At 36.8% G+C, this 72,089-nt stretch overlaps 2 protein-coding genes across 3 annotated transcripts; both read left to right on the forward strand.

The window, feature by feature from the left end:
• Nucleotides 1-19,447: 19,447 nt before the first annotated feature.
• Nucleotides 19,448-37,879, forward strand: LOC131553847 (synaptopodin 2-like protein). Of its 2 annotated transcripts, XM_058798777.1 has the most exons (4): nt 19,448-19,558; nt 23,079-24,281; nt 30,379-32,315; nt 34,971-37,879. In XM_058798777.1, the coding sequence occupies exons 2-4, from the start codon at nt 24,086-24,088 to the stop codon at nt 35,712-35,714; spliced, it is 2,877 nt and encodes a 958-aa protein (XP_058654760.1). In that variant the 5' UTR covers nt 19,448-19,558; nt 23,079-24,085; the 3' UTR covers nt 35,715-37,879. The 2 variants fall into 2 exon arrangements, 1 of the variants encoding a protein (XP_058654760.1); XR_009274281.1 differs by lacking the exons at nt 19,448-19,558; nt 23,079-24,281; nt 34,971-37,879 and adding an exon at nt 27,799-28,069 and having other exon boundaries at nt 30,379-30,516.
• Nucleotides 37,880-39,942: 2,063 nt separating this feature from the next.
• tspan17 (tetraspanin 17) lies at nt 39,943-58,574 on the forward strand. Its single transcript, XM_058798547.1, has 8 exons — nt 39,943-40,421; nt 47,202-47,252; nt 49,380-49,526; nt 49,780-49,950; nt 50,164-50,289; nt 52,508-52,555; nt 53,696-53,812; nt 54,908-58,574. Exons 1-8 carry the CDS (start codon nt 40,335-40,337, stop codon nt 54,971-54,973), a joined length of 813 nt encoding a protein of 270 aa, XP_058654530.1. The 5' UTR covers nt 39,943-40,334; the 3' UTR covers nt 54,974-58,574.
• Nucleotides 58,575-72,089: the final 13,515 nt, after the last annotated feature.

A 72,089-nucleotide genomic window follows, 5' to 3' on the forward strand; every position in this document is an offset into this window, starting at 1 on the left:
AACTTTATTCCTTCCTTTGGTCTTAGACGTGAAACAGACACTTCTTTGTCTAAAAAGAGATAAAATATGACAGTTGGCCAATGGAAAAAATAAAGTTTTCCATGCCTAATAGGATTCAGCTGTGGTTCTAATCAAAGGAAGATGACAGGAAATGTAACAAAGCCGAAGCAAGATAGTTCAAACAATAGCTACAGAAGACTGTTTTTAAGCAGATCTTCAATCAGGCTGTTTTTATTCGGTCTGTGATCTCATTCTGTGCTTAGACATGATAGAAAAGGAAAGAAAAAACTTACAAGGAGACCTGGAAATGATACAGACTTCTGCTGAACATCATATAAGACCCACATAGCTTGGCTATGACCGGGACTTCCCATGCTGCTTTGACTACCAATAGTCTCATTTATTTATCCTGTTGTTATTTTAGGCATGCTGGGAAAAAGTCTGTCAGTGGGTTGTACCGTGTGTTGGACTTTCATGGTGGGCATCACATTGGCTGCAGCATGGAATTGTTCATTACAGGGGAGGCATAATGGTAGGCAGGAGTGTTCACACACCCCTCAGACAGATACCAACTTGACCAGTCACAAGATGAATATCACTGCATGACATAGACTCAATGTGCATCAAAAACAGTGATTCATTTTATTCTGGCAGTTGGTAAATGAATCACAAACATACTAGCTAGTGAATCTTTTGGACAATACTATAGCTGAAGCTTGCAAAGCTGAGGTCTGTGGGTTAATATACTTAATGCAAAAATAAATGTTCTTTGTATACTGATAGCAAGACATTGAATAAGGTTGAGTTGAAAAAGGTTCCAGTGAATCAAAAATCATGGTCAAATGTAAAGAAAGGAAGATTGCGCCTTGATTCACTGAAACAATTTTGTTCTGTTATGACACAAACATAATCATGAGCAAATAAAATGCTCTAAAAATAGCCAACAAATAGAAAAAAGTAAAGTAATATTGCACAACCTCTTCAGTGTTACTTTGCCCTTCAGAAAATATTCTGATTTACTGATTTTCTGCTCAAGAAACATTTATATAAATGTTATATAATATATATATAATAGGCCTATATATTAAGAAACAGTCTGTAAAAAGTTAGAACCTTATTTTTAAGAACATATGACAGTGAATGTTATTAGGTTATTATTAATAATCTGCAAATACCATGTGCTAAACATAACAAAGACAAGACAGAGAATGTTTTTTTCGATCTGATTATATTATAGCAGAAGACATGCAACTCTTTGTCAGGTATAATGGAACAGATTATGTTGTGTTGAAGATAAATAGTAAGGAATGTTCCTCCAATGATTGTGGTCTGTTTTTATCTCTTTTAAATCTCAAGACTTCCCTGTTACTGCCAGTCAAAACACTAAGATATAGCCTACCACAACAACCAGCTCTGACTCAAACCACAAAAAGAAACAGTAATAATAATAAATAAAAACCTGTTAGGGAGTGGGAATAATTTGTCTACCATTTACAGGGTTCTTGGACATTCTGTTGTTCACAAATCTAGACCTCTTGTTTGCTGAACGTTTTTCAGTCTTCTTGAAAGCACAGTAACAATATTACAGTGACGAAGGGAAGGAAAGTATTTGGCTTTATTCAGTTGTGAATGCAAATAGCAGGTACTTTAAGATTTGGTTTCACTGAATGACATTCTCTCTGGAATACTTTTTCCATCAGTGCCAGAAAACATTCCAGTCAGTTGGAAATGTCTTTTTTTTTTTTTAATATGATACATTCTCTTGAATGGTAAAACGATATTCAAGTATTTTTTAAATCTAATGCATAGTGAAATGTAAGTTTTTTTTGTTACTTTTGTATTTTTTTGAAGTTAGAGACTTAAGAGTTTTGTTCCAGAATAGCTTTGGATTGATATGGTTATTGGTAATTTAGTCATTCCACATTCCTCACAGAGATGGAACTGCCCCTGAAGCCAAATCCCTTTCAGAGCCTGCTGATAACAAACCACCATCACTCAAGCCACTCCAGGATTATTGTGTGATTAATGTAGTGCAATATTCTATTCTATTGAAATGTTGCAGATATTTTAGATGTAATTATAGACTGTAAATACTAAAAACATTTTTCAAATACTGATAGCAAGACATTTCTGAGTTAAATAAGGTTCCAGTGAATCATAAATCATGGGCAAATCAAAAGAAAACAAGACGGCCCCATTGACTCACTGAGACTATTTGGTTTTGTTATGCCAGTTATGGCACAGACATAACAATGGAGAAACAAAATGCTTGTGAGTGCTCTAAAATAGCTAACAAATAGGAAAAAAATGATGAAAACACTTATGCTGCTTAATTATTATTTGTGTGTGTGTGTGTGTAAACTGTGATGCATTATCTTCAGGATTCTTTGATGAATAGAAAGTTAAAAATAAGAATTTATTTATGTATTCATTGTTCTTTTAAATTGGACCGTCATCTTGGAAATTACATCAAATGATGCCAGATGTCTGACCTTGAGCACCATTCCAGTGGTTGCTTTAAAGTAAGAGGTGGGAGAATTCCAAGTTGTCTGGAATGCAGCATTAAAGAAATGATGGGGGTGGGGTGATGTTTTTGCACAGCCTTATGGGAAGTGATGACATATCAAAACCTCAAAGGGCAAGTCTGGTCCAGCCATCCTGGTTGAGGGCATGTCTGCGGTCTTCCTTTTGTGTTCACAAATGCTGGCTTGAAGAAGGCCAAGTTAAAACACACCTAACTCACACAAAACACACCTGAATGCAAGGCCTGTGTCATGTGAGAAAGAGAAGGAAATATTTTTATAGTGGGATATTCCCAGAAGAGGATTTTCTTCCTGCGTAGCTGGACTTTAATAAGAAAATGGAGGCCAAAGTCTCTCCAAAGACATGTTGACAGTTTTGTGTCCCTTCTTGATTGAATTATTCATCTAGAATAATAAAACTTGACCTTGAAGTTTTGCTTTACCAAGCTGAGCAAAAAAGGTTTTGGGTTTTATGTACTGTAGAACAGTAAAAGCAACTGGAAATCATGTCCTCTGCAAAAAACATTACTGTCTTCTTATAATATGCTAAATTATTTTCTGCTTTCGGATGCTAGGCTGTTTAAGTCGTTTTTTGGTTTTTATGTGAACAAATTTAACATGTCTGCTGTGGTTTGTTATTTTATAGTTTGTCTTTTAGTGATTCTGGGTGTATGTACTGTAGAAAAATACTGAGAAACTTGGTGCTTTGGCAGAGGAAAAAGTTGTGTCAGTTATATAACATTTTTCAATAAAAGAAGAAATAGTTTGTGCACCACAATGCAAGGCTGGACTATGGGAATTGCACTGTAAAACAAAGAATAACAAGGCTTTGAAATCAATCTCTATGACTTCATACGATCACACAACAATAACCCAACGCAGAACTGACACATATAAAAGAAATGTAGTTTCAGTGAGGTCACACACCACAATGAATCACGTCGATTTTACAAAAGGCTGTCTAACTAAAACGGTAACGTCAAATTGGCCAGACCTGCCTCTCTATCGCCTCCCGTTTCCTTTGAAACAAAGGAAATTCCAATTGGTCCATACATCATATCTCAAAAACACAGTTATGTTCTGATAGTGCACTATCAACCTCCGCCCCATTAAACACCTGAATGAATGTACGTGAGGCTGTTAACAACACACAACAGGCCTTCCATTAAAACGATAAGCCTCTTTTTAGAGCTGAACGAACAGGACACACACCGATAGTTGACTTTTAACCCTGTCAAGTAGCCGAGAGGGCCAATAAAACCACAGGAAGTTCTGCATGGAATATGCATCAAAATCCAGCTTACCAAAGAGGATTTTAAAAAATAGAAAAATGCAGAGGATAAACGCAAGAGCGTGAGACATAAACCCTCCTTAAAAACCCTGTTTAGTCTGTTTCTACTTATCTATATTTGTTTTTGGAAGTCTGTTTACTTGGAAAGGGAGGTCATTGTTAAGTTGCGAGCATGTTAGTGAACATTACAGCATTAAAGCCCTAGAGACCTTTCTGGATGTCGTTAAAGCAGTGCAAGGCCAGAAATTTTCAAGTGAGCGGACCTTGTTGAAACAGGGTGGACCTCAGTGCCTTTGAAAGTGCCAAAACCACCAGCGCCAAACATATGAGCTGAAAATATTGGAAATGACAATATGACTTTACTGTAACTTTAATAAAATGAAAATGTGATGTTAAGCATACATAACAGATAGTCTTGTCATATATCCTTGAAAAGGTCTCAACTAGCAGAATACAAGCATAATTGTTTCAGGAGACCAAACAATACCAAATAGGCTACGTGTGAACAGTATATACAAGCGGCTGTGTTTTGGTTTGTAGCTTCACCAAACATTAGCAAACCATTGTAGATTGACAGCTCTTGCATTTAGCAAGAGGGATCTTATTACTTATTCTTTACATAAATACACTGGGTGGACCAGCCATCAATCTGAGTGGGCCAGTGCCACCCTGGCCCTGATGTAGCCTCGCCACTGTGTTAAAGGGGTACTCCAGTTCAAATTACAATCTTAATAGATAATAATCTTTAGATATTTATTTCAGATCATTTCTGTAAACAAAAACAAATGATTCACTGGAAAGATCTAACTGATTCAATGATTCATTCTAGAACCACGTTTTCTCCCAACAAAGGAGAGCTAAGGTTGTTGTCAAGATTTTCAGTGAATAATGACTAAATTTTCTGTCACAAAACTTTTCTCATGGCCTCAGAAGACTACGTAGTGCATAGGTTGTATGTACCATTTATGTACCATGCATCGTTTTTGAAGTTTGAAAGCAAGTGTGCATTTATTAGTCATTGTTTTCCATGCAGTACAAAATCCCTCTTTTGTTTTACTGTGAAGAAAATAAGTCAGATTGGATTTGAATGACGTGAGCGTAAATAATGGTACAGTTTTCATGTTTGGGTTAACTAAAACTTTAACTAGTGGTGAATTTGTTCTTTTTTTCTTGATTTCCTCCAGATCAGTTTTGTAAACTAGATCATTGGATTCATTGGAAAGATCCAACTCAGCAGAATGCTTTATTCAACAATCACTGCATGCTTCTCTCACCAAGGAGAAGATTTTTAGTGAATAATGCCAATTTTCTCTCACAAAGCTTTTTTTATGGCCTCAGAAGATTCAGAATTATGGTATGTGTGTTTCTCCGATGCAGTTATATTTGTATATAAATTCATACTTTCACTGGAGCACCCTAAACCTACCCACTTCTGAACAATATAAAACACACACAGGCAAATATAAGTGCAGTCACGGGTATTTATTGCAAAAACTGTCCATAAACAAGCAGTATAAAAGCATTACAAACAAGTCGTGTTGCATTCCAAGTCTTCTGAAGCCATACAAAGTCTTTATGCGAAGAATAGAGTAAAACACAAGGTTTTATTTTTTTTAATTTACGCACAGAGACTGCAGCACATAGCGGATGGAGATGGCGATCGCGTCTATTCCTCTCACAAATCAATCGTTTTGCCTCGGAAGACTTGGGATATTAATACTTTTTGAATAAATTATGACGGTAGTTGTGTCTGTCTGTTATATCTTGTGTTTTATTTACAAATGGTAGGTTTAGGGGCAGTGGTTGGGTTATGTGCTCATAAATAGGTAAATAATGTAATATAAATAAAACTGTTTTGACTGTTTACATTGAAAAATCACACCCCAACATATATGCAATAATGGCAATGTTATTACCCAATATATAATTTGCAACCTGGTCTCACAGAATTCTGTGTAATGGATCCGTGCGTGGACCACGGCTGATGCCTGTCACTGACTTACATTGGTATCACTTCTGTGAGCCCATCACGGAATTTTCGGCGATTCCGTGATGCCACCACAGATTCGGAGTTAAGGGTTCGTGGTCATTACACGGAATTCTGTGAGATCAGGTTGGTGTGTTTATAAACCGTTTATATAATCTCTAATTTTTGAAATTAGAAAGCAAGTGTGGATTATTAGTCACTCTTATTCTATACAATTACTGTAAAATTTCAAAATCCTCCAAAATCCTGGTTGATCTACACCTGTATGACTGACTTTCTTCTTTCAGATCAATGTGAGCTATATCAAATGATTCAGTAGAGAAGTCCAACTCAACATAATGATTCTTTCAAGAATCACTCCTTTTAGTGAATAATGACTGCATTTTCTCACACATTTTTTCATGGCCTGTAATTATATGATCTTTTATGGTGCTTTAGCATGAATTTTGAAGAAACGTCACATTTATTTGTCATTCTTTTCCGTGCTATTACAGTATGATTCTTCAAAATCCTCCCTTTGTGTTACAGGCTAGATGAAGTCAGTTGGAATGTGGTGGGAGTGAGTAAATAATGACAGTTTTCATTTTTGAGTCACACTAATCCTTTAACTGGTGGTGAAACCGATTAAACAACCCAGGTGTAACGGTAGTCCAAAAATGACTGTCAACCACAAGTTTGAGCTTAAACCCGCTTCTGACATGCTGTCAGCGCAGACAGCTGCTTATGTTTCAGCACAAAGACTTAGACAGATTCAGGAAAAGGCAGAGTAATCTGATGTGCACATCCTCATTTCAAGCTCAAAAGTAGCATGGAAAAGCTATGTGTGCAAAAATATACAGCCTGACGTTGATCTACGACTCTGAGGCACGACATCAGCGACTTGACATTCTCCTTTCATCTCATCTCGTTTGACTGGGTGTAAGAGGCAAAGTAGGTCTGTTTATCTGCTCCCCTGGATAATCTCGAGAAGTGGGGTCATCCCAAGGCCCACGATCAAGGCATCTGCCTAACAGCTGCAGGACAGCTCATTGGGGGGGTGGAGGGTGGTCCGAGCTCATGCCCTGGAACTCCGTCGCTCCTCTATGGAGGCGGTGAACTTGAATGAGCCCTTTCTGTCTGTTGAAAGGCTTGGTTTTGTGTCCGTGGCCCGAGGCACTTTGCCTTGCTCAAAATGTCCTGTTTTCCACAGCAGGGGCTAATGGAGAACCCTGTGGTTAAATAATGAATACAGTACGCAGTGAAGAAATGAGTGTAAAACGTCAGGGCTTTCCCTGAATCCCGGGATCAACTTTTATGAGAGAAACCACAAATCTGTTCTCTGATCAGTCTTATGGTCAAATTTGACCATAGGACATAACCAGGCAGGGCTGAAAAAGTATCTTTGAGTGTATTTAAAAACGATCCGGCTGAGCCAGGGAGGAAGCTTTCGTCGGTAGCTCAATTCACACATAAGGTTAGATCATTATGTAATTATTCAATATTCATTTCCCCTTTGAATGTACAACAAAAGCAATGACATGGGATGACTGCTGAAAGCCAGACAAGCTGGTGATGGAAAAGAAAGATTGTACAGAGAAAAAAAGCATTGAAGTATTGTTCATTGTCCAAAGAATAAAAATACTTCAAGTCATTGAATGGAAAAGATATGGGGGGGGGGTTGTTAAATCAGAGAGTAAGAATTTGAGAAGCCCGAGCACATATGGCTGGAGTCATAGAGCGTAATTGCTCCCAGGCCTGTTGCAAAAGGAGGGAAAGAGAGGTAGCTGTACAAATAGTGCTATGAATCATGGGATTCATATTTTTCCTAAGAGGCTATCAGACACAAGCACCATATTTGGGCAGTCTGAAAAGCTGTGAGAGTTGTCTGGACATTTGAAAACCATCAAAACAGCTTAATTAAAAACCTGGGAGAACGTACGGAGAGGTAGCAGAGTGGTATAGATTCGTTTATTGACGTACGATGGAGAAAGGCAATGGATTTCTTAGTAAATGTTGACATAGCCCAGTGTATCTGCTCTGCCCCTAATTGCTGCCGGTCTCCAGTGACCAAGTAAAAAAGAGAGGTCTCCATACAAAGGACATGAGCCCCTGCTCATTACAGCAGCACTGGCTTATATAATGAAACACACAGTGCAGCACAATCACATTGGGGGCCACTGAGTCCCTGGAATGCTGAATTACACATCCACAGTTAGGGAAAGGGTTAGAGAAAGAGAGAGAGAGAGAGAGAGAGAGAGAGTGAAAGAAACAGAAAAGTCAAGTTCTGATATTACAGCCTCATTAGCCTCATTTGCAGCATGGAGAAAAATCACATAGGGAGCGGAATTTAAAGATGAGGAAGGGGATAAGTAATCTGACACCCTAACATATGAATATTATGAGTCAGTCCTTTATAGTGAATTAAAAACCTACAGTGCCACCCCTATCCGGAATGCTGGATCCCTGTCAATCTTCAAGCAACAACTGAAAACTCATCTCTTTCGACAGCACTTGACTTCATCCTAAACTTTATTAAAAAAAAAAAATCTTTCTCTTTACTTATTCATTCCTTTGGTAGTTTGTACTTATTTGAACAATGCCTGAGACTTGGTGTTGCAAGCACTTTTTTTCTGTCTGATTGCCTCTTCAAGATGAATCGCTTTATGTATTCCCCAATTGTAAGTCGCTTTGGATAAAAGCGTCTGCAAAATGACTAAATGTAAATGTAAATGTACAGTGCAAACAATGTAACTTGATTCCCAAATAAGTGATTCTAGTAAGTAGTTCTTTTTAGTGAAACCTACAGCGCATTCAGTGTAATCCAACACCTGAACAAATAAATCATTTTTGTTATTCCCAAATGAATGTTTCTAATGAGTTGTTTTTGTTTTAGTGAATCAAAAATCTACAGAGCGAACAAGTGTAGTCTGATTCCCAGATGAATGATTCAAAAGAGTCATTTTTAGTGAATCAAAAACATGGAGAGGAGTCAGTGTAGTTTAGCATCTGAATAAATGAATGATTCTAGTGAATTTCTTTTAGATGAATCAAAAAACAAACAGTGCAAACAATGTAACAATGTAGTCTGATTTCTAAATGAATTGGATATTTTTAGTGAATCAAACACATACAACTCACTGTGAGACTTTCATCACAGATTGGTTGTTCACATGAAAACATAAAAATGCACATTCTAAATTTTGTAAGAAGTGTTTTATAAAATCGAATGAAATACGAACTACATTTTTGTTTGAAGTATTGTTTTTAACATCGCATCCTAAAAACTTTGTGAACAGTCATTCGAAAATCTGTGTGAACAATCATTTTAAATAAAAAAAATGTAAAAAAGGTATCTCGTCATTTGGCAATAAAATGTTATATATTTTTTCCAAAAAAGCATTGTATTACAGACTTAGCGGGATTTCGCTGAGAAATAATTACTCTTGATAACGTTGTTTATTTGCAGGTGCTGTCTACTTGTTTTAACTTCTGATTCACTAAAGGAATTATGCAAATCACATAATCGCATGAACACCCCAAAAATATGCTGACCCTGTTTTGCAGGCGCTTGGTGAATAAGATACTGGGTAAAATATGGTATGCAACTGTTTAATGAATTCACCCCAGGTCTCTGAGCCCAAATTGTTCCTGAGATATTTTGTTTATTTGCATCTTGGAATGATTTTGATAATAATCTAGGGAATGGGGATCAAAACAGGCTGAGAGGGAAATGCTGTCCCACTCTGGTTCTCATCTGCGCTTCAGTTCTTTCCCAGGGCATGTTTAAAAACAACCCATCATTTTTCTGTCTGTTCCAGTTCATCCAGAGATTTTTGCTTACCCTGTGGCTAAACACCATCATCTAAATGTGTACAATAATTAAAACAGGTGTATACAACACCAGTATAATTAAAAATGCATTCTAATACCCAACAGTATTTCATTACAGGATTTATGAGCAGAATGCAGCCATTGGTTACTTGGTGATGGTCTATGCCACAACAATGTGACTGTTACGCCAGGAATTCAGAGGTGTCAGTGCCATTCTGAGGAAAAGCTCCCACCCATTTCCTGTCATTCTTTCTTGTATTAGCATCATTAAGACGTATAACAGTGCTGGCAGCCATTCCTCAATGCCCTGTAATGCTGTGTGCTGGTTGGAATTGCAGTATGACTTGAATGCACAGTAATCTACCGTTCTAAATCAGATGTGTAATGCAAGACTGTATTATGCATTCATAATAATAGTTTTGATCATCATGTCCCCGCCTTAATATTTTCTTGGCTTTTCAGGCATGTGATCAGCTAGAGACAAAAAAGAAGGAAAATCTGACCACACCCCAAGCCACGCCCACAAGCCAAGCACCCAGCACTTTTAAAAATTATTAAAAATATATATTTTAGCACATTAAAAGATATATCTTATATTGTAATAATGCATACTGTTGTCCTGTAAAAAAAATAAAAAGCAGTATTTAATAATCATGATAACAATATAATATAATATATTATAATAAAGTATATAGAATTGTTATTATTATTAAAGTACCTGCCAAAAGTTTGGAAACATTACAATTATTAATGATTTTGAAATAAATATCTTCTGCTCATCAAGGCTGAATTTATTTGATCAAAATAAAGTAAAAAAACAAAACAAAACAAAACAAAACAGCAATATTGTGAAATATTATTACAAATAATAAAAAAAAGGTTTCAATTTTAATATAAAATGTAATGTTATTCCTGTGATGCAAAGCAGAATTTTCTTCATCATTACTCCAGTTTTCAGTGTCACATGATCTTTTAGAAATCATTACAATTTATTTGAATCTCAATAAACATTTCTGATTATTATCAATGTTAAGAACAATTTTGCTGCTTCGTATTTTGTGTGGAAATGGTGATACACTTTATTTGTCAGGACTTTTTGATAAATATAAAGTTTAATGAACAGCATTTATTTGCATTTATCAAATATATTAATTAAATTTGTCAATGCATTTATTAAATAGAAATCATTTTAAATGTCTTCACTCACTTTTTATCACTTTCATTACATTTAAATTTACATTTAGTCATTTAGCAGACGCTTTTATCCAAAGCAACTTACAAATGAGGACAATGGAAGCAATCAAAACCAACAAAAGAGCAACAACATGTAAGTGCTATTACAAGTCTTGGTTAGCCTAACGCAGTACACATAAAAAGTTTTTTTTTTTTTTTTTAAGGAAACAAGTAGATAGAATATAGAAAAAAGAAAGCTAGTGTTAGTTTTACAAGAAAATCTAGCAGTTAGAGAATAAATATGCAATTGATGGAGGATCAAATGTGTATTTTTTTAAATAAAAAGAAGACACATATATAAAATAAAATAGAATAGAGAGTGCTAGAGTTAGAGGGTCAATTAAAGATGGAAGAGATAAGTTTTTAGCCGTTTCTTGAAGATGGCTAAGGATTCAGCTGTTCGGATTGAGTTGGCCAGGTCATTCCACCAGATGGGAACAGTTAATGAAAAAGTCAGTGAAAGTGATTTTGTGCCTCTTTGGGATGGCACAATAATGCGTTGTTCACTTGCAGAATGCAAGCTTCTAAAAGCACATAAGTCTGAAGTAATGAATTTAGGTAAAGGGGTGCAGAGCCAGTGGTGGTTCTGTAGGCAAACATTAATGCCTTGAATTTAATGCGAGCAGCTATTGGTAGCCAGTGCAGATTGATGAACAAAGTTGTGACGTGCGTTCTTTTCGGCTCATTAAAGATTAATCTTGCAGCGGCATTTTGGATTAATTGTAGAGGTTTGATGGAATTGGCTGGAAGACCTGCCAAGAGAGCATTGCAATAGTCTAGTCTGGAAAGAACAAGAGCCTGAACAAGGAGTTGTGTTGAATGTTCTGAGAGAAAGGGCTTGATCTTCTTAATATTGTATAATGCAAATCTGCAAGGCAGTTTTAGCAATGTGGTCTGAGAGAGTCAGCTTATCATCAATCACAACCCTGCTAAAAAAAACAATAGAAGCCCAATAGAAACCATCACAGAAATTCCAATGGTTTCCATTAAAATACCATTATAAACCATTAGCTTTTCCCAGTAACATCCCACCAATAGAATACATCACATACCAGTAGACACCATTATAGTTTCCATTAAAACCAATACAATTCCCATTATAACTATTAAAACCATTATGTTTTCTATTGTGTTTTGGGCAGGGTTCTATTGGTTTTTTTTTTCAACAGGGAACTCCAAGGTTTCTGGCTGTTTTTGAAGGAGTTATGGTTGATGAGCCTAACTGGAAGGTGATATTGTGATGAGGTGATGGGTTTGCTGAAACTACAAGCAGTTCTGTCTTAGCCAGGTTGAGTTGAAGGTGATGGTCCTTCATCCAGCAAGAAATGTCTGTTAGACATGCTGAGATGCGAGCAGCTATCGTCGGATCATAAGGATGGAATGAGATGGAACTTTCATGCATGATGAATGACATAAATTTTTTTTCTCTCTTTTTTAAATTTTTTTTTTATCTTATACAAATGTTTTAGTGGTATCATTGTTTCCACAAAAATATTAAGCAGCAAAACTGTTTTTAAAATTGATAATAATGAGAAATGTTTCTTGAGCAGCAAATCAGCATATTAGAATGATTTTTGAAGGATTATGTGGCACTGAAACTTCTCTTTGTAAACAACAACAGATTTATAAATGTTTCTAATGACGAATGTTGTGTTCCCAAATGGAAATGAAAGTGACTCAAACCAAGCGCACGCAGCACAGCTAGCACTAACAGTGAATCGAAACTATAAACAGTACTGTAACAGCAGACATGTAGTGCATCAGACTATAGCCTATTATATAATTACATCACAACCGTTGTGAATTTTATGACAGCACTAGCGATTTCAAATTCTCACCGCCATTCATAAAAAGTCACCGGGTCGAGTAACATGTTTCAGCGCTGATTCTTTCAAGTAGGTATAACTGCAGGCCGGAGATCTGAGAAGGGTATTACTGCAGCCTGGAGATCTCCAAATGGGGGCGGGAACTCCAAAACGGGGTGGGAAACTCCGCCCCACAGCTGATTCTAAAGATTTTATTGGTTGTGTCAATCACAGTGTTAAATTAATTTCCTACACTATGCTACAAAAAATGCTAACCCCTAAACCTACCCCACACCTGACCCTAAACTTAACCAATGAAATTGGCTGCACGGCGGGACTGGCGTTGAAAAGAAAGAACAAAGACAAACTCGGATCTACGTGAATCACATGGGTCGTACCTCAGAGGTCGGAAAATACAGAAATCCGTATAAATGATGTGAAAAATCACATCCCTGCTTTTTAAGGAAAATATGCTGGTTTGAAATCTGGCCAAGCAGTCATCAAGAGACCAACAGTGAGCAACAGCCAATGAAACAGCGAAAACGCACAAGACAGGTTGAAACTGTTCCCAAACTCCAAATTTTAAGTCTCTTTTAGGTTCTTTTTGTCATTCTATGCAAAATTCAGTGTAAAAACAAGTCTGTCCTCCTTGTGTTTTGTTGTCACGTTTTCAGAAATCTACGTTCTTGTTACTCAGTGAAGGTGTGTTTTGTAAAATTAATTTTGCTTGCTAAATACTTCACAAAGCAATCGTGAACATAAGTCTTATGTATTTATAATGCCAGAATTTTCATTTTTGGGTGAACTATGCCTTTATAAGTGAAACTGTAAAGTGTTTTTTGCACAAAAATATTTTTGCACAAAAAAAAAAACTGTCATATATTTGCCAAATTTATTATTTTCAGCCCTCATTCTGACTCCGAAATGATCCGTTTTGAGGGGCGAGACCTGTAAGTCTTGTCAGTAAACTGCCACTGTTGTGAAATGTCATTGCATGGGAAAAAGTATCAATACTTTTTCCGCTATTTCACATAAGTACAAATTATAAAAACATTATCCATATAAAACCTTTAAATTTACAAACATAATGAAATTGTTTACTTATGCTTTGTGACATACCTGCTGTCAGATCCAATACAGTTGCTTCATCTTTCAACACATTTTTTTTTTCATGTTTTCCATTATAGAAACAAAACAGTCTGCAGTCAAATGCTCTGAACAAACATGCTGGGATGCCATTAAAAATACACTATTCACTTGCAGTCTGTACAACAAGCTGTTTAAACAGGACATGTCAAAGGTGAACGTTCTTTCACTTTTCCATTTTTCCTGTTGTCAGCAGTAGCTCAAGTGTGTCAGAAACTGAACTATATTGTTAAAAAATATCAGAAACTGAACATGCATTTGTATACTGTATCCAGTGTAGACAGCATCATTAATTATAATGGGTTCCATTTGCTTTTGACACAACACAGATGTTAGTCGTTAAGCGACTGAATGTCAGTGGGTGGGGCCTATAGTACGATGATGTAAAACTATTCTTCGATGTCTTGCTCTAGAGGCAGTTGTATGTATTTTCCCATGTGACATCATAAATCCCACAACATCCAAATGAGCCATTTTTGGAGCTTGGTTGCATAATGTTTTTTTAATACTGAGGAGGATGTTTAAAGATATAAAACTTGCATGATGTTTTAATGGTACAAATACCTCTTCAATGATTAAGGGAATGTCATGACCCCTTTAAATGTGCACTTGTACTTAGTTGACAGAATAAGAATCCATTCTGGATTTTGTATTTGAAAGCTGTGCATGGACAAGGAATCTATCAGTGGTTGGGAGTGCAACTTAGGTTTAAAAGCCTGGAGTGACTTCAAAGGTAGATCTTTGTGTCATGGAGATTTATCGATCAGTGGGAGGAAGTGTTCGATATGAGATGTTTCAGAGTTTCCAGGTGCTGACACTAAGGTGCGGTGGAAAAATATTTCTAGAGCATTATCACCATCTCTTTTCAGGTGCATTCGCCTGGAGACTGGCAAACACACCTGTGATTGGTGAGATGCCTGGAATAACATTGCTGCACCCATAGAAGGCCCGACTCTCAGTCTCCATTTATTGCGCAAACGATTTCATGGCCATATCTGCCGTTTGTTTGCGTTGGCCCGTGTAAAATCATATCATGTGTGGTGATGGATTACACAACGGAGCCAGTATGTGTCATATTAAGCAAGTTTTCAAAACAGCACTAGGTAGGAAACTAAATAGCAGTGATTGTTTCCAAGTATGTCTTATGATTAATCCAGACTTGTAATGCTGATTCATATCTTTTAGGAGTTTCTCTCACTTTGCTGGCAGAACCAGTGCCAACCGCTCTCACCTCTGGGTTTTTTTGCGGTCTGGATGGATACTCATCAATGCAGGAGCCCTGTAGACTAAAGAGGGATTGGGCTTGATTTGTACTTCCCTCTTGACAAATGACATAAATACACATTAAGCAGTGAAAGCGTTTGTTTTAGGAACTCTTTAAAACACCTCCAGAGGCCAAGAAATGCTCCATAAAACAAAGACGTTGCAGTGCTTGTTAAGCTGGGATGGGGAGTGGGGAGCAGAGGCATTGAGTCTGGTTGAGGTTTTGGATGGGAGTAGAGGAACTCTGGCCACATGAAGACGCCCAGCCGCTTGCTCTCAGAGATTTTGACTTTGTGATTTCTCACGTCATTGCTCAATCGCACACCCACACCCTTCACCGCGTTTGGGCAGGCCGTCTGGTACGCGCTTTGCTCTAGACCGCAGCTCAGCGGGCCCTGCAGGGTCTGCAGCACTGGTTGCTCTCTGGCATAAATCAACAAGTCATTCTGATGAAGATATAGTGGGAAAAGGCCTTGTGAAAGAAGAGAGGCCGTAAAAGGCCCTGGTTTCTGGAATTTTTCTCTAATTAAAAAAGTTTTCCTTTGGTATTTCTGGACACAAAAACTACTTTCATTCTAACAAATTCAAATGAGAGGAAAAAAGTACATATGATTTAAAAAAGATTTTAATATGAAAAAAATAGTATATTCTCATGGCTGGGTATATATATATATATATATATATATATATATATATAGGCTACTGAAAATGTTTATTTTCTTTTATATTATTTTATTTCATTTCAGGGTCTGGATGGGCTTCAGATGTCACACCCTAGAAGTGGCAAGAGTCTGTTTGATGATTGTCTGATTATTACTGCACACTGGAAAGCATTTCCTGATGAGGTAACCTGTAATCTGACTTTTCGCATCGTGTATTTTTTTTTTTTTTGGGGGGGATTTGAGGATGAGAAATCACCATATTTCCGAATGTTTTGCCAAGTTAGTGCCATCAAATCTTTGAAATATACTGTAGAGTGTATGGAATATTTATTTTGAGTTTTGTTCAGGCAATTGAGTTGACTAGATACATGCAAACAAAAAAGTATATTCCATTTTGTCTGTGAAATCAATGCTGTGTTTTTTTTTTTGTTTTGTGGTATAATCTGTTTAAGATATCAGAATCAACTCCTAAATATATCCCCCACAAAAAACCCCACTGAAATATGAAGGTTGTCACTTTACATGCCGGTCAGATGGTCTCTTCCTGTTTAAATTGGCAGTTTTGGCCGTAACCTGGAATGTGGACTAGAACTTTAGCTGTTTAGTCACGTAGTCTGGCTATGTGAGTCTAGGATATCTGGATAACATTGTTGTCATTGACCTCCTTGAAGTCCTGGACACCCATGGAGCTTTTGCAATTGCCGGTGGAACGTAATCAAACATTTTTAAAACTCAGTTGGATTAAATTTCATCTCTCAACAGGGTTTTGGTGGTCTCCAGGAAGAGGGAGACGGAGAGGTTCACTTACAGGTTATGTATTACTCCAGTCAAATGACTGCTCTGCTATGGCCTTCTCTCAGTAACAGACAGACTCAAAAGAGGAGAATGTAAACCAGAACACTTAGGAAATTCCACACACACTTCAGAAGAAAAGCCCAGATTTGATGGAATGTGTTCTAACATTTCCTTCTCTGGTCTGTTCAGCCACACATGGATACAGATGCTACAGTGAGACATGCACACACACTTCTAGACGTATGCAGACACAGCTGCCCTTTGAGAAAGTCACGCTAGACTGGTGAAAGAAGAAACGCAATGACAAGCTGACCAGCTGTAAAGTGGGCGTTGGGGAAAAAACAAATATGTTTGCAGAGGCGGGAGGGATAGAATTAAGGAGTCAAAGAAAGAAGAGAAATGGCCTGCTTTACACTGGGGAGTTGGCATTTATGCTGGTGTGCACCTCTGTTTTTGCATAAACAGATGCATATTTTGAAAATCACTGGCAAACTATTTTAATGTACTGTGATGTTAGAGATATTGCATATCACAAACTAGTTAAACAAGGTAGCACACAGACTAAATTATTAGTTTCCCTCCTATATACAGCACAGGTTAAAGGTTCACTTCAAAGGTCAACTAGTCAAAGATTTCTCAACTGCACATGTTAGCCTTTGAGCTAAATGTATAAAAATTAATTACAATCATTGTATTTTTCTATTTTTCCATTTTTAATTTGACATTATTTTGCATTTATATATATATATATATATATATATATATATATTTACACACACACACTGCCGCTCAAAAGTTTGGGATCAGTAAGATTTTTAATGTTTTTAAAGGAGTCTCTTCTGCTCATCAAGGCTGTATTTATTAGATCAAAAATACAGAAAAACAGTAATATTGTGAAATCTTATTGCAATTGCTTATATTGGTTTCCTATTTTAATATACTTTAAAATAGAATTTATTTCTGTGACACAGCGCTGAATTTTCAGTCTTCAGTGTCACATGATCCTTCAGAAATCATTCTAATATGCTGATTTATTATGAGTGTTGAAACTGTTGTGCTGCTTCATATTGTTTTTTGGAACATATGATACTTTTTCTTTGATTCTTTGATGAATACAAAGTTATAAAGAGCAGCATTTGTTCAAAATAGAAATATTTTCTAACAATATAAGTCTTTACTATGACTTTTTATTCATTTAACACATCCCTCCTAAATAAAAGTATTAATTTCTTAAAAAAAAAAAAAGAAAGAAAAAACTGTACTGACCCCAAACTTTTGAATAGCATTGTATATTGTAACACAAAATTTATTTTTTAAATAAATGCTGTTCTTTTTAATTTTTTATTAATCAGAGAATCCTAAAAAAAAATATGAAGCAGCACAACGGTTTCCAACTTTGATTATAAATCAGCATATTAGAATGATTTCTGAAGGATCATGTGACACTGAAGACTGGAGTAATGATGCTGAAAATTCAGCTTTGATCACAGAAATAAATTAGATTTTAAAGTATATTAAAATAGAAAATTGTTATTTTAATTTGCAATATTTCACAAAATAAATTTTTTTCAGTATTTTTGATCAAATAGATACAGCCTCGATGAGCAGAAGAAACTTCTTTAAAAAACATAAAAAATCTTACTGATCCCAAACTTTTGAGCAGACATATTTATATGTCTGTTTTTCAGTTTGGGTTTGTTTCATTATGTTTAATTTTTTTGCATTTTATATATATATATATATATATGTATATACTGTATGTATATACATGTTTTTCAGTTTGGGTTTTGTTTCATTGCTGAGAAAAGAGAAAAGTTTTATGTATGTATGTTGTGCATCATCCATGTCTGTTTGTTTCATTTTTGAAACTTTGAAAGACATGCCTTGAGATTCCAATCTTTTCCCCTGGGGAATTTGCATATGGGTCAGGCTGCATAATTCATTTAACTGATTTTAACCATTTAAATAGTTTTAAATAATTATGATAAAATTATGAATTTATTGATTATTATTATATAATTGCATAAGTTAACAAGTGAAATAACCATGAACTTGTTTTTTGATACTTCTCGTCATAGCTCTGACCCAGTTTTTGCTGACGAGCGCCTTTACTCTGGATACGACCGAGACGGTGGTCTGAATATGGCTGACGGCCTCAAATATCACCCAGGTATGACATTTCAAAACAGAAGCAAATATTTGATGGGTTTACAAAGGAGCTCAATGTTTCAGTCAAGAACGATTTGTCAACTGTGAGAAAGCACTTACAGATGATACAGATCAGAGCTTAGTTTACACAGTTGCATACAACACTAAGATATCATAAAGATCGTTTTCACTAAAATAACTATTAAAGATGCTCTGAAGTCTGTAATCTAACAATAGTATTTGTCCTGCCACAGATACCTTGTTTTCCATCTCGCATGTCTGTTCTCAGACAGACATCTCTGTCGGGAGATCAGTGGGCTTTAGATCCCATCCCATTGAGACTTTAAGTGTCTTATGTTGCTTCAACACGCAGCTCAAGAATCATTGCGGGTGCTCTCCACGTCTGTGAAACCTATCTGCAAGGCCCTTTTGTGTTACACTTTATTCTTCTCTAGAGAAAACACTCGACACTGGTTACATTTTATAACTCCTAGCAATCAGAAACAAGCGCATATTGGCAGTTTTAGTGCATGCATATGCTGCGTTTGTTCTATTCCCCTGTCCGGTGTAAAAATTTGAGAGGGACAAAGAGCAAAGTGCACACTGATCCTCAAACACCCCTATTTTAAATATGAAAATATATAATGGTATAATGTGTTCAGTATGCATGCTTGAAGGAAACCATATGAAGAAGGCAGACAAAGAACTCTCTGTGTTCCAACTCCTGCTCGTCCACACCCCCTTTTCCCTTCTTTCGGTCTGCGAGAGAGAAAGAGAGAGCGAGAACGAGAGCGTAACTCCATGTGAGACAGAGGGGGAGGTGAACGCAAGGAGGACCTGAAAAGGGGCTGTACAAACTAGCCATCACATACACACCGAAGCACTTGGGAGTACAGGTGAGTCTACCATCAGCTCCAGACTTTCATTGAGTTTCTCTTGGCATTGTGTTATCAACAAACAGCTTTATCACCTGTTGAATCGCAAACTGCATCCTTGAAGGACCTACTGTGTGAGGTAGCCAGCTGCAACCGGGAGGAATGTTTCTGAAGTTGATCTTTCTAAATATTTGGGTTGAATAATTGAGGATGTTAACTTCATTCTCCTCCCGTGGAGGAATAATCTCACTGGCAGTGAACTTCATGTGTTCCCTATTTGGCTCTTCTTTGTCCTGCCTGCGTGTGGTTCTTATGATGATAAATTTGAGCAGCGTGCAGTAACTGTAGAACGAATATCCGGTGCTGGAGTTTCTTAGCGACAGTAATGACTTATACATTAGGCAGGGGTTCTGTTTAGTAGAGATGTCATGCTGAGCATCTGTCACTGACCTTTATCTGATCTGAACTTTTATAGAGTGGCATAATTTGCAAGACTTATTAAGTCGCAGCTTCTGAATGGTACTAAAGTTTTATCTACTATTTGGATCTGCTAGATAAGTTTAGTATTGGATTTATTGCTTTGTCAGAGTCCAAATAGGCTAGTTTTTCTTTTTTTATGTGTTTATGGCTCATTAATGAGCCATTTAAAATGAAATTAAAACAGTTACAGTGTTTACACTTTATTCCAAAGCACCTGGTTTTGTTATTTTATTATTCTTCTAAGTGATTCTCTGCAGCCTTTAAGTCATGTTTATATAGTGTTATATACAATACAGATATCATAAAATAACAGAATCAGTTAACTTCAAATATTAGACAAATTCAAATTGTGCTCTTAAAAAGACAGTTGTGTAATTATTCAGCTTGCTATTGAACACACAACCCAGAACAGAGACCTTGCACATCTATGATTTCAGTTGTTTTCCTGTATAATTTATATATGTCCCCACTATATACTTAGTACCCTTATAAAGCAAGCAAGCATGTCTCTGAGCCTCATTGAAGTTTATAACTAATGGTGTTTTTGCTGTCTGTCAACAACCTGTGCAAGTCAAGGCATGCTGGTTATCTGCTGAGAATTATTCTCAAAGAATGCCAAATGTAGAGTGCAACCCCCAAATTATTTTTCAGGCCACTTACAGGTGCTTCAAAAGGCCTTTGTGCGAAAGAAGCCGAGTTGAAGAGCAGGTCTCTGCATTGTGCCGTGGCGTACGGTTGAAGGATCTGGCCCTGGAGAGCTGTAATGGATCTGGGAGATTAGAGAGACCTGTCGGGCCCCGGAGGTCTATCAAACCCTGTGTCAGACACCGTTACATACACTATTACTGCTCATATTATGCACTGTAACGGATACAGCCTAAAACACACACAAATACTATCTCCAGTACCTGCATCCGGTGCCTCGGGACTGATAACGTGTGGAATGTGATGGGTAGAGCTCAATACGGCTCATTAGATTGGTGTATGAGTATGCCCTCACTGGATTGGAATGACTCATAAATCAAATGATGGCAAATCGTTAGAGATATGTGAGCGAGCCGTGCAGTTAGGCTGGTATGTTAATGTTGTAATGTAAATACATGGAAAGTGAAATCAGATAAGATAAGCATACTCCGACACTTTAAGACACTTAAAGATTTATCATTATACTGATTTTTTACATAAGATTTGCCCTGAAATGCTTTCAACCTTCTTCCAACCAGCTTTCAGCCTTCAAGATGTTTTGGCGAGTAAAAGATTTAGTTGATTGCTAATTAGCTGGTAACTTTATGAGGAACCGCAACATTCTAGAATGCAATTAAACAGAATTTTATGAGTTGATAGTCTGAGCTTCCCTGATGTACAGTAAGATGGGACATGCTTAATACAAGGAATTAAATGGAATATTCTTTACATTAGGCCACTTTGACAAAAGTATGAGGAACAAAAGCCAACAGATCTTGTTGAAAAAATTCCATATTATTTTTGAAAGAGGTCTTGTTCTCACCAAGGCAGCATTAATTTGATCATAAATACAGTAAGAACAGTAATATTGTGAAATATTAATACAATTTTATACATATATGTATTAAATATTTCAATATTTTTAAACTATATTATATATATATATATATATATATATATATATGTGTGTGTGTGTGTGTGTGTGTGTGGCTAGTATGAAATATTTCAATATTTATTTTATAATTATCTGCCCGTGTAAAAAAAAAAAAAATGTCAGAGCATCGTCAGAGGTCACATTATTCAAAAGCATTACAAAACAAAGCAACTGCTCTTTATGTTTCGTTCAAAGCAGTGAAAGGCAGAGAGCTTGTGAGAGGCTTTTGTGGGCGAGAGTGTTTGTTTTGTTGAGTTGATTGTCTTTATTTGTGGAGGATGGCATGGAGGGCATGAACAGTGGGTGTCGTTTTTGTGGCCACTTTGAGTCAACTGTTGGAGTGGGCGGGACGTAAACTCCCAAACATAAACGCACAGGGGTCGAGCTAATCACTGGAAGAGTGAAACAGACCGCTCATTTGTCATAGGTGTTATTAGTTAAAACAGTGTTTGAAAGGGGGTGATGGAGACTAATGGGGTCTTATTACCTCATGTGACCCAAGGCCTTGTGTAGACTACAGGATGTGAGAGAGACGGCACTCAACTGACAGGGTGATTCAGGGCTATTGAGACTAGACTGTGCTATTTGTACAATTGCCAGTTAACACACTGTCCTGTTTCAACATGCAACTGAAACAGTCAAAGCCTTTCCTAATACAGAAAATTCCTTAATTTATTAAACCAACAGATATTTATGATTTATATAGTGACTCCACTATATAACTCCCTTAAATCTTTAAAAAATCATGACTTTTTAAAAGGGATGGTTCACCAAAAAAATTTTTTGTTTAAGCTTTAGAGGTGATTCTTATACTTAGCACAGTTTAGTCAGTAATTTATAGGGTTCCATGGGTTTTTAGGTGGTCCAAGTGGAATCTGTGGACTTTTGGCAGTGGTTTTGAGGAAATAAATGCAAAAATGGATTTAAACATGGTTAAAAGTATTAAATGGCGTTAGTAACAGCCTAGAGTGCTACAATAAATTAAAAAATTATAAAATCTGTGAGTCTTTCTGCACAGATTTCACATGTTCCAGCTTCGAAAAATTTTGACCTTCCTTCCTTTACAGTTCTTTTTATAAAATAAAAAATCCTAATTGGGCAACTCCTATTCCTTTCATTATCCTGTCTCCTTGATATTAGTCAGGAGGAAAATGAGATATGCATTGTTTTAACTTCACATGTAGGAAATGCAGTTCATTCCTCCCACTGATTTGACAATGGGTGGGGTGTCATTCTCACAAATGATATCAAGTGCACAGTGCCAGAGGAAATACCCCTCCTTCATACAGTATAATAAAAAACAGAGGAATATTTCCTTCATGAGGTTTCTCACCTCATCTATTTCAGATTCAAAATGTTGAGATATTTAATATTCTTAATTATTTTTATGAATGCATTAGCATAGTATTTGTTGACTGAAAGTCTGCTTCTTGTATGTTTCAGGAAGTGGCAGTTGAGAGGAAAATCACTGACTGTGCTGTACCCTGGCAGCAGTGGAAGTTCATCCAGTGGCCTTTCATTTCAGCTACACAACTAGAGGTTAAGACATTAAGCCCTGTCTGGATATACCATATACTTGCCCGAGGAGCCTCTCTGGACCAGATCTGAAACAAGCAAATAAACTATATGTCTGATCTTGATGGAGGGTTAGAGATCACATCACTTGGCTTAAACCAGCCAGAATCCATCTGTTTAAAATCCAAACATATGGACTGAACACAATAAAGCTCTGATTGAAAGTTTAGCAGCTACAATAGCTTCAGTCAGAACGTTTGGACGACCTTTTGGCTGAATGTGTTTTTTCATGTGCTAATGAAACGACAGGAAAGCACCAAGCACTGCCCTTCATCTTGACATTGTTGAAACAGTTTGAGAGCAAGGGCTACGCGTGCCTTTAAAGAAACAGTCTGTCTCTGGGAGATTGCGATAAACTCAAAAAGAAAGACAAATATCTGGATATAAGATCGAAAACAGCCGCAAATAGAACAGATGATAGTCTTCCAGCCTTTGCCGCATTTGCAAAAGAGCATATCCCACTTGTGAAATTTACTTGGCACTTTTCCATGGGAACTGATCCAGGGTGCATTGAGAAGTACCTCCAGGGAGGTCTTGTTAGAGTTTGAATAATATTGTGTGGATTGAAAGCAAAAGTACATTTCTCAGCTCATCTCTGGGCGGTAGCGCGTCTACTCCGAAGGATTACAGTGAAGAAAACGTCCAGCAAAATGTAGAGCTTTAGTTTGACTTTGATCCTGCTTTTGATCCTTGTTTCTTCACAAGTTGGGAAGCATAAAACAATCCGGATCCCGAAACCACCTCTTACAAGCTATACGTACGCCCCAGCTGAGAAAAAGAAAGCTTTTATCACACCCAGGCAAGCGTGCCGGCTAAAAGGGGGCTCAGCAAAAGAAGAGAGTCTCTTAGGCAAGGACGGAGTGAAGCGGGCTGGGATGGAGTGCAAACATGAGCCTGCTAGAAGAGGGGACAGCTGGGGTGGGCCTACCACTATAACATCTTCCACCCTCAACAAGACTGGAGCAAACACGTCCCTGGAGAGGCACAGTACTAACATTTTGGAGAAAGATGACAACTGCGGGGTCAAAGCAAAGCCAGGCTTGACGTCTTGCCAGATGGAGCGGAAAACAAGTAAATATTTTCTTCCATATTTCGTTTATAGCACTGAATCTGAAGAACGTGATATATTACAGTATACTTTATCCCTTGGGCGCATAATATGTAAGGAATAATGTACAAAAAAACAGATCGGCACCCTGACATGACTGTTTACTAAATAAATGAATGCAAACACTGAGTTTATTTTTTTTTTTTATTAAATCAGGGGTTTGATGAAAAATATACTGCAGAATGTTGCAATTAACCAATCAGAATCAAGTATTCCACAGAATTCATAATTTAACAGTTAAAATGTAAGGTTTTTAAAAGTATTATGTATAATTAAAACAAACTAATAAAAATGACACTAAAGCAATTAAAATAAAACACTAAGAAACATGCAATTTTATTAGTTTACCTGGATGTCATATGACCATAAACCAATATCAGAGAATTGTGAGAAAGCATGCAAAAGTATTGTTAAATTATTAAAATATTTGCTTAAAATCTCAGTAGGACTTAAAGTAAATGTTTTAGGCCAACGGGTTCAACTGACAACAAAAGTTTGGGAATACCTATCATATGATTAAAACCAGAGATGATAAGGTGCAATGACAGGCATGAAACTAGGAAAACTATGTAGGAAATTGCATGGTTGCAAATTGGGATAATAGTTAATTATTCAGTTTAGTGTCATTATACGGTGTCTTAATACTGCAAAGACTGCAGAATGTTTTGATTAACCAATCAGAGTTAAGTATTCAGTAGAGTCATGTAATAAATTTAAATAGTTTAGTGAGTCAAGACAAATTCATTCTTTAAAAGTTGAATGCTTTTACAGGCCCTACAGAGGCCTAAGAGCCATCAGATAGAAAGACTGGCGTAACATGCTGCTATCCCCTAAATGCTTAGACATCAGTTCTTAAACCCTCAGTGACACATTTGTTTCCTCACAGACACAGATGAGCCGTACAGTTATAGCTCTTCAGTTCATACCCACTGACCATAATGCTCAAGCTGTGGGTAATGTTATCTGGAAAGAATGCATAATAAGGTTTGCAGATGACCAGGCACCCACTGCAAGTGCAGTAGGCGGCGGTTCACACCAGTGACTGTGTGACAGAGGGGTTTTACAACCCTGCTGATGAGAATTCAGACCCATTTCAGGCAGTCCGAAACTGTTTTTGCAGAATTCAAGAGGTTGCTGTGATGTTGTTACAGCTTTGGAGTGTGTAAAATGGCAAGAGGGGAGGATGTGGGAAGGCTGAGATGGAACAGCTAATTCAGTCACTTTATATTGGTTTCATACCGTTCCTAGGAAGAGACGCTGAAGTAAATGTCAGCATTTTCTCTCTTTTTTTTTCGTTCTCTCTCTCTTTGTATGGGATTTATGTCGCCACACAGCATCATGATTTGATGAGATGCAGAATGTTATGCTTCTCTTCCTTGCATCTCCAGATGCTGATAGCATGAAATTGGAAAATGATATAGTGTGATCCAAAAGTCTGAGAGCAGTTTTTTCTCAGAATGTTTTAGGATAATAATAATAATAATAATAAGCAGTCATTTTAATTCTACACCGTTTTAAGGTCATTAATCAAATTGTCAATTGAACATGAACTCTTTTTTTTTTCTTTTCTTTTTTTTTTACAAACAGTCAGCACAAGATTGCAATTTGGATCTTCTCAAATCATGCTGGAGGTCATGATCATCAGGTTTTACACAAACTTTTGTGTAGTTCATCCACTTTTAGTGCTTCTGTCATTAAAGCAGAGTGCTTAGTCAAAAAATACTAAGATGTTCTGAAAATGATTTCCTTTTCACTTTTAATTGTTTTGCTAATACTATAATTTGTAGTAAATTTCTTATTACCACTGTAAATGATAAATGCATTAATTTCCAAGTTCATAACTTATTTATGATTTAGAGTCGTTGTGGTCATATGTTTACATACCTCTTGCAGAATATTCCTTATATCCCTTTTATGATCCTTCTTATTCATTTTCTTCAACTTTCTTTTATAATCCAACTCATACAAAACAAAGATAAAGTATTAACCAGCCTGTCTATTTGAAGCCATATACAGTGAAGAAAACTGGACTTACCCAAAATCATAACCCCCCTGACCTTATGCAATTTGTCCATAAACCAACCAATTTGGAGTCTTAAATTGCTATCTTTTCTATCACCATATTTTTCATTTTGCAGCTTCTGAAAATGTACAGTAACTTATGGCCACAACTGTATGTTTCAAAATAATATAGCAGGTCAATTACAAGGCATTTCTCAGCTTGAGAACTGATCTGTAGATGCAATTCTGTGAATGTTGTCCTACTTGAGAATAAGGTAGCAGAGTAAGAAGAGTCTACCAGTACAGGTTTTGTGGACAGTGATGTGTAATTGCACATTCATGGTTTTAAAGTTCTTAAACCTTTCTGATCTCATCACTCCTCACATACTCGCACACATTTCCCAGAGGAAAACTGTCATTTTATCCAATCCTCCCGGCGAACCATAACATCCGACAGGAGAATCTGACCTTTGCAATGTCTGCCAGGTCCACAAATCCTCAAGCTGTGGGGGAGTTTCCCTCATCTGTCTGAACTGAGAGCCCACATATCATACGCAGCTCAGTGCCAACGAAATGGGAACATTATTCCTTTCCCTGAATTCCTACCACTACTTTTTAGGTTTGAGGAAGTTCCTGTGTTTCCCTTCTGTTAATGATAAATTACGCATGAGGGTTATGATTCAGGTATGATGGATGAGCTAAGCAAGCAAACCTCTGCGATCTAAACTGAACTCCACCCTTGAGGCTCAGGTGTCCATCCAAGCGAGTGTGTTTGCCGGATGGCTCTCTCCCCTGACATCCAATCCTCTGAAAGAGCTGACACATTGATTCTGTACACGACACATGAAATGTGGCCACTTAATTTGGCGTGGAACAGAATGTGCGAACTTACAGATTCTGTATGTGATTATTTAAGTACATCCAAGGCCATAGCAGTCATAAATATGAATCGTTCCTACATCCATCTCTGGTAATGAAAACAATGGTTACTCAAAGGGATAATTCACAGAAAAATGAAAATGTCATTATTTGCTCACGCTCATGTAGTTTGTAAGCCACATGCTTTTCTTTCTTCTGTAGAACACAAATGGAGATGTTTGGCAGAAAGTCAAGAACTGACAGCCTCAGTCACCATTCTCTTTCATTGCATACTTTTCCCATTAAATGAAAGTGAATGGTGACTGAGGCTGTCACTCTGCTTCTACTTTTTTTAGTGTTTCATATAAGAAAGAAATGGGGTTTGAGGTCATAAGGGTTTAGAACAAAATGTGGGTGATATATAATATAATATAATATATATATATATATATATATATATATATATATATATATATAGTTAAGAGAGTTACTGCAAAACCACTGCTATGTGTCTAATTGGACTTTTGGCTTAAAACCCTCATAGTTTCTGACTAATAGCTCTTGTGACAACCTCCCCGCGTGACAACTAGCCCCGCTTCCCAGGTCTATTCTGTATCCAATTTGGAGTCTACCAAACTAAAAAACAGAGGAAGCAAAGTCTGCCAGGAACGTCACACAGCATAGCCATCCTTTAAAAAAAGCAAAAGTGAAGCGCAAACCTCGTCCAGTGCCCCAGCCTGCCCGCCTCATGCTCGAAGAGATCATCATTCCCAACGACACGAAATCCGATCCAGGCTCTCGCTTCTAAAGGGGAGTGGAGGAAACACATGAAGTTAAATTAGAAAAGCTCGCGAAGCAGCAACAAAAGAGACTGTATTCAGAGTTAATTAAGGTAAGAGAAGTTTAGTTTGACCCGGTGCTTCTGGAACTTCTGGAAAAAACGGTATTTGCGTAAAAAAACCGCTTAGATCTGTGAAAGGCATGTGCTGAAGTCATGTTTAAGTTCTGAGGTTTGATGACATAGATCGTTTAAATTATATAATGTGATGGATCTTCTTTAAAGCGAGAAGAGAGCAATATTTTGCAGTGAATGCATGCTGTTTTAGGCATAGACAGACGATAGACAGCAAGTTTATGACTGAAAAGAACAACATTGTTTTTAAATTAAAGTGACAAATTGCTCTTTGTGGATCTCAGACATACCGTTTTTAAAGTTATTTTTGATTGTACACTGTAATAATAATAATAATATATATATATATATATATATAACGTAAAATGTGCTTCATGTGGTAAAACGCGGTTTCATTCTTGAAAAATGAGTTAATTAGTTACCTAATCAACCTAGGTCATTTTTTACGCATTACCACATTTTATAGTGTATTTATTTATTTAAAAAGTAGAAAGCAGTCATAACTGTATTAAATTAACTATTCTGGTCTGGCTCTGATATGACAGGGATATTTATAAGAATAAGGAACAAATTAAAACGGCATCAAGTAATTTTACAGTGTTTATTATTTTATTTTATTTTTTAATGAGAAAACTGCATGTATGTTCATGGCTAACTGTCGGATCTTGCTCCAGTTTTTAAAAAGAAAATCTTTTAAAACACATAAAGATGAATACCTGTAAAGAAGGACAAGGGAGAGCTTTTTATCCCAGTGCTAGACGTTGTGTTGCTTGGCCTGACTAAATAAAAAGGTGTTTTTGCTGGTGGAATGAAAGGCAGATGGACATTATTCATGCTCTATTATAATTTTATGCCATGTGATATAAAAGCTCCTTTGAGTCTGGCAAACTTGCACATAAAACAAATGGGATAGATTTAGAACTCTTGCTTTTTTTTTTACTAACTTTTTAACTCCCATTGTGGCTCTGGCAAGACAAAGACCTACCTGCTTGGATAGAGAAAAAACACTCACAAAATAGTTTTCAGGTTTGCTGCCAAGTCTGGGGTTGAGGATAAAAGCTAAGAACTACCTCAGGGAAACCTAAAGTGGTTAATTATTCAAAGGTCTATTAGGGAAACAGATTGTGTTTATGTTGAACAGGTTAACCACACTTATATTGAGTCAAGCCGTACAGCCAGTGATGTAATTGTTAACAGTCTGTTCCTCAGGATGTAATGTTCTGGGATAAGATGTTGAGGGTTTGTGTTTTAAAAGTTCTGTTCCTTTCCTGAGGCACACATTCGTTTGTAGGCAGGATCTTCAAGCACACTTGTTTTATTTACTGAAACTTGCTGATGCCACAGTATATCACTGTAGGTCAAAGTTCAAGCATTTAAGTGTAGACTTTGTCTTGTAAGTTGATGATGGAAAGGCATGAACCTGTTGGGATGTCAGCATATAGACCGATGGCTCCTGTGCCTTAGAGAGATTTCTCAAGGCATGCTGCAGTCTTAAGCAGGGAATTTTTTCGGCAGTTGAGGAATGCTAAGGGAGGGACTAGAGCCCATGGTGAAGGAAATACTTTCTGCAGCTTGGAATGGGGATTTTTAGCCCAGTAAATAAACCTTTGCCATTTTCAACAAATAGATGACTGTTTTAACATCCATCTTTGCCAAACTATGGGTAGAACTGCAAATATCAGCATTACAATTTATTTACAGGAGGTACTTAGAACTATAAATGTGTGAAAGCATTATACGGTCTACAAAAGTTTGCCTGCAGGCTCCGTGAATCACATCAAACTGTGAAAAGAATAATTTTGACCACAAATCCTTGAACTTAATGTGTCAGCATTTCTTTTATAAGTCTGTCTGCAAAAAAGACGACAAAATAATTTGATTCATCTTTTTAACTGGGTGACTCATGGAAGCTAGAATTACTTGAAAGACATATAATACTATAATATAGCAACCAAATGATCGTGACAGCGATGGTGAGATCATGAAATAAAATATAAAGCAGGCTAATATTTGCCAAAACCTGTTTAATTACTCTCTATAATAAAAAAGCCTGTGATATTATATGCAACACCCTTTGTTTGTTAGGCTGAAACAATTAAGTGCATTTAAAATAACACTTCTCTCCTAAGACTTGTGAATACTTGGTGGGTTGTGCTAAATTTTACATTTATAAGCTTGGTTGAGCAATACTTTTCTTCGTAAAAGCACTGCAAATGGCGTAGCTGTGAATGTGTTATATAATTAAAATTTTCTCTTGATTTCATTGTTGTGTTTTTCTACCATTACAGACCTCAGCAGAAGTGCCAGTTTGTCGGAGAAGGAGCTGAAGGAGGCACGGACCAAGAGTCAAATCATTGCTGCTCAGCTCCAGGCCAATTCCAACTCTAAAGGCGTCCAACTTTTCAACCGGCGCAGACAGAGGGTGAACGCTTTCACATTTGTAAGCGTTGGAGGAGGGGGAGTGGAGGCATCTAAGAATGTAATTGATTCATCTTTTCAAAGTCCACGGACATGGGACAAACGGCACTCTACTGAGGACCAGGACAAAGAGTTGAATCACAGGAACCTCAAGACAGGTCTCACGTGGTCGGCCGGCAGAATCCACAGTACTGGGAGTGACATGGAAGATGCCAGTGAGGTTACACGGGAGGATGTAGCAGAAGAAAGCAGCCAAGATAGACACTTTCTCCCAGTCAGTGAGAAGGTTGAGGAGCTTTCAGAAGACCTCACAGAGCATGTGAAGGATGAGGTTACTCTTAGAAGTGACAGTAACCCTGCTGTTATGGACAGAACTGGTGAAGATGAAGCTGAAGCCAGTGGAGCACACAATAAAGAAACCCCAAATGGATACAGTGTGCAATCCAATGGAAAAGCAGATAAGATGGTGACTAAACAGCCCACCATCAAAAACAGAACAGCTTGCCCATTTTTCTCCCCAACAACAGTAGGATCCTCTGAAGCTACGAGTCCAGTCATGGACATCCCTCCAGCCCATGACTCTAAAACACACTTTGAACCTTCAAATTACCCAATGCACCCAAGACCTGTTTTCTCTCCACCACCGCCTCCACCTTCATATCCGACTCCTCCTCTCCCCAGCTATTCCAGCCCTCCTCCACCTAACACAAGCCATGCTCCCTCACCTCAGCCTTCTCCTTACTACATCCGCTCATATGCCCCCAGGCCTACATTTGTCCCTGACCTCTTGAGTGAGAAGAGATCTGTATCTCCCATCAAAACAGGCATCCTCGACGAGGGCCGGGCTCGCCGAGCAACCCGCAAGTCGATGTTCACGTTTCAGGAGAAACCAAAAGTGGCTCCGAATCCCGAACTCCTGTCCTTGGTGCAGTGTGCAGATGAAAAGAAGAAAAAACCCCAGCCAGACGCAGGGCAGGAGGAGGAGCTGCTGGCTCTCGGGGCCGAAGCCTCAAACTTCCTGGCCAAGGAAGAGGACGTTCACGAGGAAGCTGGGATGCCAGAGTGGGCCTCGAGTTTGAAAAGCTCCAGAACGCGTGCCAGGACAGAGCACAAGCCTGAGCAGGCCCTGACCGATGCTTCAGGAAAAGGAGCTGAACTGTTTGCCAAACGTCAGTCGAGGATGGAAAGGTACGTCCATGACAGCAAGGACCCGAGATCACCCTCTCCTACCATGTCCTTGCCTCCTTCGTGGGTATATCCATCCAACATGCCCGGTCGAGTGAAGGCCATAGTAAACTCCTCCAATATAAGTGCACAAATTTCAAAGACACTTCAAACTCAGCAGGCCATTCAGAAAAACACTGTCTCTACCAAAGCGCCAGCACCTGCTCCAGCTCCACCTCCAGAAATACCCTTGGAGAACGGCTGCACAAAAATCGAGATGGAGCTATCCAAACATCAGCCATACCAGCTCAACTCATCCCTCTTCATCTTCAACCCAACAAAAGATCCCTACAGCACTCTTCCCAGAGCCGCCCCAGCTCCTAAACATGTCGTGACAGCTCACTCCTACTCCAGACAATCATCCCTTCCAACAAGCCCACTGCCATCGCCGTACAGCCCATCTGCCGCCTATCGGTCAGCCCATTGCTTTTCGCCTCCTATGACGCCTCTCAGTCCCATCACAGCAGGCAGTGTCAGTTCCCCAGTGTCGTCTTTAGCTCCAGAACGTGTGGCTTCACCTCGCTCTGGCATCCAAGCACCACGTCCCACGTTCTCCACCAAAAAAGCTGGTATCAGCCCACAGGTGTGGAAACCCTCTTCATTCTTTTAAACCTTTCCATTTCTGCTCTTCTTTGCTTTATGTACTCTTCAGACCAAAGTTTAATGGAAGAAAAGTAAAAAGGACACATATTGAACTGACTGTGCACTTAGACGTAACAAGAGAGCAGTAAGGTACAAAAAATTGGCCTACAAGAAACTTGAAATCTAGCACTCAGATTTGTTTTTGTTGTTTCTTGTTTATTATTGCATGTGGAGGCAATAAATGTCAGGTCCTACATTTACCTTTAAACTGACTTTAATTGTAATTCATAAACTGGCCACCAGATGGCCATAAATTGAACCTTACATATTTTTTTAATCAAAACATTGTAATTTAGTGCAGCTTTGTGTTTTAGAACTAGTTTATTCAGTTTTGTGCACATGCCAGATATATTTTAGGTACAAAACCAGTGTGTCATTTTCCAATGCTTGCCTCCAAGTTTTCAGGTTGGAGTTGGTACAAACTCATAAGCAGTTTAGCAGATGGTGTCTTGCCTTTTATGATCTACGAAATACAATTTAATATGAGTAGGACGATATGAGACCCTCTTCATGACATGGCACCCGTACTGTTCCTTTTCTTAATTAGTTCTGTGTGCTTCTCTTTGATTTATAGTCCTAGTTTACTGCTTGCATGCTGCGCAACAGTATATACTTAATGTAGTGTGCATACACTACTGTATGTTCCACTGCAGGCCTCTGATTAAACAAAGCCATAATTGAGTTTAATTTAATTTTATCACTACATGCAGCATGTAGTACCTACAGTATTTTTATGCTGGTTGTTTTCAAACAAATTGTTTCATTCTATCCTCTTCTCTTTCAAATGGTTTTGTCTACACTGTTTCATTAAACCAATGAAACACTCAGTTTCTTTTCTGTCTCTTGTTTTCATACTCTTCTGTTGACTAATCTGCTGATTTTCCTGTGTGGATGTCTTCTTCTTTTTTTCAGCATCCTCTCTAATCAGTTGTTTCAGTTTTCGGTAATATCTATCCCGTGATAAGAATCCCAGGGCGGCTTTCCCACAGAGTCATTTTTATCTATACACTTGTACCAACAAAACAAAGATATGCGTATCAGAGCCGCCCGCTGCGTGGTGCTCTGACCCAAAATGAAATTAGAAACTTTTTTTAATGCTGACTGAATATGTATGTGCCCCACACATTCCTAGCCTGCCCCCTGAAAATGCACATCTGAGCCGAAACTGGCCCCTGTGGGCTTGAGCTTTAGGCTAACAGCCTGACCTTTGGCCTCCCTCACGCTTGGAAAAACACATTTGCTGGAGGTGAAAACATACCCAGCAGCCTCAGCAGTGCAAATGCATATCTCAGTAAAGGTTAGTGGTCTTGGCAGCATGTATGCAAGCGATCTGAAGATGGCATGGTGTCGTGGTGTGCTGGGAAACTACTCAGACATTGGACAAGAATAAACAGCTTAATGTAATCACAGGGTGCATGAGAAGGCCTGATATCGATAACCACATCTGAAGTTGCATGCAGTGCTGCAGGAGGTGTTTTAGATGTTTCAATGGCGTGTTTAAAGGCTAATCTTACGGAACGTGTGCACAGTACCTGGCATGAACTTGGAAAACCTGGGTTTTTGAATAGTTATTGAACCTTTGGATCCAGGATTGTTCTGCAGCTGTTGTACCTTGAGTGTGATGATATCTTTGTTCTCGTATACTAACATTCCTCACTATCTACATTTATAACAAACATTGAAATAAATCATGACATGTTATGCAGGGCTCAACAGTAAGGAAGGTGTGCTGGCCTAGTTTTTGGTCTAGTTGACTGAACTGCCACATGTACTATTGGATCAACGCCATATATATATTTGATATTGCATATTTTTATGTCTCACAAATTTTATGCCTTGTTTTGCTGTGACATTTAGTTGCAAATTATGCTCATCAGCTTTTTAACCTTGTCAGCTAAATAAAATGATCTAACATGATGTCCAGCATTATCTGCCCAGTGAAAGTTCATTTCCTCTATCATAATGTCTATTATATATCCACCTAGCAAATGTTTGTAAATAATCTCGAAAGGTGGTCATTTTAATTTAGATATGTGAAAAATGTAATGTCAGCTTTATTTATGTACCGCTCTATATAATACAGATTGTTTCAATGCAGCTTCACAGTAATAAACTGATAGAATCGATGATGCAAACTTTAAATATGGGACAAATTCAATTTCTGCTGTAATACAATAGTGTTAGACAAAAGATCCAATAAAAAATAAGTTAACATATTTTTAATGTTAATGTTAAAATATTTTAAAATGATACAACATTTAAAAATATTATCTTTAATTAGTTTTGGTTCAAAATGTTTCTATTGAATAAAATCTAATTGTTAAATAATATAAACTTATGAAGTTATGCATTTAAATGATGAACTTTTAAATTAAAATGTAAATATACAATTATATTTATATTATTATATATTTTATTATATTAAATTATATAAAAATATAATTAAAATATAATTTGAAAAAATCCTTACTGTTGAGTCCTTTTATTATTCAGTGTGTGTGTGTGTGAGTGTGAGTGTATTTAGTGATATAGAGACACTAAATTAAAGTAATGTCTCACCTCTAAAAGTAATCTTTTCTTATCTTTGTTTTATCAGATTAAGGAGGAGACACCGGCACCAATCAATAGCCCCGGCTCCACCACCCCAACCTCCAGGACACCCAACCTCACTAGACGCTTCACCAGCCCTGAGGTGCTTTCCAGCGCTGTCTGGTCCCCCAGCAGCCCTCTAGTGACCTCTCCATCATCCAGCCCAATCTACAAGCCCACACCAATCTCCCCCTCGCACCGACCCATCCATAAGACCGTCACAACATGCCCTTCCCCAAGCCCTATCCACAAGCCCATTGCAACCACAGCATCTCCAGGTACCATCTTCAAGCCGACCGCCACCTCTCCTGTGTCTCCACCCTGGGAAACCAGGTGCCAGTCTCCAGCCGTCAGCCAGGACACCAAAGCCAACCACCGCATTTTGGCCAAAAACATCATCAATGCCGCCAAGCGGAAAAACAGTCCGTCTCCCGGGGCGCTGGGTGGCCACAGTCTGCCCATGTCCCCGGTGAGCGGAGGGATCGTGCCTTATGAACACAATCCTGCCAGTCCATTTCAGCCACGAATGCGGGGGGCTCAGTCGCCCATCTTTACCAGTCCCTCTCCCACCCGCATGATCCACTCTCCGGTGCGTTTGTACAACACCCGCTCGCTGACCGACTCGGATGCCTCGGTGGAGTCTGAGGATTCGGGTCTGCGCTCTCCTGGAGTGCGCAGCTACAACACCTGCCCCCGTGGCTGGGCCGGCGGTCTGCAGGTGAAGAGGGGAGGCATGTCTGAAGATCTGTAGGAAGCACTTGATGATTTATACTTCAGCCTGATTTCGTTGTAGACCAAAGTGTCCCTTAAATATTGAATGTAAAGCATTGTGGATACAGTACAGTATGTTGACTGTGTGATGGAATCTATACATGTTAAAGAAATACACTATCGTTCAAAATTTTGGGTCAGTAAAATTTTTTTAAAGAAATTTATTCAGTAAGCATGCATTAATATGTTCAAAAGTGACAAAAAAGCTTTTTTATTGTTAATAAATAAATGCTGTTTATGAATCCTAAAAAAATATATCAGCGCAACTGTTTTCAAAATTGCTGATAATACGAAATGTTCCATCTGCATATTAGAATGAATTTTGAATGATCATGTGACTCAATGTAAAAATTTATTTTCGATCAGATAAATGCAGGATTAGTGAGCTTCTTTCAAAAACATTAAAAATCTTACTAACCCCAATTTTTGAATGGTTGCGTAGCTGAACAGAAAAAAACAGAAAAAAAAAAGAAAGTTCTGACATCATTTACTCACCTCACATGTTTACTCAAACCAGTATGACTGAATTTCTTTCATGGAACACAAAATATAGTGAACATTCACATTCTGAAATATGACTAATATGTGACTATATTGTTGTTTTTGGAGCCTGACAGCATCTGCTCCTATTCACTTTCATTTTCTTGTGTGTTCTATGGAAGGAAGGAAGATTTTATCAAGGTCATATGATTTTGCAACAACATGAGGGTGAATAAATGAAGACTAAATTTTCATTTTTAAAGTGAACTGTTCCTGTAAAGTCACATCTTGGTCTGTAATCTAATGAAGAAGGCATTACATGGACTCAGAAAGTTGTACCAAAGAACTTAGATGTGTATTACCAAAGATAAAAGTAATGTGCAAGACTTTTCAAAGCAGTATTAGTTATTAACCTCATTTGTTTTTACATAAATATAAAAGGGATTGACCCTTTTGCTTTTTTGTACAGTATGTTTTGACAATGTGTTAGAGTATTGGAATGTGATCAAACTCGGAAGGAACTGATTGCTTATTGCTGATTGTGAGCTGATTTAGATGTAAAGACAGAATGACACAGCAAGGTTTCTATGGTATGAGAGAGAATGGTAGGAAATTTTCGACATTACGTATACTATAAATGGAAGCTGCTGGTGATTTGAAATCCAATAAGGTTTCCATATTAGTTTAGCGCTGACATACATGATGGAAATAAAATGGTCTGATGCACAACGGGAGAGGTGAAAAAATAAAGCATTAGGAGGTTTGTTCAGTGTGATTTCACATAAAATGTAGGAATGATTCAATTTCAGTGTTCATTAATGCACCTTGCTTAGATTGCTATTATTATATTTCAGTTTCCCAAGAGGGCAAGAACAGGAGAAGAGAGGATTCTTGCTGAGGTTATATATAAGTTAATCTTCACACATAGCATTTCAATATTTCACATACAAGGGATTGAGTAATTTTGGGTTTAGGGTGACTGAGTGCTCTGTTGGTACAGTAAAGTGAGATAATTGCTTTTTATATACATTTCACACAAATAAACATATTTCATGGGGCACTTGTAAGGTTTATCATATATGTAAACATCACCTGTGGCACTGTCAGACTGTCTACAGCATGCATTTACACTTGACTGGTTATTTCTGACAGTACACACTGCATACTGTGTGGTAAACGGTAATTCACACTACTTAATACCGTATGTTTGTCTGTCGTAGTTCTGAAATTACATATTGAAATCTGTTTGAGCTGATCACTAACACTCATTTAAGGATTAAGTCTCAAGGGTCATGCATACCAGGTGTACTCATGTTATCCTGCGCTCAAATATTGGATCACCACACATGAGAAAATCATTCTGTGTTGGTGCATCAGCAGATTTTTGAGTATTTGCATATGGGGAATTTTGATTGACAGGGACATCAGCTGTAAAGTGACTTGGCACCTTTGGTGAGAATAATGTTATCACTTTCAAGGGTGCTTTACAGCCCCTGTGTGCTTGTGCGATCCTTCATTTGGATTATGGGAGTTGCTACGCATGATTCAACTCACATATACAATTTCTTTAAGTTTGATATCATGTCTGAATAACCAGCCTCAATATTATCTCTTTTTGGTTTCTGTTCAGTTTTTAAATTAAGTGAATAAACACAAACAAAGTCATCTTCTTGGATAAAAGTCTTCATTTCTTGATTCTTTTGTTGATGAAAGCACAATCTGTAATTCCATTAATTACAATTACAAATGCATACAGTTTCACAAATAACTAAAAATATAATAAAATACCTAACTACATAATACTATTATTGTTAGAAATTGCAACAAATTAAAAAATAGAAATATAAACTTTTGAACTGCAGTTTTCGTCTGGTCAGAGGAGAACTGGCCCCCCGACTGAGCCTGGTTTCTCCCAAGGTTTTTTTCTCCATTCTGTCACAGAGGGAGTTTTGGTTCCTTGCCGCTGTCGCCTCTGGCGTGCTTAGTTGGGGACACTTCATTTGTAGCAATTATCGCCGATTTGATTGCACAGATACTATTTAAACTAAACTGAGCTAGACAATGACATCTCTGAATTCAATAATGAAATGCCTTTAACTGAAAATTGAGTGTTTAATCTTATCATTATACATTATTGACACTCTATCCTCCAATTTGATACTGTTAAGTGCTTTGACACAATCTGTATTGTTAAAAGCGCTATATAAATAAAGGTGACTTGACTTGACATCCATATAACTGATTTCCTCACTATTTGAGAAAAATGCACATTATAATAAACATAATATAATTATAGGAAAGGGCTGTAGTTTATATTCTGAGCTCCTTTACTGATATGGTATGTATAGGACATGGGATAAATATTTTACATCAAAATATTTAGGATGTTGTTATTATTATAACTACAACTACTACTATTTTCCCCACAACTGAGAATAGACAAAGTCTTAAAAATCATTTAATCTAGTCTCAGAATTGCATTCATACACTAGGATTAAGTAAAAAAAAATTATTTAATCAAAAAGTTGGGCCTAATGTTTCTTGAAGAGATGAACAGATACCTGGTCAATACCGCCACCTATTGGACTAAAATGGTAAACCGGTTACATTCCTACTGTATCCATCGCTGCAGACTCAGGATTTGAGTTCAAAAGAATATGTCAAATATTAAATATACAAATCGAATTTAATTATTACTATATTAAATAATTTGGAGGGGGGGGGTCGGTAACGACTACAGGTGTGCAGACATTTTACACTGTATTTTAGTATGTAAATTACGCAAACCTCATAAAAATATAAGTCTCAAAAAGTTATTATTAAAGGAATAATTATTAAATAATAATTAATTCTGTATCATTTAATCAGCAGCGCCAACATGGTCACTAGTGACGTCAAGGAACAGTTTGTTCTTTTGTAAACAGCCTTTTCATGATAGAGAATAAAAATGAGAAATAAAATGGATTGTCCATGAGATAATATAGGCTCTCAGATGCATGTTTTTATCCTGTTTAGAACATTTACTCATGTTAACAGGGTAACATGCTTCACATTCACCAGAAAGACCATCAGTGCTGCATAGATGCTGCATACAAGAACAGCTCCAATGACAGCAATAAGCGACGATAAATAACAACAACCACCGGAAGTGACAAAATAAAATAACCCCTCGGCAGTCTGTAATATGTAATATTTTACATGATTTAATGGCATGTTTGTCAGCATTTATAATATTGCCAAGTATACACTTGTAGCAGTGTAACGAACTATAAGTACGATGAAGTAAATACAGAAAGAAAATCAAGGGCAACTCAAAAGGAAAGGGAAAAAGGAAGAATAAAAAATACATGCATTTGAATGAATTTACATAGAAGATATGACATATGCAAAATACAGTCTCTTTGTTGGAGGATGGGAAAAGCTTGGGGAGGGGTGGTATACTAAACTGAAAAGTAATTTTATTTCATTTGATTATTTAGAGGTATAAAACAACACACTGTTTACAAATTCGTTAGGAGCTGGTGTTTGGAAAAAAACACTGTTTACTCAAGACGACCTAAACAGATCGCAAAAAAATACTTTAAAAAGGTAAAAGACATTGTACGCTTGTGAAAGACACTGTATATTTCACAATGACTTGTAGGTGAAATAAATCATCTATTAATGGATACTGGCGCTGACAGGACTTTTATTATGACAGCTTGTTCAGTTGACAGTGAGCTCGTGTCGTCTGATTGTAGTGTCGCGCTTCTCTGTTCTTACTGAATTGTTAGACTGCTGTGGATTGTTTTCCTCGGGACATTCACAACAAGGTTAAAATATCAAACACGTCTCATGACACCAATCCAAAGCGTTCGGGGTTTATCAGGGGGGACCCGGAACAATAATTCCCCCACCCATTTAACTCCTCATCCGTTGTTTATATGTTGAAAAACTGATGGATAGATTCAGCGTTTGTTGATGGTGCATTGTTGTGGTTTGCGATGTATTGCTGGTTCGCAGCCTCTTCGGCTGAACTATAGATGCATGAACCGTTTTCGAGTCGTATTTTTGCCGATCCGTTTAGTTTTTCGCAGCTGATCGTTGAATCAACACAACAGCGTTAGCTGGCCTGGACAAAATGAGCAGAAAACAGCATCATTTTAAAGGAGCAGAGGTCAGCTGCTGTGTTAAATACTTCTTATTCGGATTCAACATCATATTTTGGGTAAGTTTTGTGGATCTGCAGTTCATTTGCTTTTTATTGTGTTTCTCAAACTCAAATGAATTGCCTCTATAATCTTTTCATTGTGTTTCCATCATCTAAACAAATCGGGATTGCAAAACAAGTTCAGCAGGATTCATTTCACAGCATGTAACATTAATGTGTTTATATGAAATATATCGTACCAGTGCTGTATATTTATTTATTTGAATGATAAATGATCTATCTGATGTGTATGATGTTGGATACATTCTCAAATACTCATCCAGGTAAAAATAAATAAATAAATAAAATAAAAAATAAATAAATGAATAAATCACCTGTTTCCCATGGGAATGGATTATGGAAATCTTGCTTTCTCAGTACCTTTCCAGATCTGAAGAATACAACCCATTGAGAGGTGAGGGGAGTGGAGGGTAAATAGGATTATCCAGGTCTCATTAGTTGGGTCAATTCACAGGTTTAACATAGATTACCTCACACCATTCAGTTTTTCCATGTCTGGGTTGGAAATTATACAGTCTTTGCCCCTATTTCCATGTTTCTCTTTTCCACAAACAGTTTTTCCATATTTTTGTAGTGATTTGGATATTTATATTTAATTCATATATTAAATTAATAAATAATTTTTTGATGAATCTTCACATAGATGTTTTCCATGTATTGACAGCTCATTGTGATCAAAGGCTGTCAATATACCAAAACTCTGTAAAGGCATTATTAAAGTAGACTATATCTTCTGCACTATATAGCTATTCAGTGGCTTATGGAAGCTTGGAATATAGTAGCAAATGAGCCACTGTTGTTGTGCTTTTTATGGTCCTTTTTAAGGCTTGACAGCCATGTACGCTTATTGTATGGAGCATATCCGTTTTGATTGTGACGACAGAATTGCATTTATATGGGTTTAGAACAACTTGAGAGTGAATAAATGGTGAAAAAAATCTTATTTTTGGGTGAAGTATCTCTCTTAAGTGACTCTTAATCCTTAAATATGGATATTTCTCCATTACATCATTATGAAGAACCAATCATGTTGCTCATTCCCACTATAATTTTCTTGTAAGAGAGTAATAAATTGTGAGATAAAAGGAAACTCATGGAGCGGGAAGCTTCCATGAGTCACTTCTGGGGTGAACACATCGCCTGGAGCGTGATTCTGTTAAGCTTCTTTATGTCATAAATTCCAGCCTTCGTTGGTTAGTATTGAATGGGGTAGTGAAGACCCCTCTGGTGGGTGCGGGGGTAATTGGTGCCCCCTCGTGCTTTAATGATGTCCCGTCTGAAATGTTAACCTCGCATAATGATCCGCTGTCCTCTGTAACAGCTAGCCCTCCTACTGCCATTGTTCCCACGTTATACAGAGCCTGTTGTGTTTTGTTGAATCCTAGACGCCTGTGTTTTCACCAAATCATGGCCAGAATGTCAGTCTATACTCCTGGAAGCCGAAATCAACCCTCTTGTTGCTAAATTAAACGCTTGACTTGATCTTTTCAGGAGAAATTCTCCCAAAGTCAAATCTGATGCTTAAGATTCACTTGAAAATGAAAGTTCTGTTCTTTTACTCACTTTCATACATGACTTCCTTTCTTCTGTGGAACACCACAGAAGATATTTTCAGAAGAAGCTGTTTTTGTACACACAATGAGTGTCAGTGTTGTTTTGACTTTCATTGTATTGACAAAAATGGTTAAAATGATGTTGCAATGTTATTGTTAACTAAAACAAAAATGAAAACTATTAAAAATAGTTTATCAAGCCAGTGCTGTATATTTATTATTTGTATGATGTTGGATACATTCTCAAATACTCATCCAGGCAAAAATAAATAAATAAATAAAATAAAAAATAAATAAATCACCTGTCACCTATTAAATTAATCACCTATTAAAAATAGTTTTCATTAGCTGAAATTAAATATAATATAAATATTAGATGTAAAACTTGATGACTAAAACTGTAACTTTACAACAAAACTGCATAACAAAATTACTGTAATTTAAAAGTAAAATTAAAACTAAAAATATCAATAAATGTATAAATAACACTTAAATAACACTGCAGGTTTGAATTAAACTTGAGTTTTCATTTTTCAGCTATACCTTTAAGAACAAAAATTGAAATAAATACATTGGTTGACTTATTTTGAGAGTAAAACATGTCTTTAAACTAGATTTTTACATATTCTTAGTAAATTGTGACTGGTGTTTACCCATGCAAATGTCACCACTTTTGTGGGTGGAGGTGGAGGTGAAGGTGAATGTTTTTTGTCTCTATATATTTTTGGTATGTGGTTGCTAAGGTGTTCTGGGTGGTTGCTAAGTTGTTGCTTACTGCCCACTGCAGATATGGATGATTTCCCTCATTCAATGTAAAGCAGTTTTTGCCCATTTTATTCTCTGCCAGGAGAAAATTGTACATCATACAACTTAAAAAAAGTAGTAATAGTAGACTTCTCCAGAGTAATGATTGGATGTGTCATTCATGTCCATAGCTTCAACCGTTCAGGATAAGTTACGTGCTTGTGTTATGGGTATGTTCAAATCCCTCACCCTAATTATGAGCAGTAGCATCAATAATTAAGCGTCTGATCTCCATACTTCTTGTCATCTTATTGTCCCCTCATCAATTCTGAAAGCCTTTTATTGCCTCTCGACTCTTTTTGTCTTAGCAGACTGTTTGACCCCTGTGTGCCCATACTGTCTAATGCCTGTCTGATTGGTTTAAAGTGGAGACAGTCTGATCGGCCAGAAACCTACCTGATCCCTACAGAGCACTCACTTTGCCAGCCTCAGACCAGGCCGAGTTGATGGCCTGTAATTACAGACGCCTCGCTCTGTAATCGCATTCTGATATCTACCCGGGAGGCTTTTGAAGGGACATCTTAACGTTCCCACCGTCAGACCCCCCCCCTTCCACCCCAGCAGCCTTTAATTCATCCTCTTCAAATTCTTCTCCTTTGCATTTGGGAGCCTCACAGCCCCCTTGTCTTGTATTCAAATGAAGACGTTTAGTGGCGAACAAATGGCGTGTGTGAGAGGGGACGTGCTGTTCCCACAGTGTCCGAGGGGCCCGAGTGTGTGTCTCAGCAACATTCAGCCTCTTGCTATGGAGCTGATGGGGCCGGGCGGCTATTGTCACACACACTGCCCCTGATGCGACAAAAGCATTGACTGCTGTGTTTGTTTGCACACTTAATGTGCGTGGCTTGTGTATTGTGTACAAAGCAATGCACATTTGTGTTTATTGCGTGTGTTTGTGTCCTTGCTCGAGCTCGTGCGGAGCTCATGGGTTTTTGTATGTTTTTCCTTTTCATATCCTCCAGGTTCATACGGCAGATGGGAACCACATGTCTGTTCCCCCTTCTTCCTCTGTTGCTCTGCGAGGGAGTTTATTTCCATGCCATTTCCCAGCAGGCCCTACTCTCACTCGCACACATTGACTCATTCTCACTAAAACACAAATGAATCAACCCAGACAGAGTCACTCACGCTGTTCCATCAATTATTAAAAATGACTCTAACGTGCTGATATTGAGCCACTGCTGACATTCAGAAATTATGTGGTAATAACGAACTGCTATTGTTCATCGTTTTATAGTTTTTGTTGTTTTGAAATAGACTAAAGCTCACGTCAAGCGAGATTCGTTCCCTTGATGAGGTCTAGAAATCAAGTTTGCATTCTTTTGGAAACGATGAATATTTCCATAATCTAGGCTAGAGGAAGATATTTTCTAACAATTTAGAACCAAAAGCAGGCTCCTATTATTATTATTATTATTATTATTATTATTATTGTTATTATGTGTTAAACCTAAAACAAAGTGTACGAGGACAACACTAAATTTCTGCAGTTTTCTTTAGAAAATCTGAATTGTGTTTGCCATTGCAAAAAATGTTGCTGTGGGTGATTGCCAGCATGTTGCTATGCAGTTGCTAAGTTTCTAAGTAAGTTGCTAAGTATGTTTCTATGTGGGTTCTAGGTGCTTACTTAAAGGCATAGTGCAAAAATGAAATTGTCATTATTTGCTCACCCTCATGTGGTTTCAAATCTGTATGTTGTGTGACTTCATCTGTCTGTGTTCATTGCCTACAATGAAACTTGTTTTGGACCCCATTGACATACAATAGGCAAAAACAGTTTATCAAAATATCTTCTTCTGTGTTCCACAGATTCAAGAAAGTTATACAGGTTTGGAACAGGTTTTTTTAATTTTTTTTTTAAAGAATAGAATTAGAAAAGAGAGAGCTAGAGTTAGAGGGTCAAATGAAGATGGAAGAGATGTGTTTTTGGCCGATTCTTGAAGATGGCTAAGGACTCAGCTGCTCGGAAATAAATATTATATTAATATAAAATAAATATTTATTTTATTTTTTATTTTATTTCAACAATTACCAAAAACAGTTTTTAATAGTTTTAGTTTTTGAGAACAACAATAACAACACTGGGTATTGTGCATGTACATTTATATAATAAAAATTAATATTGATGCTTGCCTTAGCAATAAATCCAGAAATACTACTATGTACTGAGTCAAGACTTTCTAAAAGTATATGTTTCCATGACAATGCAGCAGTTCTTTAATCAAATAAAGATAAAGATGTGAGAAGATGGCTCAAAGAGAAGAAAAGCAAAAGCTGTTCTTATGGATGTAACAGCTGGTGGAAAAAAGTGGTTCTGTTCACTGTCACAGTGCTGAGAGTTTATCTGGCTGCCGTTAGTGATAATACAGATATACTGTAAGTCTAATCATCCGCTGTGTGAGATAGCAGCCATCCTCTGTTTGGCCGGAATAACTAAATAAGCTGTTTAAGTGCTCTGTGATGCTTGAACACGTCTAATCCCGATGTCCACGTGGGCAACACATCACTGGCCCGCTCTGGATCAGGGCCGAGAGGAGTGGAGGAGATAGGCTAATGTCTTCATGATAGGGATGAGTGGGAGTCAGTGGTACGTATTGACAGAGAAAGTGTGTGCAGTGGATGGCTGGCCCTCAGCTCTGTCCCAGCCATCCATTGGATTAGCCGAGACCACGGGGAAATGGGATTATGGGATTTGCGGCTGCTGATACCCGACCTCTGACTCTCAGCATCCCGCTGTCACGTTTCCCCTCACGCTGGTGTTGGTCTAACCTGCAGTCAAACACACACCGCCGAGAGCCCAGCTGGAGTTTGACAGGGAATCTGTAGTTTTGATAACACATTAGATCGCTCTGATGGTCAGTCGGTAAATCAGACTCACCGAGAAACATCTTTGGTGCATGTGCTTAATGTGCTGCTCTGGTTCAAATTCTCATCCCATTCCCCTCTGTCTATCGCTTTCTCTCTCTCTCTCTCACACTATCTCTCTAGTAATTTCCTGTACCCTCTCTTCTGTTTCTGTACAATAAGAGTGGCGTATGACTTTTTTTCTGAAAGTGGACCAAATTAAATATGTGAATCACATTCCAAGTTTTCTGAAGCTGAACAAAAGCTTTGTGAAACTTGTGTTGTTATTCACCGAGAATTGTCCTCTATTCTGTAGGTTTCACATCTCATTTGTGTATATTCAAAAATCCTCAGGAGAGACCATGGTAGGTTTGACTGGAATGATCAATGATATTGACGTGAAATCTGGGGGGATGCGTTTTGGCAATGTATGCAAACACATTATATATGAGTTACTATATGATTTAGGTAGAGGTCTGCATTCCTGCGGGACTTTACAACAAAGTGTAAAAGTTGTGGAAGGGAGCGGGAAGACATATTTAACTGATTTTTAGTGAGAGCAGTCAGGAGTGGGACTAAAAAAATCAATCCAGAGTTGAAGTTTTTAGTGAATAACAATTAGTGGTATGCAATATTGACCAAAAATATTTTTTCTTAACATTTTGTCAGTAGTGATAAGATGATGATATTTTGCTGATTTAAAAGGGTTTTGTTCTGGTATCTTGAGTGATTTAGGCCTATTTTCAACTTTTCATATTCTTTGTGGTGTTTTGTTCACAGTAGAGACAGAAATGAACTTTTTCCTTTGAGGTACGATATTTGACAATTCTTTCAAAATGGCTGATTCATTCACAATTTAAACGAATTACTGTCGTTATGAGTGTGTTATTAAATTGTTCACTCATTCATTCATTAATGAAACCCTTCTCTGTGTTGCTCAGAGACATTCAGCGGTTCTGCCCTGCCTTTGTTTGCACAAGGTTTTTTTTTTTGGTGAGTTGGTAGCACACCAGTAAATAATACATAAGACAATGCATCTCACACTACTAATGACTTTACAATTTTGGTCCTTTGGCTTGTATTTTTTATTTTTTGAGGAATGAAATGCATATAGGTTTGTAACAATGCCAGGTTTTTTTGGTGCTCTCTCTCTCTTTTTTTTTTTTTTTTTTTTTTTTTGAGTATCTCTTTAAAATGTGATTAGTCAATTTAGAGTTTGATTTGGTTTGGAATGATTGTGCTAGATATACATGCCAAAACGGTAACGTTTCCTGTAAGTAGTAGCATCCAAGTGATTTCTCTCATTCAGGTAAAAACAAGTCTTGGCTTCCTCTCATGGAACCTTATGCCAAATATGGCAGTTCATGCAGGGAAATCTCTGCTTTCCAGATCTTTGTTTGAATCTCCGCCAAGACTTTTTTTTTTTTTTTTTTTTTGCTTCTCAGATGGGTTGCCTTCAGATAAAGACAGCAGTGCTGTCTGCACATAGCAGTAACCTCCTGCCATTATGGAGCAGGAATGAATTGTATAAGTGCTGTAAATGTGATAAATTCTGTTGTGTGCTTGTGTGTTGCAGTTGCTGGGAGCTGCATTCCTGGGTATTGGACTTTGGGCCTGGGCAGAAAAGGCAAGTTGGAAACACAAATACAGAGTAACACAAGACTCTGTGACATGCGTCAGATTCCTAATATTATTATCCATGCGGTTGCCTCAGCAACATAATCATAGACGTAAACAGCAGACAACGGCGCACTTTAACAGTACAAACTACCTACAGATATCCTGTCGTCTCATTCAGTCTGTCAGTTAAAGCACCCAAATGAATATTTAGCATCTTTTCCTGATGGACTTCGTGTTTTATTTTGTGAAATGTTCTGAGGTGCTCTTTTTGCTGAAAGCTCTTCTGTGAATCCCCCCATGTGGCTTTTTTCTCTTTTGATGTCTGTAGTCTCCCTTTTAATACCCTTAAACCATGACATTTGAGAGCATATGGGTGGCATCTTTTATTTATTTCCATGGCAGTATAATGTCTCTGTTATTTTATAACAGTACCGCACAGCTCAATAAGGCTTTGTATTTATTGTGACTATTCTCTCTTTCATTTGTCTTCCCTCTCGGAAAAGGTCACCCTTGCTGTTACGTATTCATGCATGGAAGGTGCATGTAATTTCTTCACACTAATGTGAGGCGACTTAATGAATGAAGTCAATTGGCTGATTAATAACCTGGAAATTGCTCCATTTCAGTCATTGATTGTTCTGCTAAAAGACACGTGTAGGCCATATGGCACCTTGTGTTAATGTCAGCCGATTAAGGAACATCTCGGTAACATGATGTAAATAATTAATGAAGTGGTTCAGTTTTAATTTGCAAAAGGTTAATCGCAGAAATAAAGCATTAAGAATTGAACTAAAGCCCTATTTGGACGGGACTAGTTTTCTAAACTACGTTTGAGTTTCGATACTTATCATCTGACGTCTGCGATTTTTCATGTACCAATTCGGATGGGACTAACATCTCCATGTTTATTACAGAGGTGGGAGGGTCTGTTTTGGACATCTGGGCGTTTCAGAGGTCACGCGCTCTGTATGCGTGCATTGCGTGTCATTCGGATTGATTACCATTAGTATAACAGTTTTACTACAAATACCATGGTGAAGCTATATGGCTAGTATAGCAAAACCATGTTAATGTGTGGTTGCTTTAGCTTTACTTTAGTTATTTATTTGTAGTAAACCCGTGTTTAACTTTCATAAAGGTGCATATGTAATTAAAACATTATGTAATTGAGTGCAGAAATGAACGCGAGTAATTTTACCTGACACTGATATTACAATAGCCAGTCTGAATGGTTTACGTGATCTGACTCTTGATTTTATTATTGTTTTTAATTTATTTACTTATTCTTTCCTTGCCGGGAGGCAAATATATCAAACATGAGCTCGGTAAGAGTGTCTATGGTAATTCACGTTGGCCAAAACACACAAGCAAACGCGTTGTGAAATAAAATCTTACTGGCAATCACAGACATCGCATTCGGACGGGATTAGTTTTCTCAGAGGATCACTGAGCTTGCTGAAAAACAGTAGGTAATTTGCTCTGGAATTATTACAGAGGTTGTGTGTGAGAAAAACTCTCTCTTTATTTATTCCTTCCCTTGCTAGCTTGTACTTATTTAAACATTGCCTGAGACTTGGTGTTACAAGCACTTTGTTTGTCGGATTGCCTCTTCAAGATGAATCGCTTTATGTATTCCCCAATTGTAAGTCGCTTTGGATAAAAGCGTCTGCAAAATGACTAAATGTAAATGTAAAACACAGACATGGCAGATTCGGACGGGATTAAAATCACCAAGTACGTCTGTGAAACACACATTTCTCTAACGACAGGGGTAAAACTAGTCCCGTCCGAATAGGGCTTAAGGCTGTTGAATTTGATTGGTGGAAATTCTGTTTATTTTAAATGAGTGTTCAGGCAGATTTCAGAGCCTTCTTTTCTAACACCATCATAACAAACCAGGCAAGAAAAAAGGAAACCTTGTTTATCTTCGCTGTCAGCATGGTCAAAAGCCTGCTGTTGGTTCTGGGATTGAACTGAGATTCCACCCTGATGTGGAAATCCAAACGTGGAAGGCATGAATCACTGCAAACAGTTGCCCAAACACCGTTAGTTGTGGAGGCCTAGCAGGTGGTGGAGGATTTTAAGGTCAGGATGTGAACTTACAACAGTTCTGTCTGATGTGTCTGGCCCACAGGGAGTGCTGTCAAACATTTCCTCCATCACAGATCTGGGCGGCTTCGACCCTGTCTGGCTCTTCATTGTCGTAGGAGGAGTGATGTTCATCCTCGGATTTGCCGGATGCATCGGTGCGCTCCGGGAGAACACATTCCTGCTCAAATTTGTGAGTTCCACCTTTGCATCCGACCTACAAGCCCTATCTTGCATTTTTCTTCAACCTGTTTTCCTCTCTTCAATCATTTCGAGGTTTATTTGTACCCAGATACAATTGTGTAAATGAAATGAATTTGCTAATAAGAATGCACCCAGAAAGAATTGAAATGCCTCCCGGAGGCATATGTATTACAATGATTTTTATTGAAGAATTATTTCCCTTATCAATTCTGACTCCACGATCTGTTTGTTTTCTCTTCTAGTTTTCAGTGTTTTTGGGCCTCATCTTTTTCCTAGAGCTCACAGCTGGCATTTTAGCCTTTGTGTTTAAAGATTGGATCAAAGACCAGCTGAACTTCTTCATCAACAACAATGTTAAAGCATATCGGGATGACATTGACCTCCAGAACCTCATTGACTTTGCTCAAGAATATGTGAGTCAGCACTTCTCGTCCCCTCTCGTTTTCTGCTGCGCTGTGGGTGTATTTTGAATGTGATTGATATATAAGTGTGCACTTGAAAATATGAGACATCCGCTGAGTCATTAAGCTTTCTTTATATGAAAAACATCACTGTAAATTACAGCTGTGATGATGTAAAGATGATAATGATAATAATGTCACCTCTGATGTCATATATTACATCAGTGGTCGTGTTGTGGTGCTCATGGGCCGAATGACTGGAACCTGAACATCTATTTCAACTGCACCGACTCCAACCCCAGCCGGGAACGGTGTGGCGTTCCCTTCTCCTGTTGCGTTAAAGACCCTGCTGTGAGTGCCAGAATTACTCATTTCATCTGTTTACCACTTGCACTTCCCTGCTCCTGTTTCACAATGTCGGTGTCATTCCTCACAATCTGCTCTGCATGCTTTGAGCTTTTTAAGTTTGTTCATAGAGCTCATTCAAAAATGTCTGGTCTGTTTTATGGGAATAACAGGATGTACAACACATGTGAGATGTGCATTTTTTTTAAGTGCGTAACTAGGGATACTATTGCTAGGGTAACTAGTGTCATGAGCCAACTATTTTTCCCTTGTTTTTTCTGTGTGTGTGTGTGTGTATATATAATATAATATAATATAATATAGAGAGAGAGTGAGAGAGAGATAGATGGATCCCATTCTATTACATTGTTCTATTTAAAAAAATCTATTCTGTCCCTAACATTGTATTCTGTTCTCTATAGACCAATTTCATGTAGACGTCACAGTTACGTCACTCGCAGCTGCGCGCGCACTGTGGTGGCAGAAACACACGGTAACAAGCGGAGTGAAACGGGAAAGATCCACACAGAATAAGAGATTAAATGTACTGTTGTGCCTTTGGATGTCAGAATCGGAATGCAAATAATTTTTTATAGAATACTGTCGTCAAAAACGCTATTTGAAGCTAAACGCAGACGTTTAAACGGACAGACTAATGAATGAAACCTGCTATGATTACTCTACTTTTAAAGCATTTGATTTAAATTGGTCAACATAATATTCACATATACAGTTCATAGGGAATATATTATATTTGTCCTACATTTACAGCATGAAAAACCTATACCAATTTACATCACGTTACCTAATTTATCCCACAATTCATTTTTGAGACTTTTTTTTTTAAACTTTATATTTCGTATTTCCATCCTTTGAGTGAGTACAGGTCGGCCAATTTCGTCCGTTAAAGTTAACCTTTTCAAATAACGCAGTCCTGGACAGTATGCAGGTATGCAGCCCTTACATATGCAGGTAAAATAGGAATTTCTCAAGTTATTGTTAAAAAAACAAGCTAACAGACTTCATAGCTAGCATTAGTGAAGCGGTCAGGGGGATCTTTCTGCCACCACCGAAGCTCCGCCCACAGAAAAACGTCACAATGTTTACTAACAGGAAATTGATCTATACAATCCTAATGAATTTTAATTTTATCCTAAGCATTGTTGGGGGTAACGCATTACAAGTAACGCGAGCTACGTAATATTACTTTTTTCGAGTAACTAGTAAAGTAACGCATTACTTTTTATTTTACAAGAAAATATCTGAGTTACTTTTTCAAAAAAGTAACGCCAGTTACTTTTTTCCCATTTATTGACTAACAGTGTGCTGTGTGAACATAGTTACTGTAGTTCTAGACTAAATGTGATTGTGCATTAATTCATCCCACTCGCAAAAAAACTGATTTAGTATTCATCAAAATGAATTAAAACAGTGAAATGCAAATTCAGAATATGACGCAAACCTGCAATAATTAAATATGTTAAACAACACGAATGTATCTAATCCCATTTTATTAACCAATGCCTTTGCTGCTGACCTTTGATGATCCAGTTCAACCATAATAAGCAAAAATGACTTTAGATAAACTAACAATTGTGCTTCATTGTTTTTTTTTTGTATTGCTGAAGAGTGTTGAACCTTCTCCTGCGTTCTACTGTACAGACGTGAATTTACTTTTCCTTCAGCCTGAGGTTTATTCATTACACTTTTTGGTGTGAAAGGGCTTTTACATTTGCTATGAATAGAACTTCTTGTATTAAAAACAATCAAGCCCTGCTCATATTTAAAAAGTAACACGAAAGTAACGCAAAAGTAACTTAACACATTACTGTCCATAAAAAGTAACTAAAGTAATTAGTTACTTTTTTTAGGGAGTAACGCAATATTGTAATGCATTACTTTTAAAAGTAACTTTCCCCAACACTGATCCTAAGTACATTTTACCAGAAAGTTTATATTCTGTACTTCAGATTGTGTTTCATTCTGTTGTAAATTTTTTACTGTTCTAAAAAAAAATGGTGTGGGAATTCTTTTAAAACAAATTCCACTGAGAAATTGCTTGGAAATTTCACAAATAGTTACAAAGTAGACTAAAATATTTGATTTCCTTGTAAGAGTTACCCCAATAATCTTTGTTTTATTAACAACTTTGAAAAAATATGTTTTTACAGTGTATAGAAGTGTTTTGAAATAAATTGAGCATGTTTTTTTGTTCTCTCTCTAGGAGGATGTCCTGAATACACAGTGTGGCTATGATGTGCGGCTTCAAGGGGTGAGTGTGTTATTACAAGTTAGAAATGTTACAGTTGTGCAGATCCATAGTATATTCAAAATGATGAAAAAAATTATAGTGTATAAATTGTCTTGTGTCTTACCACCCTGCGAAAGGAGCACAGAAGGGTTAAGCGCGTAAGAGATTCTGAGAGCATTTGAGTTCCTCTTGTTCGCCTCCTTAATAACAGTTTAAGCCTTTAAAAGTGATAATTAGCTTCTAGTTTTAGCCACGGGAAATTGTGGAGCTCTGTAATTGGGAAGTCAGCGGCTTATGCCAGCCCAGTGCCTCTCAGTATGGGTGGAGTGACACTGCACCCACGGTTCACCACGGTCTCTCCATGGTACAGAGTACTTATTCTGTATCCATGGATACTCTTTCTCTCACAATCCACCTTTGGAGAGATTTACTCTGGTTTTATAGTGTTTTGAAAATACAATAAACAAATGTTTGCTCAAAGAATCGTACTTTTAAATATTCTGCATTTCTTTGTTCAACATCTGGAGGAAGGCTTTGAAGCGAACAAGAAAAAGAGAAGTTAACAAAGATCCGCGATGAATAAGTTCAAGCAGTTAACTGTCATACAACTTTTCATTGGCTTTCTCTGACTTCCTACCGGTTTGGCGATACGTTTCTAAAGTCTTTTGTGTCGTTTTCCCCGGGGGGACAAAAGATTCTTTGGAAGAACATGTTTGAATGGTTCACAAAAGCTGAATTGTATGGCTTTCTCTTTCTTCACCTTCAGATGTCACTGACAGCTCCAAATTACACCTTTTCATCTCCCTTCCTTCCTAGAATTCGATAGACAGTAGTTAAGACATTCCTGTATGCCTGTGTAATACAAACTGGATCTTCCCTGTGTTAGGTTATATGTGGTGAGCTGTGTGACATTTCATCTAGTTAGCGTGGGAGTGAATTCTTCCAGTTTTCAAGAGAGGATATTTGTTCTCAAATAGGTTAATGCGCAGGTCCACCCAGGTGAAGGCCTAATTGTTTATCCTGGACTTAAGTAAAGATTAAAGGTCAACTCGGGGGAGCAAACACTGATATGCTACATGGTGCACTTGAAGATTTAGTTTCTTATTTAGATCTGATGTTTTCCATTAAGTGCTGTTCTATTTTGAATCATCTTTTTAATAGGAGTTGGATCAGCAGAAGTACATTTATACAAAGGGCTGCGTGGGGCAGTTTGAAAAGTGGCTTCAGGACAATCTGATTGTTGTTGCTGGGATTTTTGTGGGGATTGCATTATTACAGGTAAGGACAATGCTAATGAAAATGGTTTAAAGCATGCAAACACCCTTTAAAGATGTAGTAAAGACTGAACAGATTTGCTTGAATGAGACCCGTAAAATGGTCCCAGGTGAATGAATGTTATGCTGCCACCTTCTGGTTAAACCTTAAAATTCAGCTTTAAGTTCCCGCGTAATGGATGGATAGGTGAATCTTAAAATTTCCAGCTCATAATTTACCCCAAAATCAAAAGAAAAACTATAAAATGTAAATTTGCATTGTGATATTTTCATACCAATACATTTCTCCTCAATATTATTATTACTGTAATGAAAAATAGTATACAGTAATGAAAGTCACCCTGTTTTGTTTAATTAAATAATGCATTTAATTTATGCTGATTTTATTTCTTATTCTGTACAACAAATATACTACAATGTGTGCTTAGAAACGATAAAATGATTAAAAAAAAAAAAAGATAAAAATTAAATATTGTGTCATTATTTGTCAGAAAGTGAATGAGATTGCAAAGGCTTGCATTTGGGGAAGAGCAGGAAAAATATGCTTAATTGTCATGAAAATGTTCTAAAGTCCTAAAAAATTCTAATTATCCTAAAGCCTGGCTTAATTATATTTATTTATTTTATATATATATATATATATATATATATATATATATATATGTATGTATGTGTATATGGTTATATATGTATGTTTATATATATATATATATATATATATATATATATATATATATATATATATATATATATATATATATATATATATATATATATATATATATATATATATATATATATATATATATACATACATACATACATACAGGTGTCAACATTTGAAGTGGTTTAAGTTTTAGGACAAATTTGATAAGTTTTTGAAGAAAGGTTTTGATCCACTTCAAATGTTGACTACTGCATACATGTATGTGTATATATATATGTATGTGTGTGTGTGTGTGTGTATATATATATATATATATATATATATATATATATATATATATATATATATATATATATATATATATATATATATAATATTAAAAAATATAGTATTTTTCTCCTCTGTGATGCCTTCTTTTTAAATATGTTTCAGATTTTTGGGATATGTCTGGCTCAGAACCTGGTGAGCGATATCAGAGCGGTCAAAGCCAACTGGTGACCCTTTGCAGAGGGCGACAGGTGACAGTGACCTGACTATGGCAGAGAGCTAACTGCAAATCAGCACTGTTTACACACCATTGAGCTGGGAAATTCCGCCCTTTTCACGCAATGGATGTTGTATGTTAGCTGACTTTACAAAATGGACTGTCCATCTATGTCTTTTTTTTTTCTTTTGTGGTTCCGTATCTGAAAACAAGCTCTTATGAGACTATCCAGAAGGAGCTTAACGTGAGATGTCACATTGAGATCAAGCTGTCTGTGATCTCGCAGCTGTCTCTTGATCGAACTCTATTTTCGTTTGCCCTTATTAAAACGTTCACCAGACTCTCCTCTGTGTCGGCGAATAATGTCAAGTGAAGGGTGTTTTCATTAACCTGTGGATGACTTTCTTATAGAGAAACACGCAAATCAACCACTGGGACTTTAAACAGAGGAGCCATGAACTAAAAGCCTTACAGCAGTGCATTTCACTATGCACTTGTGTGGGTTCAGCTTTTTACACATTCTGTCTGTCAGTCATTCGAGCGGATGGACAGTTGGACTCTAACCTCTGATTGGCTCTCTGTTGCACAGAGAGTAGGGTAGCCAATCAGAATGACGTACTTGATAATTACACGTAATGCATTTATTTCTGTGAGTTCTACCACTACTGTCGGGGAGGTGGAGAAATGGTCTGTTATTTTTCTGTATAGCTATGTTTTATTCATTCTCGCTTGTTTTTTTTGGTTGTCTCTGTGAGTATAAATCGAATTAACCACTTTCCCAGACTTGCTTATGAATCTTTGTTTTTGCTACTCTGCTTGATAGTGATATGCTATAGTGACACTAATAATGTATTATTCTAAATATGATGCTGCTTTAACTCATAGAAGATATACATCGCTATACTAACCAACTGAACTTTTTATAGAAATCATGAGGTATACATTCCCTCTGGGAGAAACACTTCAGATCACGCAGAGTGCTTTGCAAATGAATCTGACGTGAGTGCACATGAAGCGGACAGATTGAATTATCCGTGCGTATGATCACATGCCTTATTGAGCCCTATAGAGATGGTAGCAGAAGCCAACGACAGTTAACACAGCACACGGACCTTTAGGAAGGCTTTTTTTACTGTTCACGCTCTCTTGCTCGTGCAATATGCATGCAATCATCTATTTAAAAATGCATGGCATTGCAGACCTCTTTAAACACATGCACACTTGTGTGGATGTGTGTCCATCCCATTATGAATACCATACCAGTGCGTTTTCACCTAGCTGTGTTAATTCCCTTGTGTTGAGAAGGAGTCATGACCTTAATGATGATAATGTGCAAAGTAAGATAAATGATGTACTGCTGGCTGCGTGTAGAACATGCTCTGATGGTTTTAGCAGTGGAGTGTCATGTCAGCCAGACTGATCTGATTCATCTGTTTAAAAAGCCTTGCTCTTGTTTCAAGGGTCTGTATAACCTGTGTTATCAGAGCGCCTCGAAAAATGTGAAGTTTCTCTTCTGTGGTCTTTTTGGGAGATTTCGGTATATTGTGTATATAAGAGGCAAGTCTTTTATGCCGATACAAGATTACATGCTAAAGATGATATTTAGCCCCCTTTTTGTGCACCGAAATTGATGAGATTTAGGGAAAGCGATCAAGAACATGTCCAAGTTGCATTTCATTATCCTACATAAAAGACAAAATGGAAAAATAAAATGAAGCATATTTACTCCCAAATTCTCATTAATATAATAAAGTGTGTGTGTGTATGATTTTGTTGTACTGCTGTTGATTTAATTGTAAAAATCTTTGTTACTGTAATACGTAAAAATAATGTATTAAAGTAACAAGAATTGACTGAATCGGATTAAAGAGAATTGAAATGATTTCCAAAGTAACTGTAGAGGGGATGAGAATTTAGGATGAAAATGTGCTAAAAATACCATCCCAATGCAAAAAATCCTAATGGTCCTAAAAATAAACTTAATTTTCTTTATGCAAAATAACATCTATTATGGGGTGAACTGCAACCTGGACGTGTTTTTGTGAGATTCACTTAAAATATTGTGTTAATTTTTTTTTTTCATCATGCAATGGCCTTTTCTCCTTTTGTTTTTTTTGTTTTGTTTTTTTTTTGTTTTTTTTTTCTAAACAAAGAACTCTAACATTCCCTTTTGAGGGAGCCTCTTGCATATCATGAATGTAAAGATCATCTCTTACTAATGTTATGTCATATATAACTTACCCTTCAAAGTGCAATGCACAAACATGTGAATAAAATTAATGTTTGTCTGACTGTAGGCACACAACTGAAAAACATGGCAAATCTGTGTTCGTGTAGTGAATTAGACATTCCTTGTGCATGCATTGGCAATTTGTTTATGAAGTGCATTTTGCATTTCAGTGGTTTTTCTGTGCTGGTTCATCAGAAACAGTTTTGATGATTGGTATTAAAACCATTGAGCCTTTTTGCTGGCCTTTCTCTGTACCAGCTGTGGTAGTTTCTACATTACAGTTATTCGAAATGTTGCAAATCTATAAACAGTTTTATCGGATAAGCTGGAGCTTCTGTCGACCAATCAAGAACAGTTGTACAGAACAGTACTGCGTTGATGGTAAACATTTTGTAATTGTGAATGAATATCAGGAGAGTTTTTCAACGATTTAAAGATGTCTTGATCTTTTTCCAAACATGACATTCTTGACATCACACTTGTCACTTTTATGCGCTTCGAAATATGAATTGCAAAAGACCAAGATTTTTGTTCTGTTTTGTTTACATTCCCATACTTATTTTATAAGTGTCTTCATAGAAATGTTTGGATTCTACCTCATCGTGGAGAAATGACTTTAAACGTGGTTATTTGGAGAGTCATAACTCTAATGCAACCGTTGTGAACATTTTTAGAAGAGTTGCAAAAAACCCAACTTTAAGCATCTTCGTCACAAACATGTCAGTAGCGGTAGCAGGTCTTCTCTCACAGTCTCAGCTTTTCTTTAGATGCTTTTAAGACAAATGATCATTTTGTTTATAAGTCACGGAATGCAAAAGAATATAATGTGGATTTGTTATTTGAATTGTGAGAGCGACACTTTTGTCGTTTAAACTTATCCAGTCCCATTATGGGCAGCACTATTTCAGGACTCTGCAAACAAATGCTTCTCAGCTGTAGTCAGATGTCCTTTAACTAGTTTATTGACTTAGTCTTCATTATCCAATTTCATATTAGCATAACTCAAAATACCCTCTTAAACTGGATAATGAATATTGCACTTGCAGGACTAAAGCATTTTCTGTGCTCTCTATTATATTGAGTCAATGATTGTACTAACCTATAATAACACTCATAATTAATGTGGTATTTTCACTCTATGAAAAAATCTATAAAAAATTAGGATCATATTTGGAAACCATAGCAGTGCCACTGTTTTCCTGTGATTTTGTTTCATTTGATGTTATTTGTTTGTGTTAATTTTTTTGATGTAATTCTTGTCCAAAGGTTGATTTATTGGTGGCATCCACAAATGGACTTTTCTTGTGGGAGATGGTCTGTTACACTGTATACTATTATACAAGATATGCTTTTTCTTTTTCATAATAAAATGGATTTATGACATTCTGAGCTCAATCAATGTCTTTCATCTGCAAGTTCTGTTAAACACTTGACTGAAAGTCTGTTTGGTGGTACTTCATAGATTATGGTGATATTCCCAGCTGTGTTTTATTTCCAAAATGAAGCCCATTAATCATGGATTATACCTAATGTGCTAGATTATTATTTTATTTATTTATTTATTTTTCTCATTATATGGTTTTAAGAAAGCATTTAATTTACCACTGGCTGACCTGTTATTTTGTTTAAAATGAGTAGAATAAGTAACTCCACTCTCAAATATTTTAAATATTTATTGAAATGGTACATGTTGATAAATTATATATTATATGCATTGTTTTAATATGTAGTGTTTATTTTAGTTTTTTTTCTTCTTTAGAATATATTATGTATTTTTATATTGGGTTAACACATTAAAATTAAGCATTTTTATTCCTTTTTTTTTACCATTTACAGTTATTTTTATTTACATACATTTTACATTTATATTTTATTACCTGTTACAATAGCCACATAACAGAGCAGAGAGATGTACGTATATGCTAGAGATTTAAACATTAAAGAAATAATTCATGCAAAAAAAAAAAAAAATAGCTGAAAATGTAGTCACCCTCAGGCCTTCCAAGATGTAGATGAGTTTCTTAGAAATTTAGCATTATATCATGTACTCACCAGTGGATCCTCTGCAGTGAATGGGTGCCATCAGAATGAGTCCAAACAGCTGCTAAAAATCACAATAATCTACAAGTAATCCACATGACTCCAGTCCATCAATTAACATCATATGAAAAAGGAAATCCATCATTAGCATTATTATGGATTATGAACTACTAATTTGGCCAAAGTGGCTATTTAAAGTTAATACGCTTTCATGGTGGACTTGTTTCCTACTATTACAATTTGTTTCTTTGTGGATTATTGTGATGTTTTTATCAGCTATTTGGACTCTCATTCTGACGGCACCCATTCACTGCAGAGGAGAAATTGGTGCACACTTCTCGGACAGGCTGAAGGGAGCAGAATTTTAGCAAATTTTCATTTTTGGGTGAGCAACTTCTTTAATAGAAAAGTAATTTATGCCATTCCAAGTTACTGTTAATAACTGTTATAAAAAGTGAATGACGGACAGCATCTGCACATGTTGAAGGACATCGATATTCCATAAAAACATAGGTTTTACACCGATGTCATTTTCACTATGACCAGCAGATGGCGACAAACCTTCACAGTTTCTATCAGCTGCTAAATCATGTAAGTTCAACTAAAAGCATTTTCTTCTTTATTATCTCATCATTCTTTTGCACAATATTGTGTAATGCTGACACAAGTAAAGCAGAAATCCTGCATGAGCGCCATTTACCAGATGCTTTAATGCGCGTACGTGCTCTTTGACACGGTCTCTCTGCACATGCAGCAGTAAATACTGTGTCCACCATCTGCTAGTTTTCATTTAGCATATTTGTTTGTGGTTTATTTGCTATTCCTTCAATGGCTTTTGAATGGTTTCCTTTACAGAGTGTTTTAGTTGTGAAGCTTTCAGTAATTACTTGCTAACCCTCTTTTGAAGTGTTTTGAAGGTGCCGTCATGCTGCGCATGTCAATAAGCAGTATAGTGACATTATCAAGACCACCTCCTTAAAATGACGCCCCCTGCTGATAAACAGACTCAATTAGATTCCATACTGCTTTTCTAGCATGTTCCACCAATTGAAGTCAAATCAAATAATGAAATATTGAACGTTTATGACCGGAGGGGATTATTTCTGTCAGTGTGTTCCTGTACCAGCCAAGGCTCTGCATTTGATATTTTCCAGAGAGCATGTTTCCGATAGGATCAGCAGATTGGAGGTGCATCATAGTGTTGCCTAAAGGCAGGGAGATTCCTTGCAGCGTTTTTCCTTTGGAAAACTTCTGATCTGTTTTCCCCTACGTGCCCTGTGCCCTTTCAACATATGGCTGAACCTTGACTGGATTACTCAAAGTCTCAAAGCAGGAATATGACATTTCAGTAGGACTTTAAGATGTCTCTGCCTCAATCTATTTCTGTTGTCTAACCTTAAAGAAAGCCTGGTTTGATGATAGATTAACTTCTGAAAGCGTCTTGGCGCCTCAGTTTCAGTATGCTACACTTTTTGACAGTGATTCATTTTTAATCTACTTTAATTCTCGATGAATCACAGTATTATTGATTGCTAGTTTCACTTATAGCTTTCTTATGAGCACAGTTTTAGTGACAATGGCATCTATATTGGATAAAATTGGTGCAAGATTCTTTTATTTGTTTTGTATCATCAAAACAGGCTTTTACTCGTACAATTACAATGTGACTTTTGACAGTGAATATAGAACTTCAACGCTGCAAACACCAACAGGTTGAATTCACTCAAAATCTTGGAGTAAAGTCGTTATCTCAAATGAAATGATGATACTTCTCAAAACTGGTGTTTACCCATGTTTAACAATGTGGTAATTACAAACAGCGAACTTAACCACTGAAGTTGCAGCATGCAGACTCAGGTTTACCATAAAATGTTGTTTCTACTTACTAAATTCAAGTTCAAAGAATTATGGGTATTTCTCACAACCCCAATTTTGTACTTGACAATTTAGAGTTAACACATTTTATTTTATTTTATTTAGTTTTGTATTTTATTTTATTTAGTTTTATTTTATTTTAAGCTAAATAGGTTTGACATTTCATGCAGTGTTTAATTAAAATTATATTCATTTGTCATGATTAAGGCTTATAGTGTGCTTATATATAAAATCTAATGGCATTGGGTCCTTTTTTCCCCCCAGTAAAAATATCTAAGATCATCTTATATAAATACTTGTTTTCAGAAGACTTATAGACAAATTGTTTTTCTTGATTTAATCAAGAAAAAGTGGGATGAAACAGTGGGTTGCAAATTTAATACATTTTCTCTAAAAACAAGTCGTTTTGTTCATTTTTTCGGACAATTTTTTGTTTTGTTTTAATTATATATACTAAATTTAGTAGTGACCAGATATAATTTTTGGGAATTTTTCTTTTTACTAGTGGGTGCAGGACACTATAGTTCATTTATTTAAGTGAGGATAGCAAAATAAAGTGAATTGTGACATATACCAAAAATTCTTCATACAGTAGACTACCAGTAAAATTGATAAAAATTTAGGACCAAAAATTATTCAGACACTTTGACCTGACCATGTTTTGCTTCAGTGTTTTTCTTTAATTGCTAATGCGACCTTTTTACACCACAGACTGAACAGAATTAAGCTTTGCTTGGTAATTGGTTGACCTATATTGGTATTATCTTTTTGTGTACTTAAATTTAACAGCTGAATAATTTTTGGTTGATTGTAATCCGTTGCATACCTTTCTATCAAAGTAATATGACATTATCAAGATGAATTTGTTCTGACACAGTTTAACTCTGAGGTCTTATCATATTCTATTACCATTTTCTAAACTATAGCGAATAAACTGTAATAATGTGAGAAATGTTGAAGGTGTCTGAATACATTTTGGTTTGACTGTATATTGTTTAACAGTGAACTGTTTCATCTGATTCATCTTCGAACCTCATGACTGTTCTCTAAGCATAATTAGAAGAGAGTGGACGCAGACATAAAATATTTGGACACGTGTGTGTAATTCAACAGAGCAGTATTATTTAATTTGAAAGGAAAGATCTATTCATTAGGCTGAGATAAAGTTTCATCTTTCAAATGAGCTCGAATGTTATTTCATCTATCCAATTGGCAAGCCATTAAACATTGCTGTATTAATTCAATCCAAATCATCACACGTGTGGCCTGTCGCAGCATCTCGTAAGTCTGTAAACTCATGATGAGTGTTGATCTCAACCACGAAATCAACTGTTTATTTATGGGCTGCAAGAGCCATGTTAGTTTGGCAGTTTCAAAAGCTTCCATTCAGCCAGTGATGCCGTCAAACCTGCGTCACTTGACTAAAACAAGGCGACCATCACATGACGCCTCTTAGCTCCCTGTCGTTTCATGTGGGTGCTATCTGAGAGACTCTTTCAGCTGTGTAACCGCCCAGAAGGGGAGATGTGCTTGGGTTTTCACCGCTGCCTGGAAAGAGGGGATGAATGTGTCTTAAAACGTAATGTGTTCTGTTTAATGCTGGTTAGTGGCTTTTCTCTGAAAGCTAATAAAGAGAACAGGGTCAGCCACTTTCAGCACACAACAAAATCACACTGTTTACTCTGATCGAGGTGAAACTCGAGGGGAGTTTGAGAGCGGGTTGGTGTCCGAGGGCATGAGGCCTTTTCATCACTGCGTGACTCAGATAAAGCCCGACAGGGAAGGTCCCTCCTGTGGAGAATTGGGAATCCTCCAAGCGGTTTCTCACTTTCCCTCCCTGTGTAGTCGAAATTGATTCGTACCTCCCACACTTTCCATGCTATTCTGGCTTCTTACCAAATGGTCCAGTCGTCCATCATCTTGACCCATGGCGAGTGGCTGTGTCACGGAGATGTCTCCATCCAGCAGAAAGTTCATGGCATTTATTGCTCGTAATGGACTGATTGGATGATTGCGTAATTCGATTCGATATCCAGTGGCTGCCAGGAAGCTTTAACCAATTGAATCAGAGTGCTGTTCAATTAATGGGAAGATTAGTTAATGCAATTTAGAGTTTTGCTGTTCTTAACGTGTTCTTAAGGTGATGATGCTTCACAGAATCTCGTGTCTGAATGTACACGAGAGCCTGTGGATATATACGGTATGTTGGCACTTCCATCCAAGCTTTAATTTGTAGAAACGCCTATCCGATGCGTGTTTCTGTCCCTTTTTTTTAGTTTTGCTTTTTCTATGCAAGACATGAATTGAGCATGGTTATATAAAACTGTATGTGTAATATCTGGTTTTGTAATCGAGGTTGATTCAGTGATCTCATAAACTTACATTAAATGTTCCCTTTTGGTTAAGTGCTGCTCTCACAGCTCTAATTACCCCTCTTTTATAACATGCTTTTATTACCTCTGAAATATTTTCACATGCAACGTTACTCACATTGGCTCATTGTTCACAGCCAGCACATTCAATGTAATGCCTGTTTTATATGGATGCCCTCAGCATTACCTCCCACTAAAATATTACAGCACGCCTGTGAGGCTGCATGCATTGTGATCTCACCAATTATGGCTTTTTCTCCTTCACCAGGTTCTGTTTTGAGATTTGATTTTGATGCTGCTGCTGCTGCTGCTGGTGAATCATTCACAGTGGAAGGGAATGGGGCCATGCTTTGACTGTGAAGATTATAATTGTGTTAAAGCACTTACCTTAATTATGTTAAAACTTGATTTTTCAATTTATTGCAAGTAAATAGTTTGAGCCATCTTGTAATTTGCACTGAAAACTGCAAGGTTTCTGTGTGACATCAAACATGATTAAAATTTACCTGAAGCAATCAATGGCAGACAGGTGAGTGTTTGTTAGAAAACAGTTATTATTTTCAGAAAACCCGTTTGTCATGCTAAATTACACACTTCTGTTTTTAACAGTTTTTGTGATCAATTATGTATTGGGGTGTTTTATGTAACATTTGTTTATTATTTTGTGTGAATAACTTTTTTTTTTGTGTGTTAAGTGTCTCAGTGGGCACAAGCTTGGCTTCCTACATAAAATATATTTGTCTTAATTCTGTAGCAGCTTGTCGACTAATGTGCTTCTGCTCTTTACATTTTTAAATTAGGCCCTGTGCCATTCTTATTTGACAGAACCTTATGTCAAACCACTTAAAGCCCATGTAAAACCCTCGCTTTGTTGGTTTTAAACAAGGCAAAGTGCTTTTTACGGTGATGGAGTTGATCCATGATCTATGGTTGGGGTAGAATAATGGAATACTTGGGTGGTGGGGAATATTGACTAAAACACTAAAGTCTGCTTTACACGCCATTTGTCTTCGGAAAACAGCTTAGGGAGTGTCATAAAATGTGAAAATGCGCACGTAAGCATGCAAATGAACTTTCAGTCTTTTCTGATCTACAGCTGACCCTGCAATAAGGTCATGCATCAGATTAGCACTCCAAACCGGAAAAGAGTTTCTCCTTGACTACACAGATTACAGCAGAGCTCCACCGGCAGAGGAGTCGGGCTTCCTTATCAAAAACACGCCAGAAGATGGTAAGCGAGGTTCGATTAGCTTCAGGAACAGAGATAGGTCTTTGAACACATGATAGATTCAAGCTGGAGTGTGTTAATTCCAGATTCAGCCCCATATTTAATCTGCCCTTCTCTCTGTTTGCTTTTGATAGACAACACGCGGTGAATGTGGGTATTATCTTCTTGTACTTTCTGTGACAGTTTGAGTCTCGGTAAACATCCACACTCAACAGTTTGCGGAGTGCAATGATTAGCATATCAACAAACTGTCGAGACAGATATATTTATATGGCCAGTCTAACTGATAGGCAAAAGCTTTCAGAAAGCATCTAAACTATAGTCTGCAACTCAGATAATCAAGGAATGTACAACTAATTAAAGATGGTTCCTGGTTTAAGACTGATAAGTTCTTATGACAGCATTTGTAATATGCTGTTTATGCCACAGAAAATCATTTAGACTTTTCCCTCATTTCATAAAAACAAACAATTCACAGCAATCAACCTCAGTAAGAAGTTTTGCTCACCAAGGATGTGTGATATTGTGAAGTAATACAATTTAAAATAACTGTTTGTATTTTAATCTAGTTTAAAGTTTAATTTATTCCTGTGATGGCAAAGCTGTATTTTCAGAGGCCATTAATCCAGTCTTCAGTGTCTTTAAAGTGCCCCTATTATGGATTTTTGAAAATGACCTTTCATGCAGTGTGTAACACAGCTCTAAGTGAATGAAAACATCCTACAAAGTTTTAAATCTGAAAGTGCACCGTGTATAAAGTTAATGTCTCTCAAAAGAAAGAGTCGACTCTGAATCATTGAAACGAGTCGTTTTTAAAACGAATCTCAAGCCGTTTCATGTTGACGTCAACATGAAACATTAGCATATTGCCGCCCACTTGTTGCCACTAGGTGCCGCTTTTGGAGCTATAGCTGTTTCCCGGAGATGTTTCCCCGGTAACGCTGTACACAACGCAGCGCTGCTCTCTGCTTTAAACGAAATCGACCAATCGGACCAATCACCGCGGATTAGCGTCATGCAAAGGAGGGGTTTGGAAAAATGAATCATTGAGCGAATCGTTTGGGAGAAAACCAAAATATGAACCTTTCATAACCCATAATAGGGGCACTTTAAATGATCCTTCAGAAATTTTGGAAAACCTTGAAACCTAGTTTTTTTTTTCTTTAGTATTTTCTGATTTTGTAGAAACTTCATAAAACAGCATGTATTTGAATTATATATTTTTTAAACAATGTAAAAGTCATTACTGAACAGTCACTATTGAACAGCTTAACATCCCTGCTGAAAAAAAGGGTTAATTAAAAAATCTTACTGACCCTAAACATTTGAATAGCTGTGTCTATAGTAAGTATACAGAGTGTTATATTTGTATTTTTTGTGTTTAGATCTACTTTTATCTTTATGCTTTGACAAGCACCTTAAGCACGGACTGAAAGTGACATATAAAGTCAACAATATTAAAGAAGATAGTAATAGTGGTAGTAATAAATTACAGGCCATCATGTGATCTCAGTATGGCAGCATGCATGATTGGCTTTGGAGTTTGGATGTAACTTTGAATAGACAAGGCTGCTAAGTGATTCTTTTAGTTTCGAGTGAACAAATAATGTTTAAGTTTGTGGCTAACGTTTCTCCAGGTGCAATGCACCATATAATATAAACACGTTTTTCGCTTATTTTTACAAAGTGAGCAATGTCTGTCGATACATTAACTTGTATTAGACATTTCAGTGCTGGTTAAGCTGTTCACATAACATGGCCTTGTTGTATAAGCAGCGAACTAATTGTTTGTGGTTTGCACCCGGAGGACAAACTACCATACCATGCTGAGGACCAGCATTCAAAACACAATATATGCTGTTCTTTTCAACTGCAATGAAACTCAAAGACCATCTTATAAAAGGTTGGCATATAAACCTTTTATCCAAATGTTCAAGCTGTTCTCAGAAGAAAGATATTTCTCAGAAGGTTGTCGTGTCAAGCAAGGTGAGAATAGCGTTCATTATGAAGTGAAAGAAGGTCTTCTGTCCTAGTGCTTTGTTTGGGTGCAGCACGACTTCTTTCTAAGAGCTTTAGGTCCTTGCGCTTTCTGCTGCAGATGCTTTTAATGAATCTTCTCTCTGACCGTTCAATAGCTCACCTAAAAGAATCGCTGCTACTAGCATTTGACAGCTTAATTGGTCCAAATCCACTTCTCAGTGATACGTTGTGAATAACATTGATAACTGCTTTAATATTACTTTCCATGGTGCACAGATTGTCAGTTTTGTTTTTTCACTAAGCTTCTGTCATTTCATCCATTTATCCAGTTGTCTAAAAACCGAATTGGAGAAATCATAATGCTCAATATGACAGCTGTCTTACAGTGAAAAGAGCCAATAGTCTTTTTATAAAGCCATCTTCTGCTGCTTTATATTATTTAAAAGTAACACAATTCCAAACAACTCCAGATATTTCATTCTTTTCCCATTTAAGAGCTGTAGGCTATTTGCCTGATTCTTCTGAATTGCCAGGGATTATGTTTTGTCCTCTAGTGTTATATTATAAACATAATTTGACACACAATCAATCATATTTTAGCTGTAGGAACAGTTCTCTGATGATGAAAATCAATATATATTGATATAGCCTTGGTTCAGTCAGTAACAGTCAGTAGTGCATCATATTTTGGAGGCTTTGGTGAGATATAGCTTAATTTATTTTCCCTGGAATCATGCTGTTCACCCAAAAATTAGAATTTTTATTTATTTACATCATTATTTATTGTTTCAAACCTGCATGGATCTCTTTAAAATAATTAAAGTGAATGGGAAACGAAGCTGTCAAACTTGCAAAAGCAACATGATAGTGTGATGCAAGCAGACTATAATTACATATCCTTCTGATAATTGTATGTGATTAACAGACCACATTTTATTTGTTTTTCACTGATAAAACTTTGCAACTGGATCATTAACTTTTATTTCTAAAGTAATCGCTCAGACTGGGTTGGTGAACTGGATCACCTGGTTAACCAGCTAGACACGATGACTACTGTGGTGAACTTTCTTCACAGCTCCAGTACTTTTTAAAACTTTCGTTATATTAAAACGTTTGGCCAGGATATTCTACAGAACTTCTGCTTTTGTGTTATGCAGAAGAAACGGAGTCATACAGGTGACAAATAAACAACAAATCATAAACAATGCCAAATGTTACATTTTTGGGTGAACTATGCCTTTAAGAAAACATTTTAAAGCAACTTAGTACTGAAGGAAGAAACTTTTCTCAGGCACAGGTTGAAGGGTCGTGTTCATTCATGTCTGACACCGCTCATCTCTGTGGGATTCTGGTTCTCAGCATGAATCTATCTTGTGAGAATAGGAAAAAAAACTTGAGCTTCAGTGCTCTTAGCTTGAAAGTGTTCCCTTGGACTAGAATTTAATTTTGCGGCAGTAACATTTTCTTTGAAGTGTTATATCACATTATGGTGGCTTCCTGTTGAGTAGTGTGGAGGGGAAGGGATTGACTTCATGTGAGGCCCGATCATCTCTAAGATCAGTCATTCTCTCTTTTTCTTTCCCTCAATTTAACACATTGTCAACCAAAACACATTAAACAGTATTTAACAAGCACCCCAGAAACACCAGCATGTACACATTTTACTTACTACTTGCATGATGTTATCATTCTTGTTTTGCTGATATTTCAGTCTCATTAAAAGTTAGTTTCATAAAAGGCGTGTTCCTATAGCAACTGTTATCCAGTTCACTAAATTTGCTTCAAACCTGATGATTAATTGCATTTATATTTTCAATGTACTAATCCTGTGACTCCTTCAAATGTGAATGTACAGTCATTATAGCTGAATGTGAAATAACTGAAAAGCACATTAAACATGGCCCATATGCTCTGAGCAAGATGGTGGCAAATAGTCTGTTGACATAATCATATGGCTTTAGAAGACTTTGAATATAGCACGTTTATGGTACTTTTATGGTCTTTTGTACTTTGCCATCATTTTTGGAGCAGTTTTCACTTTCATTGATAAAGAGCAGCTTTGTCATTGTGTAAAAACTATTTGTTTTCCATGGCTTATAGAAAATAATACTGGTTTTGAACTACATGAGGTTGAGCAAATGATGACAGAATTATCATTTAACCCTAAAAGTTTAGCCTTGGGTAAACCAACAGTCCTTTAAAACCAGTCTATTTGGTGGTGCATGATAAAAGTCAGTAAACTGGCATCTCGTAATGAGGGTGTTTTGCTCATTTCAAAGCATGTTGAATTTAAAAAGGATCACAAAACGTTTATGTCTGGCTGTGGAAATGCTATTTAGAACTCCTCAGTTCCTGTGAATAATGAGGTGTATAAATGTATTGTCTGATGTCTGATTCAGGATGCTTGCTGATTATCATTTGGGATAAAGGAACCAACAAATTCCTAGGTTAATTCTTAGCATGTGATTAAACTAGTGCTCGAACTAACTATTTTATTTGGATAATCTCTTGACTATTTTTTAGATTCATTGATTAACGAGATAAAGAAATGCATTTTTTATTTATTTTTATATATTTTATTTTATTTGCAAAAACATTTTTTTCTTTTCTTTCTTTATTTTTATATATTTTATTTTATTTGCAAAAACATTTTTTTCTTTTCTTTTGGTGACCCTTATCCAAGATGTGGATGAGTTTGTTTCTTCAATGCAACAGATTTGGAGAAATTTAGCATTGCATCAGCTGCTGCTGCTGCTGCTGTGTGTGTGTAGGTTTGTGTATGCAAAAAAAACTTTCAAATATTTAATAAGAACACAGACCAACTGATCAATAATGACATTTTCTCAGTTCTCAGCTGTTATCACTGTGCATTTTATCAATTATATGTTTTCTTTTCTTTTTAACTGACTTTTATGCATTGCTAATATTTTAGAGTAAGGCATCTAATATGTAAATGATACTCTAGGGCACTTGAACTGACTTTTGGCTGTGTGGTATATTAATTTTTATCCAAATTAGATGGCATCCATCACCCTATGGGATCGGAAGCGTACAGTGTTATTTCTTTCAAAGCGCATTAGCATCTAACATCAGAAAAATCAATCCCAGCCCTGGGCGAGTGAGTTTTGGTTAAGCAGGTGGTTAAATAAAGATTTACTGATGAATGATGAATATGCCACGGATAGGTCAATACTCTGCTCCCTCTCCCTCAGGACCACTGAGCATGACAATGTTGCATTGCATATGACCTTGAAGTAATTGGAGAGATGGTTATTTATTTATTTATTGTTTTTATGTGAGACTGTGTTAGAAAAGACTATTTTTCCTTTGTTTTGTACCTTTCATCTTTATTTCCAGTTCCCACTGAGGAAGAGAAAGAAGCTCAAGGCTTCATGGGATTTCCTTCTGTTTATTTTTTTTCTGTCTCATACCTTTCATTACACCAAAATCTCTCAATCATGTAACGATTTTCTCAAACAGAGATCTCTAAAGAATAGTCATGGAAAGCATGAAAAATCTTTCTTATTTGGTGATAATACCCTGTAGCATTTGTGCAGTTGCATTGCAGAAGGACACAACGCTAAGGGATGCTTTGTGTGGCTTTTTTAAAATTCTTTCAGGGTTAGATATTTTAAACTGTTCAATGCAGGCCATTATGCATATACTTACACACCACTGTTTCTCTTAATACGTTTTTGGCCCTTTGATAAAAGGCCTTTATTCAAATTTTTCTCTTTTTTTGCTTTGTGGAAACTGTTTGGCTGTATGAAACTAATTACTGGTGTGCGCGTGTGTGTGGTCTGGGTGGGTTTGCCTTAGTCATAGAAGGAAAAACAGGGCGCAGATCTCTGATTTTATCCAAAACCGTAAAAAGACTCCTAAATTAGTATGATATTTACATTACATGTAGGATGATGCAGGCCCTTCGAGATTTATCGCTCAAGTGATTTATTGCTGTGATTCTAGGGAGGGCTGAAGCAGGACATGATTGAAGCACCACTTACATTTATAAAGACATTAAACCTTCTCAATATCATCATAATCTTATCAAAATCTTTGTGTCTGTCCCTAAATGAATTAGACCATAAAAGGACCACAGGCTGTATTAAATGGATGGGGGCACAGCTTAGCCTGTTGTGATTTTCAGTGCAGCCACTTACTATGATCACACAACTTGAGTTCTCATATATATAAAAAAAAAACAGTTAAGATGTCTGAAAGATGTCATTAAGTGCAGTCTCTTCATATTTTGTTGTAAACCCTAATTGCATTTGCTGTCTTTATAAATATTACACATTATATAAGCTATCATGTTTGGGAAGAAAAGCCCAGTTTTAAGGGCTTAATGATCAGAGCCATGGACTAACAAATACCATGCATTGTCTGGTAAATTTAAATACATTTGATAAATATAAAACACGTTTCAAACATCACAGGTTACTAAACTGTCTGGTGTCAAGTTAACAATAACTGCTGACAACATAAGGGCAAACACATAGCATTATATTATCCAATTTTTATTTTTATTTTTTAATGTAATGTTGTTAAATTTAAAATTATGCATGTTGTATGTTTTGCTTTATTTAAAAAAAAAAAATTTTTTAATGTTATGTTGTCAAAATTGTTCTGTCATTGTCCAATTATGTTTTATGTTATTATATTATTTAATGTTCTGTCTTAATTATATTTGAATGTTATTTCATTTTAAGAAATGTTGTTTGTGTTTTTTTTATTGTTATGTTCTGTTTTATGTGTTTTTGGTATGTTGTTAAATATTATGTTTTATGCTATTTAATTGTGCTATTTTATGTTGTTAAATGTTTTATTGCCAACATTAACGTTAATACCAGCAGTATGGCTCATGCCTTCAAAATACCTTCAGCTCTTGGAAGGTCATATGAGTTCTGAAATGTTTGCAGTCGGATAATAGACCACACTTACAATTATCCATTTAGCAAATGCTTTTATCCAAAGCTACTTACAAATGAGACTGCTATTCATTAAGAAGAAAAGCCTCTGGTTATTTGAGGTTTGAAAGAGGTGGAAATCTGCTTTGCATTCTGAGCTCCTGAACTTGCCATAAAGGTTCAGTGATGTTTAAATATGCTTGACTGGGGATACGTTTTACTTCATCCTCATGCTTTTCAGTTCATCCAGCCATCTTTATGAGGGGATTAATCTAGCAGAATAGGGAAACATCATGAGGGATGTTTACAACTTAGGCTGCACCTGGTACTGAAAAATGGCTGTTATGGGATTATATAGAGTAATTATAGGCCATAATAAGGTTCATGAAATGGGTTGCCCATGTCATTATAAGTAAACCATCTAATCATGTGCAACAGGTGAACAGGCAATAGATGTTCTGAAGGTAAACAAAGAACTGTTGATTTAATAAGTACAGC

This window comes from Onychostoma macrolepis, chromosome 14, assembly GCF_012432095.1.
Source record: "Onychostoma macrolepis isolate SWU-2019 chromosome 14, ASM1243209v1, whole genome shotgun sequence".
Classification (NCBI taxonomy): Eukaryota; Metazoa; Chordata; class Actinopteri; order Cypriniformes; family Cyprinidae; genus Onychostoma; species Onychostoma macrolepis.

What these genes read in the sequence shown, in the direction of transcription:
- LOC131553847 (XM_058798777.1), top strand. Translation starts at nt 24,086, where the DNA reads ATGGAGTGCAAACATGAGCCTGCTAGAAGAGGGGACAGCTGGGGTGGG. An exon ending in CCAGATGGAGCGGAAAACAA is followed by an intron (nt 24,282 to 30,378) that starts GTAAATATTTTC and finishes CTACCATTACAG; the next exon opens with ACCTCAGCAGAAGTGCCAGT. An exon ending in AAGCTGGTATCAGCCCACAG is followed by an intron (nt 32,316 to 34,970) that starts GTGTGGAAACCC and finishes TTGTTTTATCAG; the next exon opens with ATTAAGGAGGAGACACCGGC.
- tspan17 (XM_058798547.1), top strand. Translation starts at nt 40,335, where the DNA reads ATGAGCAGAAAACAGCATCATTTTAAAGGAGCAGAGGTCAGCTGCTGT. An exon ending in GATTCAACATCATATTTTGG is followed by an intron (nt 40,422 to 47,201) that starts GTAAGTTTTGTG and finishes TGTGTGTTGCAG; the next exon opens with TTGCTGGGAGCTGCATTCCT. An exon ending in ATGATGTGCGGCTTCAAGGG is followed by an intron (nt 52,556 to 53,695) that starts GTGAGTGTGTTA and finishes TCTTTTTAATAG; the next exon opens with GAGTTGGATCAGCAGAAGTA.